Source organism: Bos javanicus, chromosome 2 (genome assembly GCF_032452875.1).
Source record: "Bos javanicus breed banteng chromosome 2, ARS-OSU_banteng_1.0, whole genome shotgun sequence".
Classification (NCBI taxonomy): domain Eukaryota; kingdom Metazoa; phylum Chordata; class Mammalia; order Artiodactyla; family Bovidae; genus Bos; species Bos javanicus.
Window position 1 is genome coordinate 22,854,855 of NC_083869.1, and position 72,089 is coordinate 22,926,943.

The window sequence follows — 72,089 nt, forward strand, 5'->3', positions numbered from 1 at the left end:
TGTAAAATGGTACAGGGTTTATACAATTTGCTTTTAAAAAGTGATTCTTCTACTTATATATGAGACCCAAAATTGTGTTAGATCAACTTCATTCATGGATTCAGAACTTTTTTTTGTTTTTGCCTGTTTGTGGTTTTTAAGTCATTTCCTTGGGAATTCTATCTTTTGCACAATTAAGTGCCCATTAATCATACAATGTTTCTGATTCAGTGAGCAGAAGATGGAAATAGAAGAAATGAGATGCAAACTCCATCTTTCATATAAGGATTCTTAAATTCTTGTCAGTGCACACAAAACCTTATTGAAGTCTTTGGACTTTACAACTCCAGCCCCCAGTACAACTTTATTTACTAACAATCACAGTTGGAACACTAATTTTTGGAGCCAGAGTTCTAATAAAAAGTGTATTGTGGGCAGCATATCCACCTCTTTGAGTTTAACCTCTTTCTTGGCAATTAGATCCAGTGTGTAATAGGCAGACACGTCTCTTGGCAAAACATACACAGATAAAATTCAGGATTTCTCCTACCCAGGATGACATCAAGGTATCATGGATGCCAAAGAGCAAAGGTGTGTTAACCTAGCCAGTAAGTGAAATGAGATTTCAAATGAATGGTCCAAGAAAAAAAAGATACTTCATTGAGATTCACTATTTTTAAAATGTTGGCAATTATTGCTGGGCTTTTTCAGATATTTCACTTGCTACCAAGACGATTAAATAATGTTTGTGCAACAAAATGATTATGTGACTGAATTTTTTTAAGGATTCTGTCCTTTTGAATATATACACTATATGTTAAATGAAATATACTTGTCTGTTTCAGTGCCACTGGCCAGAATGAAAGCTCTCCTATCTGTGAGGTGAATTTCCAAGATTCCTGTTTAAAATGCCTGCTTCCAGGGTACGTAAAAGTGGAAGACAGTTTGGAAACCAGGGGCAAAGGGCGATGAGAACGAGGTGGCTCAGACTGAATCTAAGAGCTGAATGTGTGTGAGAGAAAATCCTCCTCCAGCCTCGGAGGGGGTGTCTCCCCCAATACCAGCTCCCTCCCCCCGGGCTTGCGGGGCGGGCCTGGTTTGCTCAGTAGCAGCAGCGGCCGCAGCAGCAGCCCGGGGGCTGAGCGGCAGCGGCCTCCAGGCAGCGAAGGGAAGCGGCGGCTCGGAGAGCCTGAGGCCCTGGGGAGATCCGGCTACTGCCAGGATGGAGGAAGCACCGAGTGGAGCCCGAGCCTTCGGGGACGGGATCTCCTCCCCAGCTCAGCTCCCCCACGGCTTGCCGGGGCGTGCTCCGAGCGCCTACAAGATGGAAGCGGCCTGCGTTTTGCCCTGGCAGCGGCAGCCGACGAACGAGGCGGGCACAGCGGGGTAACAGGCTAGCTTTGGCCGCTCTCGGGAACCTACGCCGCCACGGCCGCTCATTGTCTCTCCCCTTCCACCCGAGGGGCAAACAGGAAGCGTGCCGCCAGGCAGAGTGACGGACGGGCGTCTGGGCCAATGAGAGCTGGCGACGAAGAGCGTGATGGCAAATGAGCGCGGAGAAGAGGGGCGGAACTTCCGGGCGGGCTGTCACCCTCTTCCCCCCTTTTGGGCTGGAGGCTCCACCTTTTGTGTTTCCCGCACAGTCAATCAAAATAGGAAAAAAAAAATCCCCGGACCGCTCCGGCCGTGTCCGCCGCCGCTTCCCGCATCCTCTCCCGCCGCCGCCGCCTTCGCTCCTCACCATGTGTAAGGCGGCGGGGAGCCCCGCCTGAGGTGCCCTATAACACACTATGACCGGTACGTAAAACCGAGAGAGAGCAACCCTTGCTGCTGCCGTCGCCGCCGCTGCCGCCGACAACAGCCAGCCGCGGGCTGCCGCCGCCGGCTCCCGGCTCCCTGTGTGCGACCGAGTGTCTGTGAGAGGCAGAAAGCCGCAATCCCCTCCGCCTCCCTCCCCTCCCCGCCAGCTACCGTCCACCCTTCAAGCCCCAGCAACGCAGTGTCCCCGCCGGGCCCGGGGCGGGCGGCCCGGTCCGCCGGGAGCGCATCCCCCTGTGTGCGGGCGCGGGCGGCGGTCGGGCGGGCGTGTGAGTGACTGACGGTGCGAGAGGAGCGAGCGCGAGTGAGAGCGAGCAGCGCGAAGGGAAAGGGGAGGAGAGGAGAGGAGAGGGGGCAGGGGCAGCGCGGGGAGGAGGAGGAGGAGGGAAAGAGGAGGAGGAGGAGGGTTACAGGCAGCGGCGGGCGGGGGCAGCAGCAGGAGGGGAGGAGGGAGCCGCCGCCGCCGCCGCCGCCGGGGGGCGGGTGGGGGAGGGGAAGGGGACTCGGTCCGGGCTTTCGGAGTAATTTCGCCTCGGCCCGCGGGCCCCCTCCCTCTCCTCCACCCGCCTTCCTCCCCACCCCCACCCCCCCGCGCTGTGCCTGCAGCTCCCGAAAAGCCCGTGAAACAAGAGGAAATGGCTGCCTTGGACGTGGACAGCGGCGGCGGCGGCGGCGGCCACGGCGAGTATCTGCAGCAGCAGCAGCAGCACGGAAACGGCGCGGTGGCGGCGGCGGCGGCGGCGGCCCAGGTGAGGAGCGGCTTAGCCCCGGCCCGGCTCCCCCCTCGCGCCGCTTTCTCCTCCCCTCGCCTCTCCCCTCCCTCCGCGCCTCTCTCCTCCCCTCCCCCCGCCCCGGGAGCTGCCCGCCCGAGGCGCCAACGCTCCGACCCCGCCCGCGCTCCCCCGCCCGCCGCCTTTTTGTGTGAGAGAGTGAGTGTGTGTGTGTGTGTGCGCGCTTGTGAGAGAGAGTGCGCCCTCCCGGGGGTGGGTTCCGGGCGGAAGGTGGAGGCCCGGCGCGCAGTCCGCCGCCCGCCTTCCCGCGGACGGTGGGGCCGGTGTGCGTGCGAGCGGGCGGGCGCGAGCCGGAGTCGAGGAGGAGGAGGAGGAGAGCGCGGGCTGGCGCTCGCCCGGGCGCTGCCTGCGAGGCCAGAGTCGCACTTCCTGTGCGAGCGGCGGCCCGGCCCTAACCGCCACCCCCTCCCCCTGTCTCCCTCTCTGAACCCGCCCATCGGGGGTAGGACACTCAGCCGTCACCGCTCGCTCTGCTGGCCGCTACCTGCAGCAAGATAGGGCCGCCATCGCCGGGCGACGACGAGGAGGAGGCGGCCGCCGCAGCCGGGGCCCCCGCCGCCGCCGCCGCCGCCGGAGCGGTAAGTCTCGCGCGCGCGGCCCGCCCCCGCCGAGGCCCAGCGCCCGCCATCCCGGGCCCGCGGCGGCCCGCCCGCCCTCCAGGCCTCCCCGGCGCCCGCGCCTGCCGCGAGACGGGCGGCCGCGCGGCCGGGCACCTTTCCTGCTCTTTGGCGTGCTTGGTTTGGATCAGAAGCCAGCCTAGGCTTTCTCTAAATTGTCACTGCAGCACCTCCATCCACATTCACTACAAAATGAAGTCTGAGAGGGTGGGGGTAGGGGCCTCCAAAATGGATGTTTGAGCAATTCATATCAGTGCTGAAAACTCCTTCGCCGAACGCTACAAAAATTTCAAGCACAGCCTATCGGCCATAGATAGTATCAACTGCAGAGCCAGTGTCTTTAGCTTTTAGTGTTTTTTGGACTCAGAGCTTTTTCTGCTGGAGTTACTAGATCTTACTGACTTAAATGTTAAATTTTTTTTTATTAAAGGAATGATGGTGTACTCTTTTGTATACAGGAATGAACACCTTTTGAGTGCTTTTTAAATGGCCATTCCAAATGATCGAATTTTAGTTTTTGCAGGCTACTTAAATTTGCAGTAATTCTTAAATGGAGTTTAAGTGATTGTTGGAATCGGTGAAGTTATTTAGATAATATTTTGGCTTTTTAAGTTGAATAAGAAGAAACAGAAGTACGTATAAGGAATTATATTTACATGAATGCTAATGCAACCACGCTTACAGTTGAATTTGGTTGGCAAAGCTATATTTTCATTTATTGTGGTTGCTAGTCTGATGGAATGTGGTGGGGTTGTTCTTTTTGGGTTTTTAGTTCGTCTGGGGCAGGGGGAGGAGCTGGTCAGAGTTGGAGGAGGGCTTAATACAAATTAGCTAGAAACAGTTTTTTAAGATTATTGTGAAGTTTACATTCGTTTGAATTTTTGTTGTTGCATTAGTTTAACATGTAGATGTGTTCACTTATTAAAATAATTGAAACTGCTTACATTATTGTTTGTGTGTTTTTTTTTCATGTGGATTATAGGAATTGGTCTGTGTTGTAATATTTTGAATTGTCACTGTAGACGAAAAAGTTTTAGTCTGCAGGAAATTCTTAGTATTCCAAGACATTAAACGTGAAGCTGTTGTTCAGCTGAATAATTATTGTTAAATATTGTATTTGTAATTTTAGTGCTTGAAATTATACTGTAGAGGGATGTGAATAGATTTACTGACTTAAAAGTATGATTTTAGGTTTTGTTCTTTTGTAACCAGGTTGAGATGTAAAGGCATAAAACTGTGTAAATGAGATGCATTGTTACTTTTAAACAAATTTATGGAGTGGTAAACCTCTTTTATGAACTATGTCCCTTTAGGCCCACAGTGCCAAAAAAAAAAGTTAAAAAACACTACATGAGTAAAATTGCAAGGCAGTTTGCTTCTACTTATCTTTTTAAGTATTTCAAATAGAACAAAAAACTTTTTGTAACTGCACCTTAACCAAGTTTAGGTATCAGCTCAGTGATTGGGGGAGGAGAGAAGTGAAGGAGGAAGTTAGGAGTAGAATATATGTGTATATATATGTATATGTAAGTCTAACCGGAGGAATAGGATACTGTCTCCAGCCTTAGTCTGCTGTGGCCATAGACTTGTAGGGAAGTTGTTTCCCTGCCTCTTCAGCTCCTCCTCTAACTACCAAATCTCTACTGACATCACATTTCCCGCCAGATGAACATGAACCACAATCACTCTAAGCACTTTTTCTTTGTATGTTTGGTATCTGTGCATAAAATTTTTCACTGAGTAAAAATTAGTATGACTGTCTTGAGTGTGTTTGCCTTAACAAACTGGAAAATTATTTTTCCAGTTCAAAAATGAATTTTAGATATGGACATCTCAGTAGATAAGAGAAATTTTAAGTGATTTCATGGAAGTTTTCTGCACGTTAAAAATGTGCTTGGATGTTGTGACTTCCCTCAAATTACTAGGAATTATGAGAGGTTTTATTATGAGAGAGCTTTTGTAGGTGTGCTCTCTAAAAATTTTATTTTGGGTTTATTTTGTATTTATAGAAAAGTTGCAAAGAGAACTGAAAGTTACCTTTTATCCTTCACCCAGCTTCCTCTAATAACTGATATAACTAACCATGGAGAAGGAAATGGCAACCCACTCCAGTGTTCTTGCCTGGAGAATCCCAGGGATGGGGGAGCCTGGTGGGCTGCGGTCTATGGGGTCGCACAGAGTCGGACACGACTGAAGCGACTTAGCAGCAACCATGGTTCATTTGTCAAAACTAGAAAATTAACATTGGTAGTGTTATTAATTATAGACTTTTTTCTGATATCACTCCATTTTCTGTTCTAGGATCCAATTCAGGATACCACATTGCATATAGTATTATTGTGTTTAAGGTCAAGTTGAAATACACAACTTTCTACTTAAAACTTTTAAATGCAACTTTATACTAGTTTGGTATTTTAGGATTAAAGGGGCATTGAAAAGCCAATAACTGAACTACAGACTTGCTTTACATATTTTCAGTTTAGAATTTGTTATGATTTGTGTTCATCCTGGATCCTGGCCAAGAATTTTTGGCACCCTCAGTATAGTGCTGAATAGGTCTAATCACAAAGCAGTCTCACCTGTAATGTCCCACAGCATAGACTCTCAAAATTGATTTGATGGCAGGATTTTTATGTTTTATTATTTAAAGTTGTGTAGTGAGTTTTAGTAGTTAATCAAGAAATAGAAAAGGATGAACTTTATGAGGTATTAACTCATCCAGTTTACATTTGTGTGAACCTGTGAATTACTCATTTGCACTTTAGTATTAATAAGCTGTGTAAGTAAGTGTTATGAAAGACATTGCCTAAATTTTAGTTTAACTTGTAATGTTTCATTTATTACATAAATGTTCGTGAATTACAAAGTGAATAATAACTTATATAAAAAAGGTTATTTTGACTGTTACTTCAGATAAGAGTTACACTATCATTGTAAGGAATTCACTGGGTAATCGATTTTATATTTGTAGTCTATGTTCTTTACTGTTCCCTTTGAAGATTTTAAGAAACTTCAGTACTTGCCCTGGAATGGTTCTTGTTTGTTTCCACCTCAGCTTCACACTTGTTTCCAGTTACTCTTTTCTTGCCTATTTCTGGCTTTTGTAAAGCCATTTGTGGGAACTGAGGGGTTATTAATCCTTTCCAAATGAGATGTAATAAGTTAGTATGAATTTTTTTCTTTTTCCTTTACACAGTTATTACCTGAAAAGATAAATTCTTGGATTTCCCCCTTCTCCAGCGTCCCCCCATTTTATGCCTGATTGCAGTGGAGAATGCCCTTGTAATGAATTTGCTGTAGTAATGTCCCAGGGCTGCTCTTGGTTGTGGTCTTTTTTTTTTTTAACCATGTGATTATGTGTTTGTATACAGAGGGAAACTTGGACTACCTTCAATTACAACGTTTTAAATAATGCCAGTGTCCATGTTAATTGGTGTTTTGTCAGTAAGAATATTAGAATTACTGAGAGAAACATGAGTTTTCTCTTAGTATGTAAGCTTAATATGGAGGGTTATCTTGACCCCAAAATTCTTGCTTGGGTTATGTGTATTTTATGTCTCTCTGTCTATACTGTTTCTAGTAGCCTAACATCAAACATTCTTACAACTTTTTTTTTTTTTGGTCTCAGATGTTCTAGTTTGTTTATTTTGCTGGTATACTACTGATGAAATTTCTGTTAAAGATGAATCATCTTTGTAGGCTTTGTGGTTTTGAAACATTTGGGGCATATTCTTTGTGGAGTTGATTTAAAACTGATACAGAGTTTTTCATTGAAGACACTAATATCTCAAGATGAGTTTTATTGATCCATTTTTTCCTATCATTTTCTTTGCAATTATTTTAAAGTAAAATGTTTTTATTTACTTAAAAATTTTACTTATTGATCTTTCTGCTAGGCACAGTTGGATGTTTTTCAAATCTGTCCCGTAATCGTAAGGATACTTTAGGATTATATAGTGCTTTACAGTTTAAAGCTTAACATTGTCTTTAGGCTCTTATGACCCTGCAAGGTAGTATTTTTCCCATAAGGAAATTGAGTCCTGATCTAAATCACCTATAATTCTGAGTGATTATAGAATAGCTAGGGCTAGAACCCAGTTTTGAATTTTTTCTTTCCTAGTGCAATATACTCCTTTCCTCTAAGTATATGATGTCTTAGCTTAAATCATGAAAGTCTAGTATTTTTCTATTTCTGTGTTCATAAATATTTTTTACATATGTTTTAACCTTCAGTTCAGTCGCTTAGTCGTGTCCGACTCTTTGCCACCCCATGAATCACAGCATGCCAGGCCTCCCTGTCCATCACCAACTCCCGGAGTTCACTCAGACTCACGTTAGATTTACTCAAAAGTTCAAATACATCATTTTAGCCTAGGTTTGGGGACTTACCTTTAATTAATGGCCTGTGTTGTTGGGAAAAGTACTGTAGTTTACTTAGCTTCTGGAGAAGGGGGTGATTGCGTAGTATGTTATCTGAATAGTTGTATTTATTTTCAAGGAATTTCTTGAACTAGAAAGCTGTTCACTGATGGTTTAATACCTGTTCTTGTAAAGATTTTGTTAAAAGAAATACTGGGATGCCATAAATTTTAAAGATGAAAAGGGACAACATGCCAGTACAGTTGTCCCTCTTATTTGTGGGTTTTGAATCCTTGGAGGTCTGCCTGTTGTATCTCACTGTATGTAAGGGAATTGAGCATGGGGGATTTTGGTATCCACAGGGTCCTGGAACCAATCCCCTGTGAATATCTAGGGTTAGCAGTATTGTAAAATTAACTTGTATGTGAGGTATCTTCTTTGATGTAAGTTGAAAAATGGTATATATAATGCAGGTCAGAAAAAATTCAAGTTCGATTCCCCAAAGAATAACCTTAAGAAAATAACAGTTGGATTTGAAACACCATACTTTAGATTTTGGTATGAATGTCTTTAGTTTAAAATGCCAAGAGACTGAAATGAAATGTAAATTGTTACTCCAATCCTGGGAAAGATGACTCAAAGCTTTTAATTTCTGTACCAGGTAAAATTTGATGAATCATACATGACTTTAATGTCCACTGCTTCTTTTTAACTATGTGACTTTAATGTCCACTGTTTGATTTCAGCAATTTAAGTTTGAGAAGTTTAAATGTTTGTGTTTAAAAGATAGAGAATTATTCTAGTTCAAGCCTGGACATTTGTACTTGGTCCCACAGTTTCTGTGACTTTTTTGTCTTCAGCCTTTCAGTCGCCTTCACTAGGTCTTAGTTTACCTTTATAAAACACAGATCTGATTGCACCACTCACTCTCCTCAAAACCTTTTATAGCTTTCATTCACTATCTGTAGGATAAAGTCCAAACTCCTAAGTATGAATCTATGGAGCCATTTACTACAGGTCCTGATAAAAATGTCTAGTCCTGTTCCCCATTATTTTGTTCTATGAATATGAGTCTTTTCTGAATTTTCTCTTCAACTCCAAACTATACATTTTTTTTTGAAGTTTCTTTTTGTCTGTGAGTTAATTATTTCTATACCTTAATGCCTATATCTCTGCTTCCTAACTGCCTACAGTGAAATCTTAAATTTTATTCACGATAACCTAAAAAATCTCTTCTGTGAAGTCTTGTCTTTTTTCATTTTTCTGTTTCCCCAAAGTGTTTTGATCCTATGCATAGTGTACACCACTGTTCACATAGTAGTATCATGTATGTGTATGTCTGGTTGGACAGATAGTGAATCACTTGAAGATAAAGATTGTATCTCATGGGCTTACTCATGGTTATTTCATCTTGGCAGATATGCTCAAATATTTTGAATTGAGTCATTAAACTGTGGTTCCTCCATTGAAATATACATTTCAGCTGTGTGTACACATGAAAATTAGGTAGTGAGTCTCTATAAAAAATGAAAAGTTCTTCTCGTTCTATAATATTTGTATTGAATTTTGTGGAATGGTTTATTTTGAGAGAATACTATTTGTCTTCACCTGTTTTTAATGGTCACAGACCACCCCCCCCCCCAGCCCCTTTGAGAATATGAAGAAACTCTAGATACTCTTTTCTCCACTCCCAGCCCCGGCCTTCCAATTGAACTTTCTCAAAAAGTTGATATGCTGTTTTAGAGGATTCAGAGATCCTTTGAACCCCAGGCATGGATTGTACATTGAGAATTCTGGTTTAGGTATGTTCATGTTCTCATTGTCTAGTGATGTGTGAAGTTACAGGAAATCACTTACAGATCTAGAAGGAAATGGTGTAGGGATGGCATTATTTTGATGGTGATTAATTCATATAGGTCTCATTCCCTGTGTGTTTACCTTTGGTCTTAGTGAGAGATAAGTATGGTATAGAATTTAAGGGCATGGATTCTGCAGTTAGGTTGACTTAGTTTTAAATCCCATTTTGGACATTGGATAGCTGTCTGATTTTGTCTCAATTTTGTCATCTGTGATATGGGGATAATCATACTACCTCATAGGATAGTTGTAAGCAATAGATTATATAATCTTACAAATCCCTATCATGGTACTTGGCGTATAAAAGAACAGCTCAAATGTTAGATGTTACTGTTACTATTCCCTTAAAAAATTTACCCTTTGACATTCATATGTTGGGTTTTATTGCTTTGTACTTTCCTACATTGATATTTTTCTAGTCTTGTCTAATCCACAATAGAAATGATACTTCAAATTCTAGCAGATAACAGAATTGCAGAATATAATGGCTAGTATTCTGTGGCAAACTTAAAGAGAAATAGTAGGCAAAGTATCAATCCTCCAGCTTTTAGATTCTAAAAAAGCCTTTTAGATGGACTGACTTTCCAATGTGGCCACAAGGCAACGACCTTTCCTCATTAAAAATTTTTAAGGTCTCATATATTTTTTTTAGTAGTTCATGCAAAAGTAAAGAATTTGATGGCTCACTAAAGGAATCACCCACATCCTGTGTTTACTCTGGAGTACCTTACTACATGCCATGAAAGAGTAGCTTTAATTGTTTGATTTAAAGTTGATAGCAGTAATATACAAATCTTATTTCTGATTATAGATACTGATGACACTGCTCTAATAATGTTTCTTTTTTGTACACAAATATGATGCACCTGGTTTAGTGATACATTTTTAGTGGGTTTTATACTTTTTGAACTCTCTTCCATGTTTGAGGTATATTTGGTTTGAGCCGTTCATAATCTTTTCTACCTATTTCTACTTTTATTTTTAACTGTGTAGCATCAGAGAGATCATAGATGAGGGATTGGAAAATCAGTTTGTGGTCATAAAATAAAACATATTCTAATTGAACTTTTTTCCTGCTCAAATAGCCTGGGTTATCTTAGCAATAACTAGCAAAATTGAAAATGATAATTATCGTAGTTTATATAGTACTTCTGTATTTGAGCTCTGTTGTGTTACTAAGAGAACATTTCAGGTGATAAGTGTTTTTTATCAGTTTTTAAAGTTTTTTGAGAATTGGATTAAATATACCACAAATACATATCACATAACATTTTCTGTTTTCTTCATCCAGACAGGTGATTTGGCTTCTGCACAGTTAGGAGGAGCACCAAACCGATGGGAGGTTTTGTCAGCCACACCTACAACTATAAAAGATGAAGCTGGCAATCTAGTACAGATTCCAAGTGCTGCTACTTCCAGTGGGCAGTATGTCCTTCCCCTTCAGAATTTGCAGAATCAGCAAATATTTTCAGTTGCACCAGGATCAGATTCATCAAATGGTACAGTGTCCAATGTTCAATATCAAGTAATACCACAGATTCAGTCATCAGATGGTCAGCAGGTTCAGATTGGTTTCACAGGCTCTTCAGATAATGGGGGTATAAATCAAGAAAGTGGTCAAATTCAGATCATTCCTGGCTCTAATCAAACCTTGCTTGCCTCTGGAACACCTCCTGCTAATATCCAGAATCTCATACCACAGACTGGTCAAGTCCAGGTTCAGGGAGTTGCAATTGGTGGTTCATCTTTTCCTGGCCAAACCCAAGTAGTCGCTAATGTGCCTCTTGGTCTTCCAGGAAATATTACCTTTGTACCAATCAATAGTGTCGATCTAGATTCTTTGGGACTCTCGGGCAGTTCTCAGACAATGACTGCAGGCATTAATGCTGATGGACATTTGATAAACACAGGACAAGCTATGGATAGTTCAGACAATTCAGAAAGGACTGGTGAGCGGGTTTCTCCTGATATTAATGAGACTAATACTGATACAGATTTATTTGTGCCAACATCCTCTTCATCACAGTTGCCTGTTACTATAGATAGTACAGGTATATTACAACAAAATACCAATAGCTTGACTACTACTAGTGGGCAAGTCCATTCTTCAGATCTTCAGGGAAATTATATCCAGTCGCCTGTTTCTGAAGAGACACAGGCTCAGAATATTCAGGTTTCTACAGCACAGCCTGTTGTACAACATCTACAACTTCAAGAGTCTCAGCAGCCAACCAGTCAAGCCCAAATTGTGCAAGGTATTACACCACAGACAATCCATGGTGTGCAAGCCAGTGGTCAGAATATAACACAACAGGCTTTGCAAAATCTTCAGTTGCAGCTGAATCCTGGAACCTTTTTAATTCAGGCACAGACAGTGACCCCTTCTGGACAGATAACTTGGCAAACATTTCAAGTACAAGGGGTTCAGAACTTGCAGAATTTGCAAATACAGAATACTGCTGCCCAACAGATAACTTTGACGCCTGTTCAGACACTCACGCTTGGTCAAGTTGCAGCAGGTGGAGCCTTGTCTTCAACTCCAGTTAGTCTAAGCACTGGTCAGTTGCCAAATCTACAGACAGTTACAGTAAACTCTATAGATTCTACTGGTATACAGCTACACCCAGGAGAGAATGCTGACAGTCCTGCAGGTGAGTTTTCTAAGTCATGTCATGTCATAGATAAGTTCACCAATGTGTTAATATGTAGGGAAATTTTTTCCTCTAAGTGTTTATCAGAATCTGGCTATCTTTAAAGATGATGATACATTTCCCTGTGTCTGTATAAAAAATCAACATCAGAATGTGTTCTGAATTGTTCTTCATTGAACGATGATAGTTTCTGTAAGTCAAGGATTTATTTCTCTGTTATGCCAGTTACATGTGTTTCTTGTCACTCCGTTTTATGTATTTTCTTAACATCTGATTGGTACTCTCAAGCATCACAGAATTTTTATTTGGCAGGTAAGGTGTCTTGGTTGTCTTTGGTGTGATGTAAATTATATGTTTTATGCATTGTATTGGGTTGGGCAATCAGACTGGCATAGTGAAACTATGGTACTGGGAGTAGGTAGTGTTCATGCTGTCTCACTCACTAGCTAGCTGGGTGGTTGTGGCTAGGTTACTTTTGCTCGTACAAACTCAGTTTTCTCAGCATGTAAAATGTGCTTGTTGGACTATGTAACTATGTCTAGGGTACCTTGTAGACCTAAAATTCTTCGATTCTGTGATAATTTATTCTTACAGGTGTGAAGTAGTTCCTAAACGTAGGTGTGCTAGATATGTTATAATTGATAGTAGGGGTAGAAATTTCAGAAGTGTCCTCTTTGTTTTGTAAGAATGAAATAATACAGTTTGAAAAGATAGTATAATCATTACTTTAGTAATGTTATTTACTTAGTATTTTATTGAATGTTTTGTTGTACACTAAGTTCTTACTTTCACTCTTATTTTGTTGTTTTGAGCCTTTCAAACTCAAGCTGGGAACTTGGATTTAATTTACTGAATTAATGGTATTAACCTCTTTGTTTAGGAAAATTTGTGATATGTACACAGTAAATTGGGTTTCCCAGGTGACTCAGTGGTAAAGAATCCACCTGCCAATGCAGGAGACCTGGGTTTGATCCGTGGGTTGGGAAGATCCCCTGGAGGAGGAAATGGCACCCCACTCCAGTATTCTTGCCTGGAGAATCCCACCGACAGAGGATCCTGACAGGCATAGGGTCACAAAAAGTTGGACACAACTGAGCAACTGAGCACACACATGCACACAAAAAATTGGCCTTGTCCTGAAGTCTTGCTGTGTTCTTAGGAAGTTTTTAATTGCATTTGAGCCTTCTGAAGCTGTGGTTTAAAGCTGCATTCTCAAAGTGTGGTCTGTGGACCACTGAGGATTCCTGAGACCCTCTCAGACGTCCTTGATGTCAAACTGCTTTTCATAATAATAGTAAAATTACTTGCCTTTTTTGTTGTGTTGACATTTTCACTGATAGTTGCTAAAACTGTTGTGTCTTAGCACAAATCAAAGCTGTGATGATAAACTGTAATAGCAGTATTCTTTATGACCATCCACTTGGAGTTAATGAAAAATGCTAGTTTCACTGAACAATAACCTTGATGAACACATCAAAAGAGATATTTTCACTAAATCTTGACCCTTGAATGCTGCATGTCCTTTTTAAAATAATAGCTTTATTGAAACATAATTCACATATTGTAAAAGTCACTGTTTAAAGTATGCAATTTAGTGGTTTCTAATATAGGGACAGACTTGCCCAACCATCACCAGTATATAATTTTAGAGCATTTTCACCACCACCCCCAAACCCCATTCCCATTAGTAGTCCCTCCGCATTCCCCCATTCCCTTATCCCCCAGCAACCACTAATCTACTTTTCTGTCTCTTTGGATTTGCCTGTTATATCTTACCAGTCGAATCATACAATACATAGCTTTCTGTTTCTGACTTTCTGCATATTTTTAGGCTTCATCTGTGTTGTAGTCTTTACCAATACTTTGTTCCTTTTTGTGGTTGAATAATATTCCATTGTAGGGATATACCACATTTTGTTCACTTATCCATTGATTGATAGCATTTCCATATTTTAGCTATCGAGAGAATGCTGCTATGAATATTTGTGTACAGTTGTTTGATGTGGACATATGTTTGTTTCTTTTGGGTATATACTTGGGAGTGGAATTGCTAGATTGTATGTTTAACATTTTGAAGAACTGCCAAAATGCTTTTCCAAAGTGACTGTATCATTTTACATTCTCACCAACAAAAGGGTTCCAGTTTTTCTACATCCCCACCAACATATCATTGTCCTCCTCTTTTATTTTAGACAATGGGTGTGAAGTGGTATCTCATTGTGTTTCTGGTTTGTAGTTCCTGCTGCATGTTTTTCTAATATTCTTTGTGATAAAATGGGAACTGTACTTTAATAAAGTGCATACCAAAATAAGATGATTATATTTTAAAAAACCTATATTGTTTTTACTTGAGCAGTCATGTGAGTTGCAAGCTGAACTAGATGCTGTTTTCAGGAAACACAATACTTGAAAGACTGACAAACTGATTATTGAATGACTCATTTATTTAAGTGACAGATATTTTCTAAAAAATAAGTGAGCCTGTCCTTCAAAGGAAAAAAAAACCTGTTTGCTTCCAATGATAAAATTTGGACTTTCCAGTGAAAATAATAATTTAGGAGAACTTGAATCTACTACTATGAACTTGATAATGTATTAATAATTGCATTCTTTTCTGATGAGATGGACAGTGTTATATTAATAAATAGGATTTTTTTGAATACTGTATTATAATGAAATATGCCAGCATTTGCAAGATCTTTATGATAGTTCAGTGAACCAGTGGTTTTCAAATGACCAACTAATGTTACAAATCGTGCATGGGTAAAAGATAGACTAACAATAAGCATATGGAAAGTTTATCAATATGTTTTCAGATTCTACACTGCAACTGACGTTTAAGGAACTATCACTAGTCAGATTTGGTATAGTATCAAAGAAGAATACGCACATTTGGCTGAAAGACTGTCAGATTACTTCTTCCTTTTCCAGCCATGTATCTTGATATTCTTCTTATGCTTCAGCCCAAACCACATACTGCTGCAGACTGCAGAAGAAAATATGAAACTCCAGTTGTCTTTTAGCCTAGATATTAAGGAGATTTGCAAAAATATAAAACATGGCCTTTCATTAACTTCTATATATATTTTGAGAAAATAGTTGTTTTTCACAAAATAGTAATTTGTGTTAATACGTAATGGATTTATTGTTTTCAAATGAATTGAAACATTAAAATTTTCTCTTTTAATTTCTACTACAGTAAGTATCAAAAAATGTATCATACATGAATAAAAGGTTTTTAGGGACCTCAGTAATATTTAAGAGTTTAGAAGGAGTCCTGAGACCAAAAAGTTTGAAAATACTGGAGAATGACAGACTTCTGAAGACATAGTTTTTAAAACCAGTTTTTAAAGCTTCCACAAAGTTAAAATTATGGAGATCTGTACATATTAGAAAAACATCTCTAGAGAATTTATTTGTGATTTTGTGAATTTATATTGGTCATGAAATTAGATTGATATAAAGCAATAAGTGCTCAGTAATTTATTTCCAAAATAGTATCAAAATAGCAACATTGTTTGAATTAAATGCAAAATTGAATTTTTAAGATGATGATTTAGTTTATTGAATGTTGGGCAAGGAAGAGTAAAATAAGCACTCCAGAGGGCCATTAAATTAGAATTTTCTCCCAATTTTAAAGGAATGAGAAAACAAAAGTTAAAGAGAATGATAATGAAAGTGCTGCATAGTACATTGTAGCATATTTAAAAATAAAAACCAAAAAATTGGAATTTGGGGATAATCTAGTAATAAAACTGTTCCTTGGTATACTGTCTTTTTAATTGACAAAACTTGTAAGACGTGTTTTCTTATGTGAATAATCGGTTAAAAAAAAAACTGTGTTAGAACATAGTATGGCCAGATGAACTGCTTAAATCTTTGATACCGTTGGTTTGCATTTTATTTTTGTTTAGTATGGAAACCATGAAACACATTTCCCAAATGAAGGAAACCACACAGTTTGTTTTTTTTTAAAAACCAGGGTTCTGGAATTTAATCATCATCTTTTTTTTAAAGATCCCCTTTAACAGAAATGACCTCTATTCTGATTTGTTTTAAGATGTGAATCTGATTCAGGGCCCCTCCTCATGAGGGGTATGTTTAGTGCTCTTTACCCCTTAGAAACCAAACCCATTTTCCTTGCAACATAGAACTCACTGGGCCCCAAGCTGCAACCCCAGTCATTCCTTTATTTCTATTCCTTGCCCACTGAGAAGTGCATGATGTTTTTGAAATTTAATTTTTATTCCATATTTGCTATGTATATGAAACTGAATGAGAAGAGACTATGAATTTACTTTTGGAAATTACCTTTCCAACATCTTTTCTAGTCAGAAAATGTCTCCCAAATTAAGCCAAGGCTTAATCCAGTTTCTCAGATTTGAGTCCTGTCAGATTTTGACTTACCTTTAAGACTGAGTATTATGTACATTTTAAAATACTGTCATAACTACACTGCTTGTACAGTTTCTTTATCTTTAATTTTTGTTATTTTTTTTTTTGGTAGAGTGAACATGTCCATTAAGTATTTATGTCAGGAATTATGTCCTATTTAATTATTTTTTGTTGTTTAGTTGCTCAGTCATGTCTGACTCTTTGTGACCCCATGGACTGCAGCACACCAGACTTCCCTGTCCTTTACCATCTCCTAGAGTTTGCTCAAACTCATGTCCATTGGGTTGGTGATGCCATCCAACCATTTTGTCCTCCCTGCCCCCTTCTCTGACTCTCCATCTTTCCCAGCATCAGGGTCTTTTCTAATGAGTCGACTCTTCACGTCAGGTGGCCAAAGTATTGGTGCTTCGGCATCAGTCCGTCCGATGAATCCTCAGAGTTGATTTCCTTTAGGATTAACTGGTTTGGTCTCCTTACTGTCCATGGAACTCTCAAGAGTCTTCTCCAGCACCACAGTTCAAAGGCATTGATTTTTGGGTGCTCAGCCTTCTTTATGGTCCACGTCTCACATCTGTACATGACTACTGAGAAAACCATGGATTGACTATCTGGACATTTTTTGGCAAAGTGGTATTTCTGCTTGCTAATATGTTGTCTACGTTTGTCATAGCTTTTATTCCAAGGATCAAATGTCTCTGAATTTCATGGCTGCAGTCACCATCTACAGTGATTTAGGAGCCCAAGAAAATAAAATCTGTCACTGTTTCTACTTTTTCCCCATCTGTTTGCCATTAAGTGATGGGACTGGATGCCATGATCTTAGTTTTTTGAATGTTGAGTTTCAAGCCAGTTTTTTCACTCTTCTCTTTCACCCTCATCAAGAGGCTCTTTTGTTCCTCTTCACTTTCTGCCTTTAGAGTGGTATCTGCATATCTGAAGTTGTTGGTATTTTCCCCAGCAATCTTGATTCTAGCTTTTGATTCATCCAGCTGGACTTTTCACATGTTGTATTCTCCATATAAGTTAAATAAGCAGGGTGTCAGTATACAGCCTTGATGTATTCTCCATATAAGTTAAATAAGCAGGGTGTCAGTATACAGCCTTGATGTACTGCTTTGCCAATTTTGAACCAGTCCATTGTTCCATGTCTGGTTCTAACTTGCTTCTTGGCTTGCATACAGATTTCTCAGGAGACAGGTAAGGTGGTCTGGTACTCCTCTAAGAATTTTCCACAATTTGTTGTGATCCACACCATCAGAGGCTTTGGCATAGTCAGTGAAGCAGATGTAGATGTTTTTCTGGAATTCTCTTGCTTTCTCTATGGTCCAGTGAATGTTGTCAATTTGATCTCTGGTTCCTCCACCTTTTTTAAACCCACTTGTACATCTGGAAGTTTCGATTCACATACTCCTGAAGCCTAACTTGAAGGATTTTGAGCATAACCTTACTAGCATATGAAATGAATGCAATTGTATGATAGTTTGAACATTCTTTGATGTTGACCTTCTTTGGACTTGGAATGAAAACTGACCTTTTCCAGTCCTGTGGCTGCTACTGAGTTTTCCAAATTTGCTAGCATATTGAGTGCTGCACTTTCACAGCATCATCTTTTAGGATTTGAAATAGCTCAGCTGGAATCCCATCACCTGCACCAGCTTTGTTTGTAGTGATGCTTCCTAAGGCACTTGACACTCCAGGATGTCTGACTCTAGGTGAGTGACCACACCATCGTGGTTATATGGATCATTAAGACCTTTCTTGTACAATTCTTCTGTGTATTCTTGCCACCTCTTTTTAATCTCTTCTTTTAGGTCCTTGCCGTTTCTGTCCTTTATTGTGCCCATCCTTGTGTGAAATTTCCCCTTCATAACCCCAATTTTCTTGAGATTTCTAGTCTTTCCCATTCTATTATTTTCCTCTGTTTCTTTGCATTGATCACTGAGGAAGGCTTTCTTTTTGCTATTCTCTGGAATTCTGTATTCAATTGAGTATATCTTTCCCTTTCTCCTTTGCGTTTCACTTCTTTTCTTAACTACTTGTGAGGCCACCTCAGAAGATCATTTTGCTTTCTTTCATTTGTTTTTCTTGGGGATGGTTTTGATTACCATCTCCTGTACAGCTACCATCCTCCATCCATAGTTCTTCAGGCACTCTGTCTACCAGATCTAATTCCTTGAATCTGTTCATCACCTCTACTGTATAATCATAAGGGATTTGGTTTAGGTCGTACCTGAATGGCCTAGTGGTTTTCCCAACTTTCTTCAGTTTAAGCCTGAATTTTGCAATAAAGAGCTCATGATATGAACCACAGCTCTAGGTCTTGTTTTTACTGACTGTATAAAGCTTCTTCATCTTCGGCTGCAGAAAATGGAATCAGTCTGATTTCGGTATTGACCATCTGTGTCAGTGGGGTGTCCATGTGTAGAGTTGTGTCTTGTGTTGTTGCAGGAGGGATATTTGCCATGACCAGTGTGACCTCTTGACAAAACTCTGTTAGCCTTTGCCCTGCTTCATTTTGTACTCCAAGGACAGACTTGCCTGTTTTTCCAGGTATGTCTTGACTTGTACTTTTGCATTACAGTCACCTATGATGAAAAGGACATCTTTTTTTTTGGTGTTAGTTTTAGAAGGTCTTGTAGGTCATCACAGAAACGTTCAGTTTCAGCTTTCTTTGGCATTAATGGTTGGGGCATAGACTTGGATTACTGTGATGTTGACTTGGAGAGGAACTGAGGTCATTCTATTGTTTTTGAGATTGCACCCAACCATGGATTTTGGACTCTTCACTGTGAGGGCTACTTCGTTTCTTCTATGGAATTCTTGCCCGCAGTAGTTAATACAATGGTCATCTGAATTAAATTCACCTATTCCCATCCATTTCAGTTCACTGATTCCTAAAATATTGATGTTTGTTCTTGCCATCTCCTGCTTGACCATATCCAGTTTACTTTGATTCATGGATGTAATATTGCAGGTTCCTATGCAATATTGTTCTTTACAGCTTTAGACTTTACTTTCACCACTAGACACACATCCACAACTAAGTGTCATTTCCATTTTGGCCCAGCATCTTCATTCTTTCTGGAGCCATTTCTCCACTCTTGCCCAGTAGCATATTGGATACCTGCCAACCTGGGGGGCTCATCTTCTGGTGTCATATATCATTTTGCCGCCTTTTCATACTATTTAGTACAGTTAAAAAGACCCCACATGAGAAAAAGCTGAGAGTCAAATTCATTACTTAAAACCAGTGGCTGGAGTAGGCTTTTTTTTTTGTAGCGGTGAGCTAAAAACAAAGTTGCAGGCTGTTACTCTAAAAGTCAAAGCAGCTCAGTTGGGTCCGACCCTGTGGACTATAGCCTGCCAGGCTTCTCCGTCCATGGGGTTTTCCAGGCAAGAATACTGGAGTTGGTTGCCATGCCCTCCTCCAGGAATCTTCCCAACTCAGGGACTGAACCTGCATTCCTCATGGCTCCTGGATTGCAGGTGGATTCTTTACCCGCTGAGCCATCAAGGAAGGTCTGTTAGTCTAAGGTTCAGCTTAAATGAGGCTGTACAAATTAGAGATGAGAAGAGCACATGAGAAATAGGAGGACCCTAGCATAGTCTTGTGATCAGTTTGTGAACCAATCTGAACCATTCAGCTATAAACTGGGTGTCTAGGTTTATGATATCCTGTACTATCTCTGAGGCCAATAAAAGACCTAAATCTACACTAGAGCTAGAAGGACTTGATGGAGACACTTGGAAGAATGGAGTTGTAATGCATAGAGAAAAATTTTACTCAATGTAAATCTGAAACCAAAATTCCAAAATAAGTGATGAAGGCAGAATCTATGACAGCCTGTAAAATCAACAATTAAGAGATGAATTCATGTCCAACTGAAGAAAGGTAATTTAAAAATCTGAAAAGCTAAGATGTCAGTGAGAAAAAGGAAGCTGTAGCATCTTAGGAAAAAAGTTGTGAAACGGAGAAGGTAGATATGGAAAAGAAAAAGCCAGTAATCCTAGAAAGGAGAAACATTTCATTGATTCTAAGACACATGATGTGTAACATTTTAACATTTCTGAGATCTTGAGTTTATTTTGCAGACCGTGACACGTCAGTGTTTTAATTTATAGTACTTTTTATTTTTTACTGGTAGTAGAATGTGTTCTTTGTTGTTCAGTTGCTCAGTCATGTCTGACTCTGCAACCCCGTGGACTGCAGCACACTAGGCTTCCCTGTCCTTCACTATCTCCCAGAGCTTGCTCAAATTCATGTCCATTGAGTAGGTAATGCCATCCAACCATCTTGTCCTTTGTCATCCCGTTCTCCTGCCTTCAATCTTTCCCACATCAGGGTCTTTTCTAATGAATCGGCTCTTCACATTAGGTGGCCAAAGTATTGGAGCTTCAGCATCAGTCCTTCCAATGAGTATTGAGGCTTGATTTCCTTTAGGATTGACTGGTTTGATTTCCTTGCAGTCCAAGAGACTCTCAGTCTTTTCCAACACCACAGTTCAAAGCATCAATTCTTCAGCACTCACCCTTCTTTTTATGGTCCAGCTCTCACTTCCATACATGATTATTGGAAAAACGATAGCTTTGACTAGATGGACCTTTGTTTGCAAAGTAATGTCTCTGCTATTTAATATGCTGTCTAAGTTGGTCATAACTTTTCTTCAGAGGAGCAAGCGTCTTTTAATTTCATGGCTGTAGTCACCATCTGCAGTGATTTTGGAGCCCCAAAAATAAAGTCTGTCGCTGTTTCCCTCATCTATTTGCCATGAAGTGATGGGACCGCATGCCATGATCTTAGTTTTCTGAATGTTGACTTTTAAGCCAGCTTTTTCACTCTCCTCTTTCACTTCCATCAAGAGGCTCCTTAGTTCTTCGTTTTCTGCTGTAAGGGTGGTGTTATCTGTGTATCTGAGGTTATTGATAGTTCTCCCAGCAGTCTTGATTCCAGCTTGTTCTCCATCCAGAACAGCATTTCTCATGATGTACTCTGCACATAAGTTAAATAAGCAGGGTGATAATAGACAGCCTTGATGTACTCCTTTCCCAATTTGGAACCAGTCCGTTCCATGTCCATTTCTAACTGTTGCTTCTTGGCCTACATACAGGTTTCTTAGGAGGCAGGTCAGGTGGTCTGGTATGATCATCTCTTGAATTTTCTGCAGATTGTTGTGATCCACAGTTAAGGTTTTAACATAGTCAACGCTTATTAGTGTTGTCTTAATGAAATAGAAAAATTTGGGGAGACAAACAGGAGAAACATGAGGCTGGACATAGGAAAAAATGAGTGAATAGTAGTGTACTAAGACATTTATCCAGAATATAGCTTAGAGATAATGAACAGGTAGTTAAGAGAATTGAAGGATTGAGAGTCATCAACTTAAGAATTTCAGAAAAATGGAATAAAGTGAATGACAAGAGAAGCCATATTTGATAAGACAATGAGAATCTTCTTGTGTTGGAGATAGTTTACAGATGAAAAATTTTCAAATATTAAGGAAGGTAAAAATAAGTCCACCCATGTCTTGAAATTATGGGGAGAGATAATCTTAAATTTTAACAGAAGTCAGATTGCTATCAAAGAAGTTACAGACGTACAATCTTCTCATTAGCCACACACATACCAGGAGATCGTGTAGTAATATGGTATGAGAAAAAAGAACTGGCAGCCAAGTATTCTACGTGCAGTTAAAATCCTGCTTAAGAGTTAGAATATAATGATGTTTAAAATAATCAAGGACTGAGAGTTTATTATTCAAAGACCCTCATAAAACTAACTGTTGAAGGATTAAGTAGAAAAATGGATCCAGAGAAAATGAGGACATAATAGTGATTAAAGTGGGTAAAAAATTAATAATGACTAAAATACTAGTAACTTTAAAAGTTACAGAAAACTTCAAAGATGCATAAAAGCAGAGAAATGTATTTTGAACCTTAATGTAACTACCTCCCAGCTTCAACACTTATCAACATTCTGCCATTCTTTCCTCTGTTCACTATGTAAACTTTTACTCTTGCTCGAGTATTTTAAAGTAAACTCCAGTGTATAACTTCACCCAAAAGTACGAATAAAATGATTCACAATGTGTGGTCTCGGAGTCCCCACGACCCTTTCCACAGGTATCTGTGAGGTCAAAGTTATTTTATTAATAATAGCAGTATGCTGTTTGCGTATTTCACTTTCATCTCATAAGTGATATACAGTGGAGTATTTCAAAGGCTGTATGATATGTGATAACACAGCAGATTCAGCACAGAAGCAGATATAAAGATCTAGCTGTTTGTTTTTCTTAATTGAAGTGTAGTTGATTTACTATATTGGTTTCAGGTGTACAGCAAAGCAATTCAGTTTCGTATATATAACAGTGCATACACACACATACTGCCCACCAGGCTCCTCTGTCCATGGGATTTTCCAGGCAAGAGTACTGGAGTGGAGTGCCATTGCCTTCTCCGACACACATGTGAATATATCTTTTTTCAGATTCTTTTCCCTTATAGGTTATTACAGGATATTAAATACAGTTTCCTGTGCTATGCTATGCAGTAGGTCCTTGTTTATTTTGTATATAGTAGTGTGTATCTATTAATCCCAAATTCCTAATTTATCCCTTCCCTCTCATTTCCCATTAAGTAGTAAGCATAAATTTGTTTTCTATGTGAGTCTATTTCTGTTTTGTAAATACATTAATTTGTATCAGTGATATATATTTGTCTTTCTGTGACTTACTATACTTAGTATTATCTAGCTATTTTCTAAAAGCCAGATATTAAAGATATTTGCAAGAAAGGCAAACTAGCCTAATTTTTAAAATTATTGGTTGATTTATTTTTGGCTGTTCTGGGTCTTCATTGCTGCCCGAGTGGTGAGCGAGGGCTACTCTTCATTGCGGTGCATGGGCTTCTCATTGCGGTGGCTTGTCTTGTGGCGAAGCATGTGCTCTAGGACTTCAGGCTAGAGTGAACCACAGGCTTCAGTGGTTGTGGCTCCCAGCCTCTACAGCAGAGGCTCAGAAGTTGTAGCACACAAATTTAGTTGCTCTGGGGCATTTAGGATCTTCCTGGACAAGGGATCGAACCTGTGTCTCTTGCATCGGCAGTCGGATTCTTTACCACTGAGCCACCAGGGAAACCCTATTCTGATTTTTTTTTTTAAATATATTTCCCATAAGAAGATGTTACTTACGCTAACACCAATGAGTTTGTTAACTTTAAAATTAATTAATAAAAAAATAAAACTAATAAACCTTTTAAATGTTTCTAGTTCTGATTTCTAATATGGTAAATATTGATATATAAACAAAGACCCTTTGAAATCTTCAAATTTTTAATAAATGAATCTTTCCCAATTTTATAAAGATATAATTTACATACAGTAAAATTCACTGTAAAATTTTAGTGCACAGTTACGCAGTGTCAGTAACTGTACTGCTGCTTCTGCTTCTGCTGCTGCTAAGTCACTTCAGTCGTGTCCGACTCTGTGCGACCGCATAGATGGCAGTCCACCAGGCTCCCCTGTCCCTGGGATTCTCCAGGCAAGAACACTGGAGTGGGTTGCCATTTCCTTCTCCAATGCAGGAAAGTGAAAGTGAAGTCGCTCAGTCGTGTCTGACTCTTAGCGACCCCATGGACTGCAGCCTACCAGGCTCCTCCGTCCATGGGATTTTCCAGGCAAGAGTGCTGGAGTGGGGTGCCATTGCCTTCTCTGCAGTAACTGTACACGGTTGTATAAATACCACCATAATCAAGGTATAGTATCATTTTGTCTCTCCTCCCCGTTCCAATATGCCACTTAATAGTCAGTCATTCTCTTTCACCCTCTGGTAAATAGGTGTAACTTACATAAACAAAAACTCCTTAAAGTTTTCAGTAATTTTTAAGACTTAAAGTTTGGAAACTGCTGTGCTAATGAATAAGAATTTTAAGAAACATAACCATAGTACCATTAAATACAGTACCCTAATTGATAGTAACCCTTTAAATATTTAAGTAAATAAAAAATAATATTTGGGCAATATCTTTGCAATGTTTAGTTTTCCCCAAATGATTAAAAATATCTTTCTAGAATTGATCAAATTAGGATTCAAATAAGGACTGTGTCTTTAATTGTTTTATGTGCCTCCCAGTCTCAGCTTTTTCTCTTTGTCATTTGGATTCATTATTTCATTAAGAGTTGCAAAACAGTGATTTTTCTAATTTTCTCAGTACATTTGTGTTAAGCTATGATTCTTTTTTCTGAACACAGTCTTCTCTTGTTAGCTGTTTGGTTACCCCCAAAGCACAGTTTGTACAAGAAAGGCAGGATAAGCTGTTAAATCCATTCCTTTTATTTGTCTGTTTTCAGAATGAGTTGGTGTCTTAGCAGCCATCAGAGGTTCTATTTTTTTTTTTTTTTAGTATATCATTATGAACTCATTTTTTTAATCAGTTGTATTTTAATACATGGTATTCATTATTCTTGGTAGTTCATGCTTGTTTATGTTGTTAAGAAATGGAGTGCTAATCCTAAAGCAAAATAGGGGTGTGGGACTGGTAGGGGTTGGTTCCTGGTTAAAGATTCTTGTCATTTTTAGGAGGATCATCTTTATAGAGAATAATTTTAGTCTCTTTACATCTATTATAATTTGGATATAAGTATCAAGAGAACAGAAATGCAATTACGTATATTTCTAAATTAAGACTTTGTTTTTTTAGAGTAGTTTCAGATTCATAGCAACACTGAAGAGAAGGTACAGAGACTTTCCATGTACCTTCTGTTCCTACACGTGCATAGCCTCCTCCATCACTGACATCTTTCACCGTAGCGGTACGTTCGTTAAAACTGATGATCCTACATTGATTCATCATAATCACACAAAGGTGACAGTTTACATAGTGGTTCACGCTTGTTGTTGTACAGCCTTGGAGTTTGGACAAATGTGTAATAATATCCATCATTATGGTACTGTAAGAGTATTTTCGCTGCCTTGAAAATCCTCTGTGCTCTGTTCCAAGATGCAATTTTTAACTTCTGTACTGGGGCAGGAGTGAGTAAATGATCAATCCAACAGAAAATAGAAAAGGAGAAGTGTATCAAAGACAAAGAGTAATAGCAGATACAGAAATTCAGGACAGTTCTGAAAAGAAAACAGGAAAAAAAATTAATCCTACAGCTAGTAAAGTTGGTAAATTACCTGCTAGTATTCTGCCATATAATCTTTGAATCTTTTCTCTGTGCATATTGTGTACTTTAAATGTCTTTATAAAATTGGGGTCATGTGCACAGCAACTTTTTAATTTTTTTTTTTCAAATAATACATTGTATACATGTCCCCATATCATGAGTTTTCTACATGATTAGTTGATTTCATTACTAAGTATTTTTGTGCAAATGTTTATGATTTAAGGGATCCTTTTATTAGGTGTTGAGGTTTTCATTTTTTTCCTGTTACATAGAAATAATTTGCTCACACTTCTGATTATTTCCTTATGTAGAAGTATTTAAAGCTTTTATATATACCACAGAAGTGCTTTTTCACCAGCATTGTATGCAAGTATAGGGTTTTGTTTTTTTGTATTGGGATATCATTTTATCAAATGGCAGAGGTGGAGTTTTGAGGTGGTATAAAGAGAGTTTAATACATTCATTTATTATTGGGGAATCTGATCAGTTTTGAAAGTTTATTGGCTATTTGTGTTTGGTCAGTTCCCTTTCTTTTATGTTTTTTTGCTGCTTTTTCCCCACTCCTGATTTGTAAGACACTTTTAAAAAGACATCTTTATATGTTAAGGACTTTAGTCTTGTCACATACCAGAGATATTTTCTCCCATTTTTTTGCCACTGTTTGGTCAGTGGTGAGTTTTAGTACATGTAAGTTTTTCTTTTCTTTTTTTAAAAATTTACTTATCTTTTAAATGTAAGTTCTTAACTAGACTTTTTTTTTAGTAAAATAATTGAGAAACTCTGATCATAATTTTTTAGTTTAGTTTGTATTGTTTACAAGTCATCTGATGCAATTCAACAATCTGTGCAAGAAATTGGAAATTTCAAATTATAATTCCTATGCCAAGAAAAATATCTAGACTATACTATGTGACTTTTAAAGTAAGTCATTTTAATGTAAGTTTTTGGTTACCCTTATTATTTTCTTAGTATTCTATGAAAAATTAATGTTTACAGATCCATGAGTAATCCCTTGACAGTGATACTTTAAAAAGTCTCACATCTATTTAACATTGGTAAGCATAATAGCAGTGTCATTATATGGTATATATAACAGTATTATGTATCTGTATGATATAAACCATGGCATCTTAGAGAGAGCAGCTAGTTTAACTCATTAGATGCGTCTTAACAAATGGCTGCTCATGTCTGTAAATACTTTTCTCTTTACTTTCTGAAATAGTGTATTTGTTTATGATTAACCAAATTTACCACGTAATATAATGATAATGTAAGTTAGAGTTCTTAATGGGCACAACAGAATGGAAATCACTAATGTATGATTTTCATTGTATAGTTTCTTTGATGCATTGTTCTGTAGTTCAGTATTATTTTTAATTAAGAGAATAACTTTATTAAAGCTTGTCTTTAAACTCCTTGGTCATTTTAGTGGTTTTGGGGGACAAATTTTATATCTAACTTTATTTTATGTGAAACTACATAATGTGTAACACTTAATAAATTCATAAATTCTCCTTTGAAGAGTAGTACCATCATCTTGCCAGCAACTTGAGAAGTCAGTACTTTGCAATAGTGTAAGAGACAAAGTCCCTACTCTCATAAATTTTGTGTTTTAGTGGGCGAAGACAAATGAGCATGCACAGTAATTTTACATAATTAGTGTTTGAAGAAAATAAAGGTAGGATTATGGAATAGTAGGGAGTATGGAAAAACCATGGAGAATGGTTGTTATTTTAGCTAGGATGATTAGGAAATATCTCCGTATGTGTAGGCAAAATAGAAGTTCAAGTTTTTGGTTTTTTTTTTTTTTTTAAATAGAAGTTCAGGTTTGAACGTTGAAAAACCTGTCTTAATGACATCTGGAAGAAAAGCAATGAGTAAATATACTGGAGTTTAGTGAATAAGAGTCAAAAGATGAGATTGGAAGTAGGCAGGGGCAAGATAATAAAGACCATGGTAAGGAACTTAGATTCTTTTTTAAAATATGAAAACATTGGTTGGTTTTATGTTTTAAAACGATCACTGGCAGATCCTGTGGCCAGTGAGGATGGTGGTTTGAGGTTGGAATGGCTACAGTAAGGACAAGGCTGCTACTGCTGCTGCTGCTGCTAAGTCACTTCAGTCGTGTCCGACTCTGTGCGACCCCGTAGACAGCAGCCCACCACGCTCCCCATCCCTGGGATTCTCCAAGCAAGAACACTGGAGTGGGTTGCCATTTCCTTCTCCAATGCAGGAAAGTGAAAAGAGAAAGTGAAGTCGCTCAGTCGTGTCCGACTCTTAGCGACCCCATGGACTGCAGCCTACCAGGCCCCTCCATCCATGGGATTTTCCAGGCAAGAGTACTGGAGTGGGGTGCCATTGCCTTCTCCTAAGGACAAGACTGCTGCTGCTGCTGATGTTGCTGCTGCTAAGTCGCTTCAGTCATGTCCTACTCTGTGCGACCCCATAGATGGCAGCCCACCAGGCTCTCCCGTCTCTGGGATTCTCCAGGCACAAGAACACTGGAGTGGGTTGCCATTTCCTTCTCCAATGCATGAAAGTGAAAAGTGAAAGTGAAGTCGCTCAGTCATGTCCGACTCTTAGTGACCCCATGGACTGGAGCCTACCAGGCTCCTCTGCCCATGGGATTTTCCAGGCAAGAGTATTGGAGTGGGTTGCCATTGCCTTCTCCGAAGGACAAGGTTAGTGCAGTAATATAGGCAAAAGGAGATAATGAATTTGGCTAGGCTAGTAATAAGAAAAGTCTGGAGAAGGGTGGGGTGAAGGAAGAATGAAGAGTTCTATTGTGGCTTTGTTAAATTTGAAATACCTATTAGATTTCCAAGTGATTGGTTCAAGTAAGCAGTTGTTTATCAGAATCTGGAGCTCAGATTGGGCTGGAGATAAGTTTGGGGAGCCATTAATGCAGATAGAAGTGACTGGATGAAAAAATTTGGGTCATAGGTTTTTAACATTTGGCTGCATAGTAGACTCTCACAGGGAATTAAAAATGCAGTTGACTTGTGTTCACCCTCCTCCCAATTCTTAATTTAATTACTTTGTGGTAGGGTTAGGAAAGATATATTAAGAGCCTCCAAGAGATTTTGAAGTGGGACTAGGGAAAGAATACAGGTAAAGAAGAGATTGGAAAATGGTGTCATTTTGAGCCTCAGATGATTTTCTTAACTTTTCAAATGCAGTGTCTAGCATAGAATCATAGGTAATCAGGCATGTGAGATGACATGCCATGAGTGAGAATCAGCAGAAACATCACCCAACAGAAATGAGACTTCCTGGACCTTCAGATAACAGACTAAAACAGTTGTTTTTACTGTGGTCTAGAAGGTAAATCAAAATTCCCGGGAGAAATATCAATAACCTCAGATATGCAGATGACACCACCCTTATGGCAGAAAGTGAAGAGGAACTAAAAAGCCTCTTGATGAAAGTGAAAGAGGAGAGTGAAAAAGTTGGCTTAAAGCTCAACATTCAGAAAACGAAGATCATGGCATCTGGTCCCATCACTTCATGGGAAATAGATGGGGAAACAGTGGAAACAGTGTCAGACTTTATTTTTTTGGGCTCCAAAATCACTGCAGATGGTGACTGCAGCCATGAAATTAAAAGACGCTTACTCCTTGGAAGGAAAGTTATGACCAACCTAGATAGCATATTCAAAAGCAGAGACATTAACTTTGCCAACAAAGGTCCGTCTAGTCAAGGCTATGGTTTTTCCATTAGTCATGTATGGATGTGAGAACTGGACTGTGGAAGAAAGCTGAGTGCCAAAGAATTGATGCTTTTGAACTGTGGTGTTGGAGAAGACTCTTGAGAGTCCCTTGGACTGCAAGGAGATCATTCCTGGGATTTCTTTGGAAGGAATGATGCTAAAGCTGAAACTCCAATACTTTGGCCACCTCATGCGAAGAGTTGACTCACTGGAAAATACTCTGAAGCTGGGAGGGATTGAGGGCAGGAGGAGAAGGGGACGACAGAAGATGAGATGGCTGGATGGCATCACGAACTCGATGGACATGAGTTTGGGTGAACTCTGGGAGTTGGTGATGGACAGGGAGGCCTGGCGTGCTGCGATTCATGGGGTCACAAAGAGTCGGAGACGACTGAGCAACCGAACTGAACTGAACTGAGAAGGTGTAAAAGCCAAGCTTAAAAAGTTTTAGCACAGATCTGGAAATTGTAATGTAAATGACATGGCAGATTTGTAAAAGAACCAAACATAAATTTAGGAACTGAAACTTGACCAAAATTGAGGGAAGTCCTTGGCTGAATCCAAGGACATTTTCAACATGTAGAGGATTAGAAGTAGAGGAGGAACCAGTAAGGCAAACAGAAGGCAGAAGGCACTTCGAGCAGAGTGCGGTATCCTGGACGCCAAGTGAATGAACCACTTAAAGGAGCAGTTCTTAACTTTTCAGATATTGTGGAGATAAGATAAAAGAATTGGAGCCTGGTTGTTGGTAGCAGGTGATTTCAGTGGAGCGTTAGGAAGAAAGGCCTAGATAGAGTGATTTAATTAAAAGAAAGTGAAGGGAAGAGGGTAATTACAAACAGTAATTACAACAAATATTTTAAAAGTTTTTTTTTTCCTGTAAAGATAAATGTAGAAATAGGACACAATAGTTGGAGGTAGGTTTGAGGTCAGGGTGGGTTTTTTTGGTAATGTCTCAGTTAAGAGTAAGAAATTGATGACTCAGGAAGAAGGTATAATAGAGGAAAGTTATTTAAGAAGGCAAGCAAGATAAAATACAGGACACAGGTACAGAGATTGGCCATATGTAAGATTGGGAATAATCATATGGGACAGTTGTTTGGAAGATAAGATAATTCTTGTTGGATTGCTTCTAATTTCCTTTTGAAATGAGATGAGATGGATGAGGACAGGTGTTAGAAATTTAAGAAGGAGAAAGGCATGAAATGGTCATCTGCGAGAACTGGGAAGCGAGGGGTTCCTGGGTGCTCTCTTGAGTAATTAGTACCATTGTTTTCTTTCTCCTGTTACCTTTAGCTGCTTGCATGCAGGTGCAGGGTTAACCCTTTTATCTGTTTCCTGGTAGAAAGTTCCAAGTCCTTTTGGTTTTATCTCTGCCATGTTTTTGTGATTTTTTTTTTTTCTTCTGTCCGTTTTCATTTTACTATCTGGCTTTTACTGTTCTCCTGGGCTGTTAAAATAGTTCATTTGTTTTTCATTCCTCTAATCTTTCCTCTCTCTAGTGCATTCAAAATTCTTTTTGGAAAATTTATTTCTTGGATAATAAATAATACCTGCACAAGACATACATTCAGAAAATATATTAAAGGGTGATTTCAAGATCTTTCCCTCCTTATCTTAACCCTCCAGTCTTCTCCCTAGAGATAGCCATTGTTACCAGGTTTGTTTGTTTGTTTAACTGTATGGAATATCTCTAGTGGAAGGATACATTTACAAACACTACCATTCCTATATTCTCTGCCGTTCCCTAAAGTTGTACTCATATTTCTGCATTAAAAATTTTTATGTTGCCTCTCTTAATTTTACAAGAATAGAGCTATCTCATTCTTGGCAATTGCAGTAACAGTATTCTGCTGAACAGGTATCTTGTCATTTAATAATATCCTTACTGATGTGTATTCATTTTCTATCTTACTTCAAATTATACTGCAGTGATTATCCTTATACACATATTTTTCCCCATTAGGGAAAGTATGTGTATCTGCAGAATAGATACATATCTGGTGATTATATGCATTTTTAATTTTGGAAGATACTGGAAATCATTTCAGCATATCCTTTACATCAGTTATCTTCCCTAAACATGGGTCATGTTGTTGCCTTCTCTAAAATCTTTACCGACTCTTCCCTTGCCTTTGTTTATTTTTTATTTCATCTGTATTTAGGTATAATTGATATGTAAATTGTATTCCATTGCCTTTAAAATGAGGCTTATTGAGCCTGTGAGTGAGTGAAAGTTGCTCAGTTGTGTCTGACTCTGCAACACCATGAACTATATACAGTCCATGGAATTCTCCAGGCCAGAAATAACTGGAGTGGGTAGCCTTTCCCTTCTCCAGGGGTCGAACCCGGGTTGAACCCAGGTCTCTCGCATTGCAGGTGGATTCTTTACCAGCTGAGCCACCAGGGAAGCCCACGAATACTGAATGGGTAACCTGTCCCTTCTTCAGTGGGTCTTCCTGACCCAGGAATCGACCAAGGTCCCCTGCATTGCAGGTTGATTATTTACCAGCTGAGCTGTCAGGGAAGCCCATATTGAGTCTACCACCATGTACAGACTTCCTGCTCTGTCCATTGGTGGGCATACAAGGATGAATAAGATACTTCTTACACCAGAATTGTTCACACTCTAAAGATTAGCCTGGGTATTCTCAAATCTCCACATTATTGATATTTTAGACCTAATAATTCTTTGTTGTGGGGGTTGTCCTCTCCATTGTTTGGCAGTATCTCACTGGATGCCAGTTGCACCCCTAACCCTTCATTTGTGATGATAAAAATGACTTCAGACATTGCCAAATGTCTTCCAAAGGACAAAATTCCCTCTTTTCTTTGAGAACCATTGGGTTAGGCAGTCAGGTAGAAGATTCTAATGTAATGTGGTAAATGGTATACTAATGTTGAACCACATTTAGGAACAGAATAGAGGAGTAACCTTTGAGTTGACATCTTCTGAGGCTTAGCTCTGATACTGCCTCATCCCATAGCCTTTCCTGACTCCTTTAAATTACTACTTTTTTTAATAGCCTGTATTTCTTTTGTTGTGTTTTGTAGTTAACGTTTGTCTTCTTTTGGACTTCAGCAATTATTTCTTATTCATCTTTCAATCTCTTGCTTTTTTTTGGAGAATAAATGAAATATGAGTAATCGGTACAGAATAAACATAGGTTTGTGTGGTAACATGATGTGAATTTTACCTGTTTCTGAAATAATTAACTTTGTTCAGTTGTGTCAAATATTTGGTACTTGTTTATTGTATGTTACTTCCAGTTGTGTAATTGTGTTAAATGTGTAGCTTTTTAAAGACTCATGACATTGAGAATTATGTTTCAGAAATGAATCTATAAATCTCTGGGGGAAAAAAGAAGCAAAAGGAATTTTGATTTAGTCTTGTCTGCATATGAGGAAATTTAGAAGAATTAAAGTTCAGAGGAGTCTAACATCAAAGAGGGTTTTGACAGGGAAGATTTTATGGAAAAGGGAGAATTTCAGTAGATGAATATAGATTTGTATAGGTATAAAAATGAGGGGAAGATGTGTTTTCCAGGGCAAAAAGTCATGTAAGTGAGAATAGAGGCAGCTTATCCAGAAGACAATTTAATAATCCAGCATTTTCCCCCAAAAAATGACTTGTAAAGATATTAATGGGGGCTTCCCTGGTGGCTGAATGGTAAAGAATCTGCCTGCCAATGCAGGAGATGTGGGTTCAATCCCTGGGTCAGAAAGATCCCCTGGAGAGGAAAATGGCAACCCACTCCTGTATTCTTGCCTGGAAAATCCCGCAGACAGAGTAGCCTGCCAGGGCTTCAGTCTATGGGGTCACAAAAGAGTCAGACATGAACTTAGTGACTAAACAACAAAAGATACCAAATGGGTATTATTAAATAGGTTATGAAAATTCTCATTAGCATAGTGGAAAATAAACTTGTCTAAGGAAAGGAAGCAGAGCTTCCCTGGTGGCTCAGATGGTAAAGTGTCTGCCTACTGTGCAGGAGACCTGGGTTCGATTCTTGGATCGGGAAGATCCCCTGGAGAAAGAAATGGCAATCCACTCCAGCACTCTTGCCTGGAAAATCCCATGGATGGAGGAGCCTGATAGGTTACAGTCCATGGGGTCGCAAAGAGTCAGACACAACTGAGCGACTTCACTTTCACTTTCAAGGGAAGGAAGCAGCATCCTTTTTTGATTATACATATCTGGAGTTGAGTATTTCATTGGGTGCATTGTGAGAAGCACTTTGGGAAACGCTGTGACGGTGTCGATAGAAGGCTTCAATGGTGCTGGGGACTGGAAACTGATAGGGCTCATTCGGGTAAGAGTAGAAGCTCTGAGTACTGTTGGTGAGGATTTTAATATTTTTAACTTCAGCCCTTGAAGGTTTTAAAACAAATAACATGAATAAGTGCAACCCTTGGAAAATATATTTCAAGAATAGATTGTAATGGGAAGAAACTGGTGCTGAAGAGGATAGGAATAGTAGAAAGCTATTTCAGTTATATGAGAATAAAGTAATGAGGTAAAAAATGCTAGACATTTCAAAAGACGTATCTATAGGATCTAATGATAAGCTAGTGGGAATAAAAGCTGAGTCTTTTATTTTAAAAATATGTCATTGGCAGAGTTGGGAAGGGAAACTGATCTGGGGGAAGAAAAGGATACCAGTTTTAATAGAATTTGTGGTGCTAGGTTGAGAAGACTGTTGGTAGTAGAGAGAGAGGACTGAGCTCGGGACAGGATTGGAGTTCTGTAGATCAGAGGTGAAGACATGAAGTCATGAGTAGGTAAACGAAGGAGAAAGTTACAAAAGAAGATTTAGGGGAGACTTTTGGGGATGGGGACTACAAATTAATAAAGTACTCTGTTAGCATCAATAAAAAAATGCAGAAAAATGTGTATAATTTGTACCATTCTAAGATATTCTCGTAGGGTAATAGTTTTAGTGCAGAAGTAGATTTCTTTGAGTAACATGAAAACAGATATTTTTGTCTTCTGATGGCTGGCATCAGAAAGTTTAATTTGGAATCAGTGTAGTTTTGGGTTGGTTTGGTTGGTTGCGACTTGGCTTTGTCTTATTATTTTCTCTCAAAAAATCATCTACATTGATTACCAGTTTGAGATATTATCACTTATGCTTTAAATGCTTATTTTCTCCTGAATCACAATAAGAACACCCAACTTCAAAGATTTTAATGGTTATATGAAACCAATCCACATACATACCAGCACACATTTATTCCCTAACCAAAATTTCCTATGTTATTTACAGTAGTCCCTCCTTGTGATATTCTCTTGCTTACCATTTTTATCTCATTGGGATACCCTTTAATTCCTAAAACTTCATGTAATCCAGCCAGTACATTGGGCCCTCTGATAGGCTAAAATTCTTCTTTGGATGCTTAAGTGAAGATAAAATAGAGTGTAAGCATTTATTTTTAGAAGAAAGGGGTTTTAGCCTTAGACCTGTGAAAGTAAAGCTTTAAGCTTTGAAATAATGCCTTGTTTTGGATGAATAAATAGGCAATTGATTGTTCTGTTATAGTGTTAAATGACAGAAGGTTAACTTCTAAAGGTGATAAGGAAGTCTTTTTGAAAAAAGTAGTAAAACTATCTTTAGTCTTGATTAATGTTATATTCCTCTCTTTTATCCACTTTAGAGGAATAAATGTGGCATTTTCTCTTCCATTTAATTTTTCTTCGGCCTTGTTTCAGTGGCAGTAGTCACTTGAAAATAATTGATAAGAGAAGTTAAAGAGGATTTGAAGTACTTTTTAACCAAAATGAAGTCAAAGAAATAGTATTTGAGCTCTAGTCATATCTTTTTGATTGCTTTAACCGAATCTCCAGAAACTCTATTGAGAAAGTTATGTTTAATGGCAAAGAAACTGCATTTGTCCTAGAGCTCTATTTTAACTAGCTAGCTAGCTAGCTAGTAGTAGTAGTTTACTACTTTATTTGCTTTTTGAAGTAGGTGTCTATTGGGAAAAAAGGAAAATTTTAAAGATATAATTCCTTGATGATATAATTTGAAAGTTTTAAATTGTGACTTAAAAATTGGATATGATAGTCATTAGAACTATATCTACCTGATATTTCTGGTTTTCTTTCTGGGCACAACCAAGTTGGGTGCAGCTATGTAGCTTGCTTTGGTCAATGAAATATGCCACACTGACTCTTCTCCCAGTCTTGATCCGTAAGTGAGGAAAGCATGCACTACACTCTTGGCTAAACTATGGTGGACATGAATAAAAAATAAGCCTTTGTGTTAAGCCACTGTTTCAGGGGCTGCTTGCTACTGCAGTTTTATTTTGCCCTGCATGGTCTAATATTGGTAGCCACCAGCTCCATGATACTGTTAAGCACTTGAAATGTGGCTAGACTGGTTTGAGATGTGATTAAATGTAAAAATAAAACTGGATTTTAAAGATTTGGTATGAAAAGCATGTAAAATACCTCAATAATTTCTATATTGTTTGCAGATTAAAATGTAATTATTTTGTATATATTGTGTTAAATGAAATACATAAAAATTAATTTCACTGTTTCATTTTGCCTTTTAAATGTGGCTACTGAAAACTTTAAAATTTTATATGTGACTTGAGAGCTATTTCTATTGAACAAAATTCATGTAACCTATCTTGACTTAAAAGCAGAGTTGATATAAGCAGTAGGGCGCTCTAACAAAGCCCCTCAAATGTGGCATTGGTCAAGGACCAGGGCAGCAAGGAAGCGGATACTAGAGGCTGGGAATATGCAGCGTAGGGAAGAAGCATTTGGAAAACTTGTCTGCAATAACTTGGAAGGCTAGTAAAGTATCCAATGCATTTATAGCGTTAGGAGATGAAGTTGGAAAACAAACTGTATTTTTGCTGCTGTTAGCTCCATCTGAAAAGATATAAGAAAGAAATGAGCTGCAACATACAATTAGCTACTTTGTAAGTAGGAAGGAAGAGCAGTAAAGAGACTCCAGAAATTCAGGGAATTGTAGTATTGGAAAAAGCAATTGTTTTTCACTGTCAGTAAGAGATGAAACTGAGACATCTTTTGAGCAGATAATTAAAACTTTTATGGCAATCAAGGTTATGACCATTACTTACTGTTAAAAAGTCTGAATGAATTAAGGTGTTTCAGAGTAGAGGTCTATCTGCTTAAGGGAGTGATGCCTTTCAGTTGGGCTAGGGAAAAGAGACTTTTTTTAAAAGTATGTTTTTTCCCTACTAAAGCCAAGTAGTTCCAAGGCACCCAGAATTAAATAGAAATAGACTCCACATTTGTGTCTTATGGGACACGAAAGAAAAATGTAGAATGTCTAAAAGACATGTCTAGAGAAAAAGTTGTGGTTCTAGACATCAGCACTTGAAAATGGCTAGAATCAAACTGGTAAGGAAGCCTCTAAGTTTTTTTGGAGAGTTGTACAGCCCAAGAAACAAGAGTGGAAAGTATGAAAGAAAGTGTAATTGCACAAGCTGATTGCCGTCCACTAATCTGCCAGCAGACTTAGCTAAAGATGCTCACTCCCTTTGTCTGCTGCACTTGTGGAGGAGGATAGCAGGCAAGGAAAAAAATCTCCTGGAAGGTAGAGCTGAAAGCTGAGAGAACACTGGACAGAGAAGCTCCTTCCAGTGATCAGAGAATCCTCTGCCCCAGAGCAGAGGACAGTTACACTACCTGTTCAGCAGGGTTTATGAATTGCTCTGAACTATTGACTATTTTATCTTCTGGACAAGAATATATATATATATATATATATTTTTTTTTTTTATGGTTATGCTTGCCTTTCTCTGTCATTGTATATTGTGTCTGTGGAAGCAGGTAGATAACTTGTTTTAGAAAATAGGTCTCTGTAAAGAAGGGCCATACTTGGACCCAGGAGCTTTGAGTTTGATACTGTTAACTACGTGGGATTTAACTAAAGGGACAAATGTATCCAAATGTGGGAGGGAAAGTAAATTGAATATTTGACCAGCATGGGGACTCGGGAGTCACGATTCTTCAGTAAATCCATCACTTCTTTCTAAGCACATGATAGGATTGCCGTTTCATGTCATTTTTAAAATCAGCATAGCCATCCGACTTAACTGTGGCCGTAAAATATGAGCAGGATGATTTACCACATTACCTTCTACCTTCTTGGCAAGACAGTCTTAGAAGCATGTGTCAAGTAGAGTCCTGAGGGACTGTGATAAGCAGATTTTTTCCCCCTGCCAGCCAGAGTTGGACATGTAAAATTAATGGGAACACACAAACTTTTGTTGTGTCAAGCCACTGAGATTTTTGGATTGTTTGTTAACTGTAGCACCATCTCACTAATTCTTATTGATGTATTATGTTATAATTTTAGTCATAGTAGGTGCTCAGTAAATGGTGAATACAGTAAACTTTGAGGGCATAAGAAAATGAACCAATTTTAAAACTGCCAAGATACAGCTTTTTGGCTTGTATTTCTTATAAAGCCAAGCCCACCCATGGACTCTTTCATGTGTAACATGGCAAAGAGATTATATTGTGTATTGTAGAAGACACAGGAAAAATTAAGAGAACAGTGAAACTTGTAACATTTTAATTAGAAATAATTGTTAAAACTAGAAATAATTGTTGAACTATATATGGTTTACTGGGTCTACGGTCCCCAACCTTTTTGGCACCAGGGACCAGTTTTGTGGAAGACAATTTTTGCATGGACTTGGAATGAGGTGTTGGTTTCAAGATTATTCAAATGCATCACATTTATTGTGCACTGTATTTCTATTATTACATTGTGGTAATTTGGTAATGCCAGCAGTGGGGAGTGGCTACACATGCAAATGAGGCTTTGCTCCTGCTGTGCGGCCCGGTTGCTTGCGAGCAGGCCACAGACTAGTTGCTGGTCCGTGACCCGGTCTAAAGCACTGTTTCCTGTTTCTGGTGGCAGCAACTAAAGTTAAGATTGTTGAATCTGTAGAAAGTATAGTGAATAAACCTTAGGAAGAAAGTAATATGCATTTTAAACACAGGATTGAGGAAATCAATTGAGGGCATCTTTTTGTTTAAAGGCAATATTTTTTTTTAAATGAGGTGGTAGGGAAAAAACCCCAAACAACTGTTTTTTCTAACGCTAATGTCAGTGGCAGCAACATCAGTTTTAGTTCAGTGCTAGAGTAGAACCTTTCCTCATGAAGCCTTAGGTAGAACTCCAGTGTATAAAACTGACCTTATGGGGTTGCTCTGATTTATATAAGGGCCTGAGGCTTACACATGGTCATCTTTCTGCTGACATTTATAGTATCCTTTAAGGAACTATAATTAGAAAATCCCTATTCTGGAGCATGTATTGCTGCTGTGGCCATCTTCATTTTGGGGGATTTGGGTTTCTTAGGAAAAGCCTTAAGTTTTTTCTTTAGGCATAATATATTTTATATATAGTTTTAACAATTCTGACAAATTTCCCAGTTTAAAACTGGCTTGAAAGATACACATTAGAATGGGCAATGAATGTGTGGCCTGGGACATAGAGGATTGGAAGAGTTAGGAAGAAGGCAAAAAACCAAACCAAAACAAAACCCACAAGTAGATAGAATAAATAATAATAGTAAAAACAGAATTCTGTATGTCTTTAATACAAAGTTAATACCATAAATTATTTTTAATAATGAATTTGAGTCATCAACTTCCTGCTAAAGAAAGTAGGTAAATGTATAATTAAGTCTGGAGAGATTTCCATTCAAAATACGGTGACCTGTAGTTTATCTGGTAAATTACCATCCTAAACAACTTATGCTCTGCAGATTTTAAATTTTAGAAGTTTTCTATGTGTTTTTTGTGATAAATAATTAAAACATTGAAGTAGATCACACTCTTCCAATGTTTACTTTTTTAAGGACTTTTTGATAATTAAAACTTAGGAGAGACCCCCCCCCCAGTTGTTTAAATTTAAGAAAATGAGCATATAGTAATATGCTATATGCCATTGCCTTTGTTATTTCAACAAATTATGATAAAAATATATAGTATCTATCTTGTCAGTTATTTTTTGAAAGAATATTTTAAGAGATGACTGCAAACACTTGTGTGTGTGTGTGTGTGTGTGAGGTGGCCATGTTGCATGGCTTGCAGGCTCTTAAGTTCCCTAGTCAGGGAGTGAACCCAGCCCCACTCCCGCTCCGGCAGTGAAAGGGCCAAGTCCTAACCACTGGACCACCAGGGAATTCTGAGTGCAAACCAATTTGGAAGAGAATTTACTTGCTGTGTGAAATTAGAATGGATTAGTGGTAGAATTAATGTAGTGCTATCTTTTACACCCTTGGTGAGTAACATAAAGAATATATATGTGATCATGGGAGAAGATATGTTTAATATTTACTGGAAGGATGATACGAAAACTGAAGAGTCTTAAGATTGTGAGAGGTGAGGTAACAAAAAATCATATGTAACTTACTGCTGTTTTTGTATGTTTTCCTTCTTAGTCTTACTAAAGAAGACCTAAAAAAAAGACAAAAAAACCCCAGTGTATTTAGTCCTGAATTGCTTAGACTAAGAAGATGTTTTGCTTATTCCAGTGACTGTTAGGTGATTGGGAGGTAAACTACTATAGAGATCCAGTTTATATTATGATCATGGTTAGTTTTGAATGAAGAACAAAAATTACATCTTACAGTTTAGGTACTAATATTACTCATAACATGTAACTTCTGATCATCATCTTGTCTCTAAAAATTGAATCTCCTTTTAAGATGAATGTTTGGTACTATAAGGATTTGAATAGTGACAGTTGTAAGACCTCTTGTAACAGATTACTTACCGTTTTTTAGATGGCAGTCAGGGCTTTATTGGGAGCTCTCTTTTGGGTATTATTTTAACCTAGGGGAGTGGTGGAGGAAAACACCTTTTTCTTTTTTAAGAAACTTTGGAACAGCTTTAAAGTAGTCTTTTTCAATCTGAAATTAGAGAGGAAAACTAGTCTCTTCAGCTTAATGGAGGAAGGGATGAGCCTTAGCAAAGAATACTGCCTGCAGTAACATTGATGTGTGTCCTTCATAGTTAACTTGAACTTATTTGTGACATTGAAAATTTTATCTGTAAGATTCCTAAAATAGGTAATCTGTGGGACTGGGACTCAACAAGGGAAATTTCCCCAGATTTTAAAAATTGTTAGTAAAAACCACATAACATTAAATTTCTTATTTTCACTGTTTTAGGTTTACAGTTCAGTAGTGTTAACTATATTCACACTAGTGTACAGCAGTCTGTAGACCTTTCCACCTTGTGAAACTGAAGGAGTACCCATTCCCCGTCTTTCTCTCGCCTTTGCTGTTTAGTCGCCCAGTCGTATCTGACTCTTTTGCAACCACATGGACTGTAACCTGCCATGGTCTGTGATTCTAGCCTTTGGCAACCACCGTTCTGTATTCTATTTCTGAGATTTTGTATATTTCTGATACTTCATATTAGTAGACTCATACAGCATTCGATCCTTTGGTGACTAGCTTGTTTCACTTAGTATAATGTTCTCAAGATACATCCATGTTGTAGCACATGACAAGATTTCCTTTTTTAAGGCTGCACAATATTTCTTTGTATGTATATACAACATTTTCTTTATCAGTAGACTTTTAAAAGTCACTAGTTTAATTTGAACAAGCTAAATTAAAACTACATATTCAAATGTAAAGAGGCTAGACTACTGTTCCTGGACATTAGCCCTGGGAGGGAACGGGTTTTTAGCGATACTTGCAGTATGTTTTCCTTAAATTTATTTTTGGCCGTGCTGTATCTTCATTGCTGTGTGCAGGTTTTCTCTAGTTGAGGCGAGTGGGGTTTCCTCTAGTGGTGCACAGCCTTTTCATTGCAGTGGCTTTTCTTGTATATCACCAGCTTCAGTAGTTGTGCAAGGGTTTAGTTGCCCCTCAGTGAGTAGAATCTTCCTGGACCAGGGATCAAACTCGTGTCCCCTGCATTGGCGGGTGGATTCTTAAACACAACCACTAGGGAAGTCCCTGAGATGTGGTTTTGCATAATTCTTTGTCTTTTATCCCGGCTTCAGCTGTGTGACTTAAGGGAAACTAGTAAACTCTTTGTTTTCTCATAGATAGGAGGGAAAAAGTACAGCTAAAACCTTAGGGTAGTTGGGAGTATGAAGTAAGTTAATGTATATTAAGTATTTGTAATAGTGTTCAACAAATAGTAAACCTTACATTTTATCTCTTGGTAGAGTAGAACACTGTTTCTTTAACAGTAACATATATTTAGTTCAGTTCAGTCGCTCAGTTGTGTCCGACTCTTTGCAGCCCCGTGAATCGCAGCACGCCAGGCCTCCCTGTCCATCACCAACTCCCGTTCACGCAGACTCACGTCCATCGAGTCAGTGATGGCATCCAGCCATCTCATCCTCTGTCGTCCCCTTCTTCTCCTGCCCCCAATTCTCCCAGCATCAGAGTCTTTTCCAATGAGTCAACTCTTCGCATGAGGTGGCCAGAGTACTGGAGTTTCAGCTTTAGCATCATTCCTTCCAAAGAAATCCCAGGGCCTATCTCTTTCAGGATGGACTGGTTGGATAGTACTGCAGATTAAATAAATATTTCACTGTTTACAGTGTATTAATTGCAGGTCATAGGTTTTCTTCTCATGTATTTGTGGTATGTCTGTAACATGAGGTCTTCTATAAGGCATATTTGAAAATTGGTCATTTCTAGTTATGTCTGTGTGTGTGTATCTTATAAAAGGTTTTGTTTAGATCTACTAAGAAGAATAATTTATTAGTGAATAATCTTTAGTTGGGTAGAAAAGCTTTGAAAATAATTTGGGAAAAGACTGTAAATAATAGAGGGTTGGATTTGAAAAAGATTAATAGAGATTAAAGATTAAATTTGAGGGGAAGGGAGCAGTCATAGAAGAGTAATTATCCAAAGCTAAGAATATAGGGTTTATGGGAAAGAGATTGTTTCATGTTAAAGCAGAGATTTCATATACATACATATATATATATATAGTTTATGTTTAGTAAAGAAATAAAATTTGGTTTTAAAACTTCCCACTAAAGTGTTAATTCTTTTGATCAGATTAGATCAGTTATATTTTCAGAATCCATGTCTATAGTTTAGAACTATCCCCTTGAAAGAAAAACTAGAAAAAGACATGGTAGCCCTGAAATGTTCATAGAAATTTAAATAATTATGAATGTGAAAATCTAATTAAATAATATATGAGATCTTATAGGATTATCCTGTAATTCTGTTTAGGTGATTTTTATAGCAGGTGAAACTGATTAAAGAGAAAACATAAATAAATTTTTAGAATCAAATGAAGTAATTTCATCAGTACTTTAAAAATTGAAGGCAGAGAACATGAAAGCCTTTGATAAGAACAACAAAGTCCTAATGATAGCCTATTGATAAAGGAGAATGTCTCATTTTATCAACAGTACTGTAATTCATATTTATCTAGTGTTAGTTATTTAAATTAAATATGCATGTTTCAGACTTGATAAACCAGCAAAGAACTTACTGTAAATATTCTGTTAGCTCTATTGACAAATAATTAGCAAATAGTCTTCAGAAGAAGCATTTAGTATTTCTTCTGGTAGTATTTTTATTAGAAATCTAGACATGCCCTGAGTTATTAATACTTAACTAATATTGATTATACAGCCTGTATTTTTTCTTTATTTAAAAGTGTACTAATGACATGTTAAAATACGTCTTCCTATAATTTTGTGTTTGTCCATTGACTATACAAGAAAATTGGTCCTTTCTTTGTAACCATACTCTGTGTGTGTGTGTGTGTGTGTTTCATCATTTGATGTCCCTGTTTCTTTTTCTTTTCCTTCAGCTCTTACTGAGGAGTGCAGGAAATTGGAAAAAATATTTTTGTCAATGTTTTTTATTTCTGGCTGCAGTTGGTCTTTGTTGCTGCTCGTGGGCTTTCTCTAGTTCTGTGTAGAGTGGGGGCTACTCTGTTTGCAGTGTTGCTGTCCGCAGCAGCTCTTCTTGCGGAGCACGGGCTCTATAGAGTGTGGGCTTCAGTAGTCGCGGCTTGTGGGCTCAGGGCGCAGGCTCAGTAGTTGGTGGCGCAAGGGGTTACTTGTCCCTTGTGTGGGATCTTCCCAAACTAGAGATTGAACCAGTGTTCTTTGCATTGCAAGATGGATTCTTAACCCCTGGACCACTGGGGACACCCTGGAAATTTTTTTTCATTTATATATTTCTTGTACAAACTTGTTTTATTTGGGTAGACTTTGAAAACAGCTGTATCTATGGGACAGAGCTATAGTTGAAACTATAAACTGACAGTAGTCTGTCATATATCAGGCCAGATGAAGAGGAAATTTAAGCATTTTGAGGTAGAAAATATTAATAGGCACAATAAAAAAACCAGTGCTGTTAAGTTTATAAAGTTCTTAAATGTATACGCAAATGTCCTTGAGAACTTATGATTATGTTGTTCTTGAAAAGATTTCTTCACATGGCTTTTGGTCATCAGTTTCCTCCTGTCTCACTGTTCTTTTTTTTTTTTTTACTCTCCTCTGTACACTTTAGTGCCCCAGGGTTTCTTAACTGTGTACACTCCATTCTAGGTGACTCTAAGTAACCAGCTATTTATGTTGATGATACCCAAATTTTTATGGACCATAGTTCTGTTTGAACTCCAGATCTGTGAGCTGCCTAATCAACATCATTTGAGTATTTAATAGGTACCTCAAAACTTTCATATCCGAAAACGGACCCCCGAGGGGCACCTCTTTGCCGTAGTTTCTCTATCTCTGCTGCTGCTGTTTAGTTGCTTCAGTCTGTCTGACTCTCTGGGGCCCTGTGGACTGTAGCCCGCCAGGCTCCTCTGTTCATGGGGATTCTTTAGACAAGAATACTGGAGTGAGTGAGTTTCCATGCCCTCCTCCAGGGGAGCTTCCCAATCCAGGGGTCGAACCCGCATCTTGTGTGTCTCCTGCATTGGCAGGCAGGCTCTTTACCACTGGTGCCACGTGGGAAGCCCTTTTTCTACCTCTTTTCTGTTTCAGTTAATGGCAACTCCATCTTTCTAGTTGCACAGGGCTAAAACCTTGGAGTTGTACTTAACTCCTTCTTCTCACACCTCACATAAAATTGTTACCAAATCTGGGTATAACACCTGTTGGGCAGTTTAACTTATTGTCTTTAGTGAGCACTAAGTGGTCCTGTCCATATGAAGTGACTTTTCTTTTTTTCACTAAGTGATGCTAGAAAATTAAGTATCCATTTGGGATAAAATGAACAATTTAAAATCTTATCTATATGTGTTATTTATTGGTAGAAGGAGCATAGTGAAGCCAAGGACAGTCTTTCCAGGTAGATTATTAGCTATATTGGAAATTCCTCCTTAAGGAAGGGTTTGTTTATTTAGTCAGATTGCATTTTCTGAGCACTTTTGAGTGAAGCATTATCTAAAGGGATGTGTGAACCAGTAAATAGAATTAATTCTAACATAAGCATGTGTAAAGGAGATGGCATTTGAACTAATCTTGAAGGATAAGTAACGGTTAGTGTTAGTTGCTCAGTCGTTTTTTTTTTTATAGGTTCCATTAAGAGAATTAGCAATAGGAGTAGGAATGCCCTCTTAATATTGTTATCCTCTCAGTCGGGTTGTATTTCATTCTTGCCCTATCTCATCAGTTGCTGTATTTGTTCTGTGTATTTTCTTTAAATCTTTCTTCTGTCTCTCTAGACTCCTTTATCTATATTTAGCATTCTGTCCTCCTTTTTCCTTGCTATCTTGTTACAAATAATGTAAAATGAGTAGCTTTAAAACCATCTGAGAGAGAAAAGCAAATGCTGTATATTAACACACACGTGTGAAATCTAGAAAGATGGTCCTGATGAACCTCTTTGCAGGGCGTGGAGGCACAGGCATAGAGAACAGACTTGTGGGCACAGTGGGAGAAGGAGGGGTGGGGCGAAGTGAGAGAGCCAGCACGGAGACGCGTGCTACCCTATGGGTGCGACAGAATGTGTATACCTTGAGCTGATTCATGTTGATGCATGGCAGAAACCCACACAATATTGTAAAGCAATTATCATCCAATGAAAAATATTAAAAATTCCTCATTTTATGGACTTAAAATTTATCCAACATAGGATACGTGCTATTTGTATGCTGAGACTTAATTAACTTGTAAAAAAGCTAATACTATGAAGTGTTTGTGCAAGTATTTAAATGTTTGTCATAATGGTGCAGGTGGACACCTGATTATAGAGTGATCACTACTCATTTATGTTGTGTGTTTGGATGAATTTTATACGTATCTAATTCTTTTATCTTTTCACTAGGGAAATAGAAACCAGTTTCCCCTTAACTTCCAACCATCAAATTCTCTCTGCCTCCGAGGTCTAACACAGTTCATGGCACATAGTAGCTAATTATTTATTGAATGAAAGAATGTGGTTATGTCTTTTCTTCTCTCATGTAATAGAAAAAGAGGTGGCTGTGCTCCCTCAGTTAAACCTGTAAGTGCTATGGATCATCATCCCCTTCTTATTTCTTAGAGACTTCATTTCTGTGTTTTCAGTCTCTCCCTCTGTAGTGGATCTTTCTCATAAACATTTACACATGTTCAAGTCTTTCCTGTCTTCACAAACTGAACAAAACACTTCACTCCCCAGACTCTCTTCTCTGGTCCCTTCAGCCTATACTGTCATGTTTCTGTCTTCCTCTCAACCCAGGTGTTTTGAAAAACTTACCTATACGTGTTATTAAACACTTTTTCGCTTCTTGCCCGTGTTCTTAGTTTCTGTCTTGATGTCTTGATTTTTCTACAGTATCTAATGTTGACCACTTCCTCTTTCCTTTCTTTTAATACAGCACATTTTCCTGGGCAGATTCCTCCTCTTCTGTCTGTTTAAATACCTGCATTCTTCACAGGCTAATTCTGTTCTCATTCTACTCATAGCCTTTGAATTTTCTAACCTACTTCTTTGGATGGACTCCATCTGTGCAGGTCCAACTTTTTTTTTTTACTGGTTTGTCTGACAACAGTTCAGACTCCATGACCAGCAACACTGAACTCATTAACTGTCCTTCTTTACCTCCACTTGAACCTTTGCTAGTGTTTACTATTGCAGTGAACGGCACCGCCATCTACCTGGTTGCCCAGGCCAGAGTGCTCTCTCTTCCCATTTCCCTCCTTGATTTTTAGTTGTAGTTATTCTGATTAATTTAAACTATTTGAGGCATTTTTCTTGGTTGTACATTCTAGTTTTCATTAGTATAAATTGGAGATATTAGATAAAGCATATTTTATTCTTCGTGCTACTTTTGGCTCCAGTTATTAATGACTAATACAGATCTAAAATAATTTTCTATTGAGATTTTTAGTTTACATAAATCAAAATGAAAATGGGCAGAAATTTATGTTTTACCAAAGACGATTCTATTCAGTATTCTAAATCATGTATTGTTTTTTAAAAAACATGTATTGTTTTTTAAAAAAATCATGTACTGTTTTTTTCTGAATTGAAAAAACCTCTTAGCTCACTTAGAAAATGATGTCATTTCATTATTGATATAAAGAAAGATGTTTGGCTATGCTGAGAAAATGATGTAGCCTCCTGCCATATCCACTCTTCGTCACCATTGCATGCTCATTTTGTTTCTCAGTCTGGTTTATAATAAAATTCCTTGAAAATAAAAAATCTCTCTTACATGGGTACCTCCTTCCACAGTGATACTGTGGTTGTGGCCATTGTGGATGTTTTTGCAAGCATTGACTTTAAAGGTTAGGTTTATGAGTAATAATTTCATAGTACCTACAGGTAGGCCTAATTGCATTCCCATAGTTTCTACAAATGGGTATAATTGATACAGACTGTACGAGAGAGGTTTAAGGCATTAGAATTTGTTCCAGTCTGAGTTGACCGTTAGATATATTGACTATTTGAACAGTTATAATTAAGTTTCAGATTGTTTTATGACTTAGCTTGCTCAAAAAAAAAAATTGGCTTTCTTACTGAATTTTAAAAAACAAGCTCTCATGCTCTCTTTTTGGCTTAATCTCTGATATTTAGAATAAAACAAATTGTTTTAAAAGAATAATCCACAACAAGGAGCAATGATTATGCTCCACCAACAGATGATTTTTTTACGTATACATAGTATTTACTCATTTTATCTTAGAGAGGCTCAGATCTCTTGCTATCTTTTTGGGCCAGTGGGCTGCTTCTCATCTGTATTTGTTTTTTCTTTAGATATTAGGATCAAGGAAGAAGAACCTGATCCTGAAGAGTGGCAGCTCAGTGGTGATTCTACATTGAATACCAATGATCTAACACACTTAAGAGTACAGGTGGTAGATGAAGAAGGGGACCAACAACACCAAGAAGGAAAAAGACTTCGAAGGGTAGCTTGCACCTGTCCCAACTGTAAAGAAGGTGGTGGGAGGTATGCACACATGCAACATACTTTTTTTTTAGGCTGCTGATATCATCATCCTAATTTTTGAAATGCTGCATGCCCTGTCACCTAATTAAGGGAAATTATTCACTACATGATCATCTTGTGTGTTTGTCTGTATGAGTGTGGCAGAAAAAGTTAGTGAACAAAATATGTGAAATCACATTTTTAGTTCTGAATGCCTTTTTTTAAAAAACTAAAATTAGTTTACTTTAAAAAGAAGTGTAGTAAGATGGCATTTAACAGGCCCATATCAGATAATTTGCAAACCAGCAATGAGATTTGCCTAAATACTGATTAGAAAGTTGCTTCTTAACTTGAGAATAACTTATATAATATAAAAATAAGTTTAGAAATTGGTGATAAAGTGTATTTTCCGTTTTCAACAGAAATGAATAATAAGCATTAATGGTGGAATTTTTTAAAAAGTGAAACTGTAATATTTCTGTTCCGTGTTTTTAAAAATAAACATTAAGCAAAAAATGACACACTCAAAACCTATCAGTAACTGTATTAAATGTGGATGGATTAAGCTTAATAATTAAGAGATTGAGTCTCCGATTATCCTTAAAAAACAAACTCCAGCCTTACATTGATTATAAAGAACATCTTAAATTGGCACAGAAATATTGAAAATAAAGGAATGAAAGAGATTTATTAGGCAAATGTTAACAAAAAGGAAATATGCATAGCAGACATGGTATCATTTGATATCTATTTGATATTTTCACCTAATCAAATGGATAGATAGGGATATATTTCTTAATAACATGAAGTTTTCATCAAGAAGTTTACTAGCCATGGTACCTTTTCCCCACAACTTTGAAGTGTATAGAGAAAAAACGGATAGCACTCTAAAGACATACCAACCAAATCCTCCAGTCACGGTGAAATATCTTAATATACCTCTGTCAGAAATGAGCTATTTAAATAGACCAGGGGTGGGGGGATCTATTAATAGAGTTAATGAACTTGATCTAATAAAGCCTACCTGCCTTTGAAAAGTTGATCTGTACACTGGCCAGCCCATTCCCATTAATAATAATGACTAATTGTTAAAGTGAGAGCTTACTATGTTCTAGATAGTCTTATATGTGAGGCGTGGAGAGGATGAATGGTTTTTAAGAGCATGTACAACTGGGATTTGGACCCAGTTTCTTACTCTTGGACCTGTCTTAACCACTATACTGCCTCCTGAGTAAATTTGCTTCTGCATCTGATCCTTAGGCATTTGTATTTACTAATGGTAATTATTCACTTGTTTGATTTATTCTTTGAAATGTTTTGGTCAATTTAAATAAATTAGTGTGGAATTTGGTTAGACAACAACTTTTCTGAAGTTTACCCTCATTTTTAGAAGAATTTTCAAGATAAATTATTCATTAAAGTCAAATCTGAGGGTCATGGCTTTGCCTGTGTTTTGTTTATTCTTTTTCTTTAAATTGAAAGTTTCAAATTTATGTTTATTAAACTAAAACATGCTCAAAAAATTCAGAAATATAGAAGACTATTAAAATAATACCTAATTTCTACCCCACTTGAAGATGACTGTTGTAACATATTTGTATTTATCTTTCCAGACTTTAAATATATTTTAAAGTAGAATCACCTTCTCTGTTTTACATGTCTGTTCTTCTTATTTTGAAAATTTTTGTGATCATACTTCCAAGTCTACAAAAAGCTTGCATCAGTTTTTTATGACTATAGTATTCTAGTGTGTGGATGTATAAGAATTTAAAACTTTTGGGGAGTTTATTGTCAATTAATTCTTACACATATGTCTTTGCACATTTGTCTGATTATTTCATCAGTATAAGTTGGCAGTGGTGGAATTGTTGGATCAAAGGGAAATGTCTCCTACAAAGTTGCATTAATTTATATTCCATCGGTGGTGTATGAGAACGTCTGTTTGCCGACACCCTTGCCAACAATGAATTTTACCATTTTTTAAAACCTTTAAAGTCTGAGAGATGAAAAGTAATGCCTCACTATTCTTTTACATAGTATATTTTTGTTACTTTGTGAGATTGAACATTTTTTGTTGATATTTTACCATTTAAAAATTTTGTAAATTATTTCTGTCTTCTGTGAATCTGTTAATTTGTTTCTGTATCATATGTGCAGATATTTTTTTCCAGTTTTACATTGCCTTTCCATTTTTTCAGTGGTTTGCAAAATGTGATTGTTTATACAAGTAAGGAGAATTCTCACAGTTTGCAAACTTTTCTTTTAAGCACAAATTTTTTACTTGAGATGCATTGTTATTATGCTATTATTATGTCTTCCTCAAACTGAAGATTATAAAAATACTCATTTTCTAGAACTTCTGTGAGTTCATTTTAAAATAATTTATTCTGAGCAATTAAAATTGAAGTTCTTAAGAAAAAAACTATATTGTTTCTTAGCGCTCATTTGCACAAAATTCAGCTAATATATTCCTGATAGGCACAATCATAACATTGGCAGTTGCTACATCCAGTTAATAGAAGCATAACATATAGTAAATCCCATTCCGCAAAGGTGAGATAGATGGCATTTTAGAATATTGGCCTTTTTCTTTCAGCAGTATTCTTTAAAAGAATATAATAGTGTGTGTAAAGTGGCATCTTTAAAGAACTAAATTTTGTTTTTATCTTTTTGAGCAAGGTGTAAAATATAATTAAATATTTAAAAATTATATTTGTTCGGGCATTTAGCGAATATTTATTAAGCAGAACCAGCCTTCAGAAACTTTGAAGAGAGGATAGTAAAATAAATTCTAAGGACATTATTGTTACATAGGCTTTGTGTGAATTAGACCTCAGCCCATTTTTTTGAAAAATAAGTTATTTTGTAAACTCTGTTACTTTCCCTGTCAGCCTTTCAGTTTGTGTTTTGTTTCTCCTGTCCCAGGCAAAAGACTCAATTTACTTTTTTAATCCTTCCACTCAGAATTTAGCTTGCTTCATTGTATCGTTCTGTCTTTGCATTATTAAAATTTTGGGAGCAAGTTTAAGAAGTCAAGAATATGAACTTAAAATTGTTAGTTTTTTTAGGTCATGTAATAGGTAGAGGGGTGTAAATATATAAATCAAGAAGAAAACTTATGGTAATCTTTTATTACTTAAAGGTTGTTAAGAAATTTACTTAAGTTCTCTTTCTTCATATCACATGCCATAAGTCCATATCTAGCATATCTATGTCTTGAGTAAAATTTGTCTTTGAATAGAAACTTGAACATGGGTATTGGGCTTTTCTCTTATATTGTATATTTTTGTGTGCCCTGTCTTCATTTTTTTCTTTCTTATATGCCTGTCTCATTTTCAGACAATAAATATGTCTTGTTTCCTTGTAATTCAATTGATGAACAAATATCTTTCCCTGGAATTTTGGTTCTTTGAAAACTCATTTGTTGCAATAATTTATTTTAGTCTTGTGCTTTGTTCCTGCTCTCAGGCTAAAATTTGCAAAGTTAGTACAATAATAGCACTTTTGAATTTATAAAAGACATTGATTCACCTGAGTGGCAGGCTTAGAAGAGAGGCAGGAAGTTATGAGTGTAGAATCAACTGAATTGGATTCTCTGTGAAATTGCTATGGTGAACACAATATGTAAAGTCAGTTTGTACACCAATAGCCACAGACATTGCTCCTTTTCTTTGGGCCATTCAAAAATAAATTTAAAAGAGCTAAACTAAATGGAAATACTGTTGGCTTTGGTTAAGACTTTGGCATTGCAGGTGAGCCAGCAAAACCTATTTCACTCAGCTCAGCTCTTCGAAGAGAGTTGTAGAAATTGGGGGTGGACTGGAGCTGAAACTAGAATTGTGTTAGATTATGACATCCTTGCCCTTGAGACAACAGCATGACTCCTCCTTGTCTTTACTTATGCTATTCCTCTGCCTGGAATGCCTTCCCTCCTTTCTATCTAAATCCTACCCACCTTCTCCACGAAGCCTTCTCTAACTACTGGAGCCCACATTGATGTCTCCCTGTTCAGAACACCTATGGCACCTAACAGCCAGCACTGCACCGTTTAGCACTGTTTGTCCTATGGCAATTTCACATGCTACTGAGTGTGAGTACATTAAAATATAAATGTGGGGAAATATGCATTTTTCCAGTAAAATTTGAGAAACAATAGGTATATTATATATATACAGGAGGATTTGCAGGCTTATGGACGGTTTACAGGCTATATACCTAGACAGATTGTGGGAGGAGGGGAAGTTGGGTGGGGGTCTTAAATGTATCTTTTTTAATCTCAGAGAAACTGTGAAGTTTATATAATAAAATTTCAACAATTGAGTCTAAAATGTCATTTTTTAAAATATAAACTCATTTATTTGTCTTTATTCAGTAACTATCCTTTTTTGTTGTTGTTGAGGTTGAGTAATAACATTTTCTGTAGTGTTTAATACAATTTGAATATCATTTCTGGAATCAAAAATGTTTCCTTCTTGCTTAGGCTAAGATACCTGTTCACCCATCTAAGCACATATCTTCTAAGCCTTGTTCTTGCCATCAAGTACTGAAATGTAACAGATGTAAAACTTTGCAGTCTGGAGAAACTGCATTTTATTTATGTCTCTGATGTATAATTTGGGGTATCTGCATGGTTATTAGTAAGGGAATTTTAACTGTAAGATAATTTTTATTTCATACAATTCTAGGGATCTAAGATGACAGGTTTGTCTAGATTTTTTTCCTCTGGTTTTCTGTAAGTCAGTGTATATTCAGGATGTGGCCATACAAATATGTGAATCAGTAATGCATATATCATATTAATTTAAAGCCTGATTAAGGCATCTAATTAATTGTACCTGTGATGAGTTAATGCATCTGTTGTTGATTTATTTACTTTTTAAATTAGCTGACATCGTGACTTTGAATAGACCATTTAGTTTTCCTGTACAACTAATTTAATTGAATTGGGTCTATGCATAGAATTTGTGAATGGTTCTGACAAGATAATAAATAGCTTTATTATACACACTGTGTATGAAATGTCCTCTTAAATTATGTATTTCTTGAACATATTTACATTTGGACAGCATTCACATTAGTTGTGGAGTAAAAGAACATGTAAAACTTCCAAATTCTTATTTAAATTGATTTTAAATGGTTTTGGTTTCTGATTGACCGCATGGTGATAATGTCTTCTATTTGAAATTCAGCATGTTGAATATGATGAGTGGTATTGTCCGTTTGAATATTTTCATATAAGTATATATTATTCTGTGTGTGTTTTTTAGAGGTACCAATCTTGGGAAAAAGAAGCAACACATTTGTCATATACCAGGATGTGGTAAAGTCTATGGGAAGACCTCACATCTGAGAGCTCATCTTCGTTGGCATTCTGGGGAGCGCCCATTTATTTGTAACTGGATGTTCTGTGGTAAAAGATTTACTCGAAGTGATGAATTACAGAGGCACAGAAGAACACATACAGGTTACTAATCTTTACTTTTAACAGACAAAAATTAATTATATGGCTACATACTACCTTGAATTTTTTTTTTAAGCATAGCTTACTGAACTGAATCTTTTAAAATATGATTGTTTACATCACATTGCTATCTTCAGCAACATCAATTTAAAAACACTTTATTCTAAACAAGCCATATATATGGCTTATCTTATAAAATAATGTTTTATCTTATGCAGACTATGGTTAGTGTTGTTTTTTTCAGTCAGTTTTTTGTTTTCATTTTATTCAGTGTCTTAAGTCACATTTATCTTCTCATTGTTAATTACGTCAATGTTCTAAATTAGTTGTATGCTTTTACTCTTGATCATTATTTTCTTCCTCCTTAACACTGTAATAATAATTCCTTTTCCTCTGATAATCTCATGTTTTAATATATGTGAAATAAGCAGAAAACTCTTTTCTTTGAGGGGTGATAACCACAGCATCTTTGATGTCAGGATTTTCATTTAATTATGTTTACATAGTGTTTGTATGGTTGTTACATGGAATGGACCTAGGAATGACCCCAATTGAATTCTAACTTAATATAACATACGCAGATAGTTTTCTCTTACTACTATATAATGATCAATTTGATCATCAGTCTATGCTCAACATTTGAAGAATTGATAAATATATAATGTATTTACAAAGCCTAGAGAGTTTAGAAGGAAGAATTATGGTGAAACCTTGAAATCTCTTAGATCTAAATATATAAAGTAACCCATGAAATATGTAGCAGTGTATTATATGCTCTACTTGTTTTAATTTCTGTCTCATCAGGTAGGTAGACAGGTGAACTTTACCTGTTTGAAACTGCAACTGGCAATATAAGAAAGTAGATAAAGTATATCCGGAGGCAGAGATCAGTATCACTGGGCTAGTAAGGCATTGTTGGGCATTAAGACCTTAAGATGGGCCTATACTAGAATTTTCCTCAGTGGAATTTGATCAGCAGGATATGAAAAGATACAGTGTAGAAGGGAAGAAAGGTCTGTGATCAAAGTGTAGGAAACACTGTGTTAAAGGTTTGCTATGCGAGTGCCTTCAGGGAGCACCTTCAGTAGTCTCATAGTGAGCACTGTGCGGCTTCAGGTAGGGGAGGTGGTGGCAGCCTCTCATGGTGCCATTTTGTCACTGAACATCTCCCAGAACTAATGTTTCAAGGGAAACTTTGGGGAATAACCTTCCCAGAAGAATAGTATGCAAATAGAAGAAGTGAGAGCTCCATTTGTCATGAGTGAAGATGAGATTCTGTTAATACATTTCTTTTATGTAGGATTGAGCCATGTTAGAGAGTCCTTGGAAGTTAAGTAGTGGAGACCTTAAAGTATTTAGTTATCTACAAATTACTCTTAAATCCCGTACCACTTAGTACAATGGTAAATTTCTGTACTCTAATAAAATTTGGTATTTAAGGAAGATTTTTCTGGCATTGATTTGTTGGATTGGAGAGGGAAAGCCTAGCAAGTCGCTGTAATAGTTGAGGCATGAGGTCTGATGAGGACCTGCTGAGAGGAAAGTTGCTGAAATGAGATAGATAAGACATTTTGAAGAAAATAAGAAAGTATTGGATTTGTTTATTGTATAAGTTCTCTGTGTATTCCTTTTAGTTTGGCCTTTTGCCTTACCTTCTAGTAATCCTCCCACATAGTGGGTCTTCAGCATAATAGAAGTTCTGTCTATCCTTTGTGTGTAAAAAATGTTGTTTTAAAGTACTTTAAAAATTTTTTTTGTTCATGTTGAAAAATAAATTTAGGCATCAGAGTCTTGTTAACTTTAACATCGTGATGTATTAAGCTTGCTTTTGATTATTCCAACTGAAATCAGATAACCATCTCCAGTTCTTGGGACTACCCAGTCTTTATTAGATTTCAAGCTTGTGTCTTGGCTTTAATTTTGAAGTACTTTGTGTAGTTACTTGAATTTGCACTTATGAGTTGGAAGGTTAAATATCAGGATCTGACATATTAATAATATCTGAAGTATAGCTTAAAACTGTGGTTTTCTTTAAAGAAGTATGTTGCAGGTCATCATTTTTAAGCTGGTATCTTATAACATGTTTCAAAACTGTTAGCATAGTTGAGGTATTAGATTCTTATCTGATATCAGTGTATAGTTTAATAAGTTTGAAGATTGCTTTTCACCCAAAAATAAAGATGATAAATTTATTTTGAAGAAAAAATATTGCAGGGACAGCTCATGAATCAAATACAATTCTAATTGCATTCTGCTCCCTGTCCCTAAAACTGTCAGTCTTAGCTTATTTTCTTTCTCAGAGAACGAGTCTATTAATGTTGAATTTAAAAACTAAGTAACTCAATTTCTTTAACAGGTGAGAAGAAATTTGTTTGTCCAGAATGTTCAAAACGCTTTATGAGAAGTGATCACCTTGCCAAACATATTAAAACACATCAGAATAAAAAAGGTATCCACTCTAGCAGTACAGTGCTGGCATCTGTGGAAGCTGCACGAGATGATACTTTGATTACTGCAGGAGGAACAACACTTATCCTTGCAAATATTCAACAAGGTTCTGTTTCAGGGATAGGAACTGTTAATACTTCCACCACCAGCAATCAAGATATCCTTACCAACACTGAAATACCTTTACAGCTTGTCACAGTTTCTGGAAATGAGACAATGGAGTAAATATTACACAAATACTTATTCATTGTGGTTATTTTTATACAGTAGTGAGAAGAATATTGTTCCTAAGTTCTTAGATATCTTTTTATTGATGTGCAAAAATTTTTGGATTGACAGTAACTTGGTTATACATGACACTGAAATGCCTTACTTTGTATGATATTCCATAGTATATTAAAAATGGTAAAATTGCATGGGTTTTGTAGGTACTTTTGGAATCTAGAAGAAATGAAATTTTACCAAGTTATATAAAGAGAAAATTGAATTTAACAATGCGAATGGTAGTCTAACCAAATGCACCAATCCTGTGTGGTTTAGTGTAAAAATGAGAACATGTTGGTATTTATCTATTGTAAGATAAAAAAGTTGGTGGGTGAAAGAAATCATGTTATGATAAAAAAAATTTTTGTAATTTTCTTGATGACTGGAATTTTTATTATGCATAACTGACAAATCAAGTTTCCAAGCAAATGTTACATAGTGTAGGCTTTACTTAGCTTATCAATTTGTCATTTTGAAGCTAATTATTTTAATTAGGTTAACTATGTACAATATTTTAAGCATTACTCTTGTAAGATTTTGAAAAATACATTTTAACATGGAACTCTAGGGATAGTCACCTTTTAAATCCTGTTGAAAAGCCATGTTTAAGATTTAATTTGCCAAAATAATGTCTTGTTAATATCCTTTCAATAACAAAGTTGGGCAATATAACCAATGTTTAAAAAGGTTTAAAATGTATAGGTTGAGGCATTTGGGTGGTAAGAAAATGTTATAGTGAATTATCCCTTTTCTTGAATATTGGAGGACCAAAAAAATAAGGTTTATTGCGTCTTAGCAGTGATTTTTTTTTTTTTTTTAATCCAATCTTGTTTCCAAAAACCACATGTCTGCCAGGGCCTTAAAAGCCATCATGTAAATTACCAGTAAAGTATAACATATGCAAACATAACAAAATCACTTCCATAGTGACGATACTCCAACCATATGGATATTAGTCATAGAGAACTAGAGGTTTTATGATATTTTTTTAAGTCTTTTTTTTTTTTTTGGTCTAGGTAGTCAGTCTGCACTTAAATATAAACCATTTTCCTTTTTTTGCTTTTTCCCTTAAAATTTATATGTATCCAGTACATTTAATTGAGAAATGTATGTTTTTTATTATGCTGTATTTTCTTTTTATTTTTTAATTATTGTTTATATTTTCAATTATTAAAAATGTACAAAATAAAGTTTCATTGCTGGTCTTGTAAGAGCTATACAATTTTCTTAAATGTATACCTATAACTGCAGCAGTTCACCTATTTCAAAAATTTGGAATTCTGTTCATTTGTTATTCTTAAGACCACCTCAAATTTAAAGGCTACCTTATTGTACGTTTAAAGTGTATTATAACAGTGTGGTAGTTAATAAAACACTATTTTTTTTCTTTTGAGTTTGTTGTATTCCTGTGCATTTAAAATAATTGCAGTGGTATGGGGTGAGAAAATTGGTATGGTTTATTTTTCTTAGCATTTTATTTGCAGATTCTTGATTTCAGACACTGAAATTATTGTAAACATATATATTAAAGGGAAGAGTAGAGGCTCCTGGAGATTACTTTTTTTCATCTAAGAATGAGCTTAGGAAATAGAACTTCTGAAAAAAATCTTTTAACTCTCAGCCTACATTGATTCGTAGGAATTTTATCAGTCCATTTTGCAAAACCTTGTTTTTTGTTTCCCCTGTTAAAGCAATGCAGAATATTTTGATTTATCAAAAATTTGAGTTTACTTGAAGATTCTTAAGAATGATAACATAAAACAGCTTTGGTAACCATGACAAGAGTTATTTGAAAAGGTGGTTTTTTAATTTATGTGTATTTAATCATAAAGGCAGGGTAAGAGGGAAGGAAAAATAAACAGGATATTAATGTGAATATTTTAGATATTTTAAAATATCCAGTTACTCTACATGTATAGAGTAGGGTTAAAGATTTCCATTGTCTGTTTTCCGGGCCCAATCTGATACTGTCAGTAATACTAATATTTTTGAGTGCTTAGGACAACACTAGATACACATAAAAACAAAGTTTTTCTAAATGTGAGATTTAAGCTTGTGATGCAGAATAAGAAGTATTACTTGGAATAGTGAACATTAATGAATGTACATTTATTTTGAAGTTACAGGGCTAGAATTTGAATCTTTAAACTCCTTTAAATAATTTTTAGAATTTAAAAAATTATGTTGAGTATGTGAAGAGGATTACATGAGAAGGTTGCTCACTTGAGAAATTACCCATTAAATCAGGAGATTAAAAAACCTTTTTAGAGTGACGGCGTAGCTGCTATTGTTGTTTTTAATTGGAGGGTAGTTTACAATGTTGTGTTAGTTTCTGGGGCTGTTTTTAATACTGAAGATTTATAATAAGTTTATAGAGAGTTTTCAATCTGAGTTTCCAAGCAAATTTTATCACTTCTTAGAGCATGAATGCAATAAAGAAAGTAAGTAGTCTTAAAAATTGTTTAAATAAATTTTTAGATTTTTTTTGGAGAGCCTGCCTGGAATATACCAGTAAATTTTGGGTGTCTGCCTAACAAAAAAATGAAAGTTAGTATTCAACCTCAGCCAAGGTGACTTTAAATATTTCTGTTTTTTTAATAGAAAAAATGTTTAATACATTCTGGAAACTTAATATTTGAAGAATTACCCTAAAGTAATTTTTTTCTAGTTAAATAAAATCTCTTAGTATTATGTATGGGTGTAATGTTTTAGTGTAAATTTGCTCTTCAGTAGGTGTTTTCAGCAATTGCTTTGTTTTTGTCAAGGCTAGAGTTAGTACATACTCAGTATATTTACATACAAATAATTCCTGTTTATCAGAACATATTCATTTAGTGGACTAGGCGTCTGTACACTATACCTCAATTTAAAGAAAGTATCACTTGAGAAAATTTTATTTTCTGTAGATTGATACTTAATGACTTTGAGAAGTAATTCACTTAACTTGAAAAAGAACATAAAGCTTTAGAAAAGTACCTCAATTACAAAAAGGTGCCCTGTAAGTAACTTTGGGCAAAATAGTGAAGATGCTTAAATTATTTCAAAATAGTGAAAACATTCTAAGTAGTAAAAATACATTTAAGGTGAAGGCATGTCAAACATATTTCAAATAGGTCTTAGTATTCATTAGAAAATGCTGGGAGTATTTAACAATCCACAGGCCTAACTTCATCCCTGACCTAAATCTACATATCTGGAGATGGAGCGTATATATACATGACCATTGAAAGGTGGTGGTTTGAACTGCAGGGGTCTGCTTATACATGGCTATTTTTCAGTTGTAAATATTACAGTACAGTCTGGTTGGTCGAATCCACACGTTACAAATCAGTCAGACAGGGCCAATTATAAGTAATATGTAGATTAACCCCCGTGTTCTAGGGTCAACTGTATTTTTAACAACTCCTCAAGTAGCTCGCAGCCGCAGCAGCAGCAAGTAGCTCTCATAAACACTCCTGAGTTAAAACCATAACTAGAAAAAGTGTCCCCTTGTATCTTAATTGTAGTTAGGATCGTATTACTTGAAAATTTCTGTCTTATTAAAAATTTCAGTATTGTTTGAAATGTGAGATTATTACTAACATTTTGTTTTAAAATATATGTGTTGGTCATGCTACCCTACTAGTAGGCAATTTGGTTTTCAGTTTTAATTATGTTAAGTAGATAATTGTTTTCAATGTAAGAACAATTTGTTTCACTAAATAGTATTTTTAAAACTTTTTGCCATGAGTGAATAAGAAGTAAGTCTTTTATAGTCTGATAATCAGCACAAAACGAAATTGGTTGATACCTTGGAAACAAAACTTGATATTTAGTGAAGTCTCTCAGTCATGTCCGACTCTTTGCGACCCCATGGACACCAGGCTCCTCCATTCATGGGATTTTCTAGGCAAGAGTACTGGAGTGGGGTGCCATTTCCTTCTCCAGGGAATCTTCCTGACCCAGGGATCGAACCCAGGTCTCTCCCACATTGTAGACAGACGCTTTACCGTCTGAGCCACCAAGGAAGATATTTAGTAAAATCATCTTTTTTATTTAGTGTTGGGAGACAGATAATACTTGGCCCCTTGTCTTGTTCAGGCAGATTTGTATATAATCATACACTTTGTGAATATGTGCTAGTGGCAGATACAAAGTGCTCTCAAAACTAGAGGGAGAATTCTGCATGTAGAAGTCTGAAAAATTTAGGCGGAGGAAATGGCTCAATTCGATTTGCTTTGGATGACGGGGAATTGTGAGGGATGGCGTGGGAATATATTGGAGGAGGGGCTGTCACATTGAGAAGGAGTTCATAGTTTAATCTTTACCAGTGATTCCTAGTGTTTATGGGATCATAGGCCTTCTTAGAAAATGGCCACACTTACGGAATTGGTGGAGGAAGAGGAGTTGTCAAGGAGACTGACATAGAAACTCAGTGTCAAGATGGTGAAAACAGAGGCAGGCCAGAGGTTCAGTCAGAAGAAAAGACAAAAGATTTTGGCCCGGCAATGAGTTGTCAACTGATCTGTGTTAGAGTAACTGGGTCAAAGATGACACAGGAAAAGAGGCTATGGAGACAGCAAGCATAGGCTGTTCGTAAGTTTAGTGGTGAAGAGGAGAAAGATGGGCAGATGTACGGCTCAGTCAGAATTAAAAAAATACTTGAAAAAGTTCCTGATATATAAAGTGACATACTGATGAATATTAAGAAAATAGACTATAAAGGAATTTAGCCTCTGAGCTACTCAGAGATAACTTATTTCCTTTGAAAAATATCAAAATTGGAGTTGAAATTTAGAAAAAACTGCATGATTTGCTGATATGTAACATTTATACTATTTTATTATAAATTTAAGATATATTGATATACTGAAAAAGAGGTCTCCATTTCTGTTGGCTTTCCTCTCCCCACCCCCCAGCTGTTTAACAACATTGCCTCTCCTAAGTCCATATTAAGCTGCATGTTAGATGTGATATTGGGTAGGTTTCTTGCCTTTAACACCTAATTTTCATCACCCATAAAAAGGGGATAACAGTAGTAATCCTTCATAGGATTGTTGGGAGGGTTAAAATGGAAGCAGAGAATAAATGTCTCCTCCCTGTATCCCCCATACATCTCTTCTTTAACTCTGAAGACTTCACTTTTCTGTAGTGAAGAAGTATCCATCGTTTAAACATGGCTCATGCACTGATTTCTCATCTTGAGAATGAGGGGACGTTTCAGTGCCAAAATCTGAAGAGAGCTATAGAATCTAAATAGATAGTGAACAATGTGTCTGAAGTGACTGCCTCATCAGAAAGAAAGGAGTAAGAATGAAGCACAAATTATTTCTCCAAAAATAGGGTATAACTTTTAGGATATCTGCCCAACTTAGGTCCCATTTTCTGAATACTACTCTTTGCCACCTTCAGGGGCGAGCTGTTTAGATGATTGGACACGGAGTGGATATCTGGTCAAATTTGAGCCAACTAGATGTTTTCTCCCAAGAATTTGAAATGGAAAACGAATGTCTTGGGAAGTTGCAGTTGGAATCTACATGTGAAGCAGAAGGAATAAGACGAGAGACACTACAATTCCAGAAGAAAAAGATGAAGAGAACAGCTGCCTTGATTCCTGATACTTAGTGCTTTTATTCCAATTTTTTATGCCTCTTCATTTCCTGCTCCTGGGTTCTCATGAGGTAATCTCAAAACCTTCCAGAGACCCACTTTTACCTTAGGTATTTCTTAAATTTGAGAGGCTGGTTTCCAACTAAACATCTTTAGCTGGTGCCAACTAAAACATCTTGAGATACAATTTCTACTTAAATACACTGCTTGAAATAGTTGATGAGTTAGTGCTGTAGAAAATACCAACAAAAAGTCATGGTTAGTGCCAGACCAGATTTAGACAAGAACTGTAGAGCCTGAAAGAGTCAGAAAGGGTGAGTCTTGAAGAGCTAATAAGATGTGCCCAGGAGAACAGATGAAAAGGCCTAGAAGTCCATCTGCAGTCTGAGGACTCTTACCAAAGGGCTGTATATTTGTGTCTGTTTTTGGTCTTAAGGATCACTGCCTTCTTGCCAACGTTAGCACTCTGGTTAGCACCTCTCACCACGTGGTCTTTATATTTTCATCATGTCTTTGGACTCAGGGGAAGTTTGGCTTTTAATTGTGTTTACTCAGTCGCTTAGCTTCCTCACATGCAGATCCTTTAAAAATTCTTCGTTATTTGCATCTTTCCCGTTTTTACTGTTGATAACTTTGTGTAGCTTTTTCATCTTGAATCATTTAGTAAAGGTGAAAACTTCCACAGAATAATAGAGTGTGCAGATTTTGGACTCAGGCACATGTGGGTTTATGTCCTGGCTCTGCTGATTACTAGCTGTGTGACCAGGCACTCTACCTTTCCACCCTTGGCCTCAGTTTTTTAGAATGTAAAGTGGGGGTAATAGTAGCATCATCTTCATAAGGATAATGGAGGACATTAAATAAGTTAATGCATGAAAACCACTTCCCACAGTGCCTGGCACATAGTTAAGTATTAGTAAATGTTAGCCTTAGAGAAATCAATAATCTTCCTACACTTGGAAATAATTATCCCCATCTTGTATATTAATTTGTTCATTCACTTAGATCCACTTAGTTGTCAGCAAACATTAACAAAATTGCTAGTATTGTGCCTTTTTGGTGAAACAGTTCAAATATATAGAAAAAAATATAGAAAAGTATATAACAAATAACCTGTGTATCCAGTATCCAGCTTTTACAGTCTTATCATTTTACATACAGTTTCTTGTTTCTTTTAAAGAAACGATTGTAGCTATAGGTGAAATCTGTATAGTCCTATATCATTCCGTCTCTCTCTTTTCACCCACAGGGGTAACTGCTGCTCTGAATTTGATGTTCACCAGAATGATACCATGAATGATTTTAAATGCTTACTGTATGTGTGCATATATAGGGTGGTTTTTATGTTTTTGAAACTATATGAAATGGTATCTTACTGTACGTAATCTTTGGGGACTTGTTTTTTTTCACTCATGTTTTTGAGATGTATCTGTGTTACATGTTTCTCTAAATTACTCATTTTTAATGCTATATAGTTCATTGAGTATATCACAGTTTATCCATTTTCTTGTTGATGCACATTTCAGTTATTTCCAGTATTTGTCTATTATAAACAATGCTGCAATGAAATACTTGATATGTTTCCTTGTGCATGTGTGTGAGTGTTTCTCTTAGATACGTATCTACGAGTTCAGTCACTGGCCAGTAAGATATTCTTATCTTCAAATTTGCCAGGTACTGCCAAATTGATCTCCACTGTATGTGCCAAATTCCATTCCTAGCGGCAGTGCTTAGGAGTTCACATTTCCCCACACTCTTCCCAAATCCTTGGCCTCGGTAGATATTTCTTTCCAATTGAAAAAAAAAACGCAATTTTATTTTGCAGTCTGACAGAGTGCTTTAAAATCCATCTGGGAGTAAAACAAGCAGGTGTAAGAAGTTAAAAAGGAATCAGGAAAACAGTCATGTATTTATAAAGGTACCAGTACTGATAGGCATTACTAAACATAATATTAAACTATAGCAGAGACAATGCATGTTTTTCTTCCTGGTTCCAGCTTTTAGCTCTCATTCAACCCCTGCCTTGGTATGGCGCTCCCCACGGCCTCTCACTGTAGGCATCTCTTCACACAGTATACAACCCTCAGATTGAATATTGGAAAGAGGGCTCAGGCCCAGCTGGGTGTTTGCTTCACCCAGAAGGAGGCTGGGAGTGTAGTCAGCTGCACTGCGGCCTCTTTGCCCTGTTTTCTCCAATTCTTTCTCCTCTTTTTCCACTCCTGTTCAAATTCAAGTAGTTAGATCAGCCTACCAGCTACGGAAGCCCGCTTCAAACTGGGGTAATCCTTTTTTGCAGAGACCCTAGTGTTGCCACTTAAATGTATAATATATTCATATGTATATCTCCATCCCTATATGAATGACAAATAAATCATGACTTTGATTCTGATTTCTCTGTATTCTGGTGAGGTTGAGCAAGCATATTTTTTTTTTATTAACCCATGTTTCCTCTGAAGGAAATTATTTGACTTTTTCCCCATTTGCTTTTTTGGTGATTTTTATTTTGCATTGATTTTTAAGCATTCTTAACAACAATAATATTCCAGATACATATTATTTTAGATATGTATGGGAAAATAATCCTTTTCCCAGTCTGCATCTTATCTTCTAACTTTGTTTATGGTATCTTTTATGTGTGGTAGTGTTCTACCAAAGTTTTATTGAAGCTCTAGTTGTAGCTTTTCTGTCTTCCCAATAAATTCTCTGTCTGGTGTCATAAAAATATTTTTTCTCTAAAAACTTTAATATTTTTGCCTTTCAACTTGACTCATTAGTCCACTTTGAAATTATTTTTGTTTCTGGTGTGCAATTCCTAATACTGTCCATGTGGATTACCAGTTGTCTTAGCACAGTTTATTGAATGACCCAGCATTTCCCCACTAATCGTAATGCTGTGCTGTGCTTGCTTTGCCCAGCACAATTGTAATGTTACCTCTTCATTTATCAAGTTTTCATTTGTGTATGGGTCTATTCCTTGATTTCTTTCTGCATGTTCTGTGCTGAGACCATACCATCAATACCATGGCCTTCACATCTTGATGTCTTATAGGGCTTGTCTCTGCCCACCCCTTATGTGTCCTTCAAAGTTGTTCTGACTGTTCCTATCCGTGGACATTCTTTATCTCCAGTTATTCAAGTCTACTTCAATGTCCTTTTTTATAAGTGACTGTTTTCTCTTTGAAAGGTCTTAACACGTCTTTTCTTACATTTATTCCTATGTAATTTTTTTTTCCTGGGGAATAGGCTTTTTCAAAGTTATTGTTTAAATTGATCAGTGTTGATCTATACAAATGCTACTGATCTTTATAAATTGATTTTGTCTGATTATTCCACATAATTCCTTTGCTAGTTCTAATAGTTTACCTATAGATGCCCTAAGATGTTTTTTATGGAGACAGTCACATTGACCTCAAATAAAAAAAGATTTGTCTCTTCAATTCCAATTCTGATACCTCTTTTTTTTCTTTCTTCTTTTTAAGTAACTTATTGCATTAGCAGCTTAATACTAGCTAGAATTGGTGGTAAGATACATTTCTGTTCTAATACTTTTCTTTTCCACGCGTAACCCTATTGATTCTTCTGTTCTCTGCTTGGTACTTGGGATAAAAAATGATCAATTCATAGTTCCTGTCCTGAAGGATATAGTTAGGCTGATGACATTCTGACTATAATTACCTTTCTGACTTAAAAAAAATTCTATCTGGTTTCTCTATTTTCATGTACATTTTCCAGTATAGCAATACAGTCCCTTTATTTCAAAGTTAGGGGAAGATTGAATTTTTTTTTTAAACACATAATTCTCTAAAAGCTACAGCATAACCCTGCTAACTGTCCACAGATGTGACATCTGGAACATCACACACCAAGCATGCCAGAGCCTGATGTGGGCCCTCTTGTCTGCTTGGCACAGGGCTATATACATGAGGGCACCTAGGAAAGCTTTTATGACATTCAAAGAAAGAGCATAGCAGCTGACTTACTCAGGCTCTACTGTTAAGCTCAAGGCTTACTTGATAGGCCAGATTCAGGGGAGGGGAAGAGCAAAGTAAGAGTGGCTTATGGGGGTCTTTCTGGCCAGAGTCTTTTCAAATTTATTCCACTACTGGAGACAGTGAGTCACCCCTGAAGTGGAAATTAGAGACTACAAGACAGCAGTAAATGCACACAACCAACTTTCTCTTCACAGTGAATGAAGAAGGAAAAATTAATAATCCTGCTCAGTAAAATCATTACTCGGATGTCACAAGGCGGAAGGGGCAGGAGGTGTCAACGCCACCCAAAGCCAGGGGGCTTGTAATGTCTGGCTCTTCTTGGCTGGTCTGCTTTCTTCTTCAACTGCCAAAAGATAAAGGGACAGCTTTGAGATACTGTTTGTGTCCTAGAATTTAAGATTGGGACCAAGGAGAGGCTTGAAGAAAGGAAGTGAGCAGCAGGAGAATCGTAGGAAGGGACTTGGCCTTCGGCCTTGGTGCTGGGCATGCTCTGACCCATCTACACAGAAAGAAACTGAATTTTCACAGGAGTCAACTTCCTGATGCTGGTCTAGAGTTTTACCAGTACTTGAAGGTGGCTTTTGGGACTCTCCCCTGGAGTCTTTGTTCTTTTTTTTTTTTAATTTTTATGTGTTTATTTATTTTTGGCTGTGCTGGATCTTCATTGCTGTGCAGAGCAGAATACATCATGAGAAACACTGGGCTGGAAGAAGCACAAGCTGGAATCAAGATTGCCGGGAGAAATATCAATAACCTCAGATATGCAGATGACACCACCCTTATGGCAGAAAGTGAAGAGGAACTAAAAAGCCTCTTGATGAAAGTGAAAGAGGAGAGTGAACAAGTTGGCTTAAAGCTCAACATTCAGAAAACGAAGATTATGGCATCTGGTCCCATCACTTCATGGGAAATAGATGGGGAAACAGTGGAAACCGTGTCAGACTTTATTTTTTGGGGCTCCAAAATCACTGCAGATGGTGATTGCAGCCATGAAATTAAAAGACTCTTACTCTTTGGAAGGTAAGTTATGACCAACCTAGATAGCATATTGAAAAGCAGAGACATTACTTTGCCAACAAAGGTCCGTCTAGTCAAGGCTATGGTTTTTCCAGTGGTCATGTATGGATGTGAGAGTTGGACTGTGAAGAAAGCTGAGTGCCGAAGAATTGATGCTTTTGAACTGTGGTGTTGGAAAAGACTCTTGAGAGTCCCTTGGACTGCTAGGAGATCCAACCAGTCCATCCTGAAGGAGATCAGTCCTGGGTGTTCTTTGGAAGGAATGATGCTAAAGCTGAAACTCCAGTACTTTGGCCAGCTCATGCAAAGAGTTGACTCATTGGAAAAGACTCTGATGCTGGGAGGGATTGGGGGCAGGAGGAGAAGGGGATGACAGAGGATGAGATGGCTGGATGGCATCACCGACTCAATGGACGTGAGTCTGAGTGAACTCCGGGAGTTGGTGATAGACAGGCCTAGCGCCCTAGCGTGCTAGGGGGGTCGCAAAGAGTCGGACACGACTGAGCGACTGAACTGAATGAACCCTTAGTAATCTACTCTCCACATAGCAGCCCAGAATGATTTAAAAATATATATTTCTCTCTCCTTAAAACTCTTTATTGGCACTTCAGTGGCAGCCTGAGTCTTTGCATTGGGCTGGTTGGGCCTCCTCAGAAGTGTCTGTCCCTCTCTCGCTGGGTGTTTTAGCCACAACCGTTCTCTCACTTCCTCAGACACCTTACCTTCCTTCCAGCTTGCCTCTGGGCTCATGCCTTCTGTCAGGATGCATTATGACATTTGCGGGCTCTAGGCACTTTTGCCTTTATAGGCTCCTTCATAAATAGTAAAAAACAAAAAAAAAACATGTATTTGATGATGACATTGATACGAAGATGAATATAATCCAGGTTGGATTTTTCTCTTTTTCTGCTTTCTATCAAGATGAAAATCACATAACACAACCATTTAAAAATGTCCAATCCAGTGGCATGTAATATAGTCACCGTGTTTCGCAGCCACTCCCTCTGTCTAGTTCCAAAACATTGCCACAAAGAGAGACCCTGTACCCATTAAGCAGTTACTTTCCTCCTAGTCTCTGAGAACTGCTCTTCAGCTTCCTGTCTCCATGGATGTACCTATTCTGGATATTTCATGTAAGAGGAATCATACATATGTGGCCTTTTGTGTCTGGTTTCTTTTCCGTGGATATTGTCTGGGAGGTTCAACTGTATTGTAGCATATATCAGTAATTGATTCTTTTTCAGAGCAGAATAATATTCCATTGTATGGATTTTTATTGTTGTTATTCAGTCGCTAAGTTGTATCTGACTTTTTTGCAACCCCATGGACTGTAGCCTGCTTAGACGACTCTGTCCATGAGATTTCCCAGGCAAGAATACTGGAAGGGGTTGTGATTTCCTTCTCCAGGGGATCTTCTCAACTCCAAGATGGAACCCTGAGTCTCTTATGTCTCCTGCACTGGCATGTGGATCCTTCACCACAATTTACCAGATTTTATTTTTCCTTTCATCCACTGATGGGCATTTGAGTTGTTAACCTTTCTACTATTGCGAATAGTGCTCCTATGAACATTTGTGTGCAAGTATTTATTTGAATGCCCATATCAATTTGGGGGGTGGGTATGTGCCATAATTGCTAGATTTGTTATTCTCCTGATTTTAAAAGAAATTGAAAACATTTTGATGGACCCCTAAACATATTGTGAGCCTAGGCCCTGCGCCTGCTGTGCCTGACCTGAAGTGGATGCTGAATTCTATTCCTTCTGTCTGAGATGCTTCTATTGCATCTTTATCACACCAGGAGAGGAGCAGCCCCGGCTTGTGAAATGTCACTGAGGAGATCTCCTATGCCTTGTAGAGAAGATGGGGCCCACTGAGTAGGGCAGAGAGTGGATTTATTCTCAGCTTCCATCCCAGGGCGAAATATGAGTTGATGGCAATGGTCAGTCTGAGCTCAAAGCGAAGAGCATCTCTGCATATCTGTGTCATCGCTCACCGTCTGGCTCCCTCAGCTGGCGCCTGTCCCCTAGCCCCCCAGCTGCTGGTACTAGGCTCCTCTTGGGTCTCATGCTCTCACCCTATTTCACTGTTGCACCTTGAGGAACCTGATCTCAACAAGAGAAACATGGCCAGTCTCTCTAGTTCTGAGGATGGCACTGGTGGCATTAGACCATAAAATACAACCATGATATGCTGCCCTAAATATTTTTTCAAGACCTTGTGCTTATTGGAAAATCTCAAGTAAAATTGGAACTTTATGAAGAAAGAAATTCCAAGTAGAATAACGTATAATAGAGATCATGGTGCTTTCCCTAGCACTGTGTCATATATCTCTTCTGGCTCTTTTAGAGTGACTTGTTGACAGCAGAAGAGGGAGGGGATAGCCATGTTTTATCGAAACACGTCTTTTCTTTTTATGTTAACCTCAAGTTTCGTTATTTTCCTTCTCTTGACTTCTTTCTTCTCTTCCATGTTAGTTCAGTAAAAGACTGAAAGGAGGCTGGTACAGGGTTTTTATCAAGGGGATGAAGTATCTGAATTTACCAGCCTTACCATTTAGAGTTATGTCTGTCTGTCTCACTATTTGTCTGCATACCAGGTGGTTAAGAGGGAGAGTTTGCACAGGTCTGCCATCGTTTCATCTTCTTTGCATCCATACTTCCTTATGCTGACATTTGTAACAAGAGAAGATTATAGTCAGGAAAAGTCCCTACCCACTTTTAAAAAGTCAAACCCACAATATTTTCCATTCCCCCTTTTAATTACATTTGCTCTGTGGTTTGGAAAAGCAGACCACATTGCTTGCACCTAAATTATTTTCTAACTACCAAATTGCTCCGTCCCTGAACACATGCCCAAATCATCTCCTCCATGTTTTCAGGCAAGCTGTCTTGTAGGACATTGAATTATATCTTTTATTATGATATGTAATTACAATATCAGTGTCTGTACACCTTTTGTACAAATATATGCTAATGATCTTCCTGTTTCAAAAATCTTAAAGCAGTTCTTAAGCATTATAAGATATTGTCAACAGAGAAATATTGAACAGAAGATTGTTGGAGGGGTGAATCCAGAGAAATCAAAGTTTCTGTAGATTAGCCTAGTAACGTTACTCTTGCCATGATACCTCTTAATATATTGTGACAGTTATTAATTAGTGCGTTTTAATTAGTGCATTGCCCTTCCTCCCTTTGAATTATTTTGTGAAATCAAATGGGTCACATTATTGTGACTAAGATTACTCTGTAGTCTTATTTTATAATAGTCAAAATTGGCTCCTCTTGGATATGTACAAATAGTATTTGTCAGAACTTAGCAAATGTGTCACCATGATGGAAAAGTGCCTCTTCTTTTATCAAGAGCTCAAGATGATAATAGACACCATGGTCGTACAGAATGGCTAATGGGTCTGGGAAATCTGAGGACACAGGCCAAGGTTATTATGGATTTAAAAGAAAAATGCAAAAGAGGAGAAAGAGTTAAAAGGGCTTCCTGAGTCTAGAACTCAGTGGATTTTCCCAAGACTCCATATTCCATGAGAGAAACTAGACATAAAAGAACTTTTCTTATCTTGTTTGATAATTTTTCTCCCTTCTACTTTAGTTTCACATCTTTCACTATGATTTATAGGTCTGGTTTTTAATTTCAATATTTGAACATGGGATCTGGGTCCTTAACAGTCTTAATTCTCCATAACAGGATCCATTTACTGAAAGCATTCTACCTGGTGACCCAGAAATGTGAGGAACACAAAACAAGGTACATTGTGAAACTCACAAATGAAACCTGGGCTGCAAGCCTGGTGGCAGGAAGAGCTCTAGTCCCATTGCCCATCAGTATTGGAACCTGGGGGCTTCCCAGGTAATGCTAGTTGTAAAGAACCCGCCTGCCAATGCAGGAGACATTAAGAGATGCGGGTTCAATCCCTGGGTCGGGAAGATCCCCTGGAGAAGGGGCAACCCACTCCAGTATTCTTGCCTGGAGAATCCCGTGAACAGAGGAGCCTGGCGGGCTACAGGCCTAGGGTTGGAAAGAGTCGGACACGACTGAGTCAACTTAGCACACACACACACACACACCGGAACCCAGGCTGGAGGCAGTGTTTGATGGAGCAGTGTTCAGATGCATCTGATTAAGATAGTAAAGCCGAGCTTTGCATGGCTTTGCCGGAGTTGATTAGCACTTCCCATTGTCTGGAGTTTCATTACCTCCTAAAGTTTCTTACAGAAAGTCTTACAAGAGGTGTTCTGTGAACACACTGTAACTATTTTTATGGGTTTTAGTAATGTAAATCCGATTCATGACCCACAACCACTTTTGCCTTTTTGAGCCATGTAGATTTTATCTTTTCCGTATTTTGTGCAATGAATATCAATTTTTCCCTCCCTTGAGTAGCACTTAAGAATGATGCTTCTAGAGTGGTTTTATCTGGTCCTTTACAACCGAAGTGAAAATGAAAGGAGATTTTGAGATGTACGATCACCTTTGCCCCCATTTGAAATCCTTGGAACTGAGAGTTCCCTTCTAGTGCTGGTGCCATAGGCAGATATGCAGACTGATACGGGAGAGTAGCAGAGGCTCATTTAAACCAGAGTTGGGGCTCACAGAAGGCTTCCTGGAGCAGTAACAAAAGCTGAAGATGAAAAAGCTGGATAGGCGAGACTGGCAGATTAGGTGGGCAACTCCATGGTCCATGTGGTCAGCACTGTCTCCCCAGGGCTTAGCGTATGACCTGATCGGGCAGAATAGGTCATCAGCAAATACCTGCTACACGATTGTAACGAGGGTCTGTTAACGTACTGTCCCTCCAAAGCAGCAAGCTTGCATTTAACAGGACCATTGAGACAGACGACGCCTTGCTGCTGCTGCTGCTAAGTCGCTTCAGTCGTGTCCGACTCTGTGTGACCCCATGGACGGCAGCCCACCAGGCTCCCCCGTCCCTGGGATTCTCCAGGCAAGAACACTGGAGTGGGTTGCCACTTCCTCCTCCAATGCATGAAAGAGACGACGCCTTAACCCTGTGCAAACATTTTGGGCAGTGCAGACAGTTGGGAGGAAAGAACTTAAGGGCCGTTGGTGCCTCTGATTAAAATCTCCTAGGTGGCTGCTTCCTCTATAGTCAGCATCTGCATTATGTCATTAATTGGAGTACTGAAAGAAAAACCAAGGAAGTAAATGCAATGGCAATCGCCTAAGCTTCTTTCATGACTGGAATTGGTCTCCCATCTGGGCTCAGCAAGGATGCCCACAGCTCTGCGGAGGTGAGAGCAATCCTGGGGGACCCCAGATGACCACAGGTCCAAAGTGAGCCTCAGCTACAGAAAAGTGTGTGGGCAAAACACAAATGAGCATTTCCTGGTTATCTTCATTGGGTAAGATACTCTAAGGCCAGGAGGATTTTCTCTTGAGCCTCTTAGTGCTCCTCTGAAGAAATAATGAGCTAATAGGCTACTTCTTCCTTGTCAAAATATGATAGAAACAACCCTGCAAATTAATGTCCTGAAAGCACTGGGAGAAACAGGGATCTCCCTAGCATTGATCCTGGATTTGGAGGGCGGAGGGGAGGGGGGAGGTTGCAGTAAATAATATAGCAGAAAAGAGAGCAGATAAAAATGTTTC

General features: G+C 37.7%; 1 protein-coding gene across 2 annotated transcripts; it reads left to right on the top strand.

Annotated features, from left to right (window-relative positions):
• The first annotated feature begins 1,687 nt into the window (after nt 1–1,687).
• SP3 (Sp3 transcription factor) lies at nt 1,688–57,263 on the top strand. 2 transcript variants are annotated; one of them, XM_061435114.1, is made up of 7 exons: nt 1,688–1,776; nt 2,404–2,546; nt 3,035–3,166; nt 10,713–12,072; nt 47,526–47,718; nt 52,965–53,161; nt 55,515–57,263. In XM_061435114.1, exons 1-7 carry the CDS (start codon nt 1,770–1,772, stop codon nt 55,829–55,831), a joined length of 2,349 nt encoding a protein of 782 aa, XP_061291098.1. In that variant the 5' UTR covers nt 1,688–1,769; the 3' UTR covers nt 55,832–57,263. The 2 variants fall into 2 exon arrangements, with proteins under 2 accessions (XP_061291098.1, XP_061291105.1); XM_061435121.1 differs by lacking the exons at nt 10,713–12,072; nt 52,965–53,161; nt 55,515–57,263 and having other exon boundaries at nt 47,526–47,684.
• The last annotated feature ends 14,826 nt before the right edge of the window (nt 57,264–72,089 follow it).

What these genes read in the sequence shown, in the direction of transcription:
- SP3 (XM_061435114.1), top strand. An exon ending in CCGCCGCCGCCGCCGGAGCG is followed by an intron (nt 3,167 to 10,712) that starts GTAAGTCTCGCG and finishes TTCTTCATCCAG; the next exon opens with ACAGGTGATTTGGCTTCTGC. An exon ending in TGTAAAGAAGGTGGTGGGAG is followed by an intron (nt 47,719 to 52,964) that starts GTATGCACACAT and finishes TGTGTTTTTTAG; the next exon opens with AGGTACCAATCTTGGGAAAA.